Raw genomic sequence first — 52,652 nt, forward strand, 5'->3', positions numbered from 1 at the left:
AGGATCTCAGGAACATTTCGATCGAAAGACCTCGACAAGGTCACCCCGGCATCACCCTGGCTAACGATCTATCTGGAGGTACCGGGGGTCCCGGTGCAGGCGGCGTCGGTTCCGTCGGTGGAACCTCCGTCAGTGGCGGCGGTGCCGGCAGTTCGTCATTGTCGACAACCGCTCTAAGCCTCGACCATCAGCAGTTCAACATCTTCCCTGCGATTTTCAGCAGGCAGCTTAACTTCTCTGCTGCCGCAGCTGCAAATTGTGGTCAGAACAAGCTAATGGACGAACTAAGGCCGAATCTCGGTTTACTTGGCGTCGGTCTCGTTGAAAATGAGAGCTTCCACTTGAATCATAACCAAGAGAAAAGAAAGTGTAGCAGTACCAGTTCGAACGAGCAAGATTTTGGTCTGTATGGAGTTCATCAGGGTCTCGAGGCTAGCCCGCCAACTCCGGCTGCGACGCCTGGAAGAAGCAGCGTAGGAGCAACTTCCACTGTTGGTAAGCATTCTATTCCCTTCTGCTATAGTTTCTTTTTTAAGCCTATTGTCAATAGAATGTAAACGAAAAACGAAAGAGGTATTTGTAGGTAATAATCTTGTAGATTACAATTTTAATATATTCCATGTATCTAGTTATTTAGTAACGCATAATTTCAGAAAAATGAAATACGACACTCAGATTTCTCAACCATGATGGAATTTAATTGGAATTAATTAGAGGAATATAATTGATAAACAGTTTTAAAATATCAAACAAGATTTAATTAGTTTTTTTTATTATTATAGAATTGTATTTGCTGTAGTACATTGATACTTAGATATTTGTTTTTCTGGGCGAATAGTAATCTAACAATAAGTCTACTACTATGAATGATTAACAGTTTTTTGATAATGATAATAATAAAATTGTGGGGAAGTGCTTAAAATACTTTAGGAATATTTTGTCAATATGAAAGTATTTAGACACTGCAGATGATTGAAACGATGAAATAATACTAGTGAAGAAATAACTGCATATTCGATAAAAGCGTGAGGAATGACTTTAAGGTAGAAATGGGCAATGGGTGTCATCTCGATATAGGTGTATTTTCCGCTTATTAAATGTGGAGTACATGTATACATTGTGGACACAATCGGCCAAGTTGTCCACAATAGAGCGCAGGGGCCACACCATATGGCAGTACCTGTTCTATAGGCCACCATTATGCGTTCATGGGGCTTTAAGAGACTTAACACTAAGGGTGTACTAATGGGGTTCGGTTCAGGCATCGGAAATAGACACGCGTCAAGTATTGTCATCGAAGAATATACCACTCAATCAAAAGCATGAACAACACTGTCTTTTTATGTTTTTCTGACTATAAATTTATAGCATTTCGTAATTTTCTGTTAAGATTTAGTGCATTACACATATTCTGTTAAAAGATTTAGCTTGCCCACGAAGCCAGGAAATATTTATTTGTTTAACTTCAATAGCCACGTTTTTCAAATAGCTTAGAATAAAAAATCTAATTTTTGAGTAATTTTTCTACGATTATAGACCGAATAAAAATAGTAAAAGTAACATAACTAGTTGTGATGAGTCAAATTACTGTACACAGCATACAACTAAGTACACTCTATAGGCGAATTGTATACGTTGTAGAATATGAATAGTTTAAGTTCATATTCAAACTTTATTACAGGGAATAATAAAATAGTTATAACTAAAACATTGTACGAATAATTGGTTAATATGAGTTAAACGACAACTAGAAAATTAATTATGTAAAAGAGTGGAATGTAAAAAGGAATGCCATTAATTGTACTGTGCATTCGGGGTGTATAGTCGTACCTTATTTTACATTTTGTTAGTAGCAAAATTGCAAGCAATGCAACAACAACTAATTCAGGAAAACAATTATAGTAACAATACAACAAAACATTAACTGCAGTTTCAAAACTGCCTACTAACATACTGCAATTTTTTACTAAAAGCCTAGGAACCAAAAATTCTTCTTTCCGTGAACTCTATACTAATGTTTTTTAATGCTACTGCCATTTCTACCTTATGTGTTTAGTGTGAGTGGCAAAAATGCTGATAAGTACTTCGTATAATATTCAAGAAAATGTATAGCTCAACAGGTTAATTCAAAACATTTTATTACATTTTCATTCAATCTTAATACTTGGTATCAGATTTCAAAGAGAAAATTTAACAAAGGAACATTTAAGTTACAAGCTTTATATTTGGTTTTCAAGATTAGATTTACAATTAAAGAACTGAATCTGACTACTTGGCCACATTCATGCAAATAAAAACATCGAGCTAGGGGACGAAGAAAAAAACGTAGAAAAGAGGAAGCAGAGAAAGAGTAAAACGGGGATGGAAAAATTAATGTCATTAACCTCTTTGCGTTCTACGAGATATTAAAAGTACTCAAGTGATGGTCTTCTGCGTAATTCCCTTGGCCTTTTCCAAAAAGATGCTTGTGAAATCTATCCGCGACAGCGACGGTCCCTGTCTTTCTTTACCGAAGTTTTAAGTTATAAAAATTGTACACGCGTTCAAGAAGTAGAAAAAGAAATTAAAACATATAAGTAATAAAAATTAAGCTTCACTTGGTATACAGAATAATTCGTGAAGCTGTTTACAATTAGTTATTTTTACCTTTCGTCTTTATTTTCCGATTATAAATAAATATAAAACAAGTTGATAAAGAATAGTTATGTAAAGGATAATGCACGTAATAATATCAAAGCATCCCTTTTTGGAAAATTTGACAATAAAACGCGTTACAAGTAGATAAAAGATATCCCTAAGTCAGCAATTTTCAAACTCCTATCTTTGTTATAGGATTGGTAATGAAATGAAACATTTTCTTTTGAAACTATGACTTTTGGAGATAGTAACTAGACTGTGGATTTTTAAGGTATTTTATTTTTTCATAAACACGCTTAAAGAAATGAAACAAAAATATAAATTTGCTTCATCCTTCGAATACTATAATTTGCACTTTACTTTTTATATTTTATAGATTTTATAATATTGTATCAATTTTTTTATTTTTACACGTTTAAAATTTCTTTAAATGCATAAAAATCCGCAGTATAGTAATAACTTACTATTATATATCACGATATTACGGCATTATACTTTCAAGTTGACTTTAAAACTTTTTAAAATTCTTAAAATTACATAAATTATTCATCAAATGGAGGAAATGCGTAGATTGAGTGGATTAGTTATTCTCCTACATAAATGGGATTAAGGATATCGATTTTAAATTTGCTTTAACAATGATACATCTATTATGAAGTTCTGTAATAGCTGGATAACCCTGATAACCGTAACGATTTTAAATTTTTTCGTGATTTCCGTTTTCCATTTTTCCGCATTTGTCGACTTTTAGTAAAATATCACAATGTACCCTGTCAAATAACCTCTACTATATTCAGTATATCAGTAGTTTAATTTAGTTTATTGCTTATTTACACTTATTCAATTATTCATCGTTTAAAACTTAAAAGATTTACAAATGTAAAATTGTCAAACAATCATATAACCACATTAGTGCACTTGAGAATCTTTTCGATATTTTGTTTTACTTGATCTACTAGATATTTGTTTGTTGCGAAACAATAATAAAACAAACTATTTGTGATTAACAACTTAATACAAACCAATAACTCCTAAACAAACAAATAATTGTTGTTAATTTATATCTATTACGTAAAGTTTCCCCTGTTAATGTGATTAGTTCCTAAGTTATTCGTTTTTGAAAAATCAAACAGGTTTTATTACGTTTCAAGGAAAACATTTTGCGATAAATACAAACATTTATTGTAAATCGCAGTTTTAGATTGCAAAGGTACATATTCTAAAAATCCAAAATCCTCTTTCACTTTTATCAACAAGTTAGTGAGTTTGAAATCGCGACTTGCATCACGGAAATATTCGTTTCCAAAGGAGTTTTACGTGGCGGTCTTTATGCAGACTGAACATATTTCTAGTTTGTGCCGGTTACAGATTTCATATGGAAAAATCTTCACAATTTAAAATAGACGTCGCGGCTGCAGCTGGACTAAGCGTGGGGTTCGAAGCGATTATCCGAATTCGTGGAAAGATACCTAGGGCCGTAGCGAATGAATACACATGCTCTCAGAAGATTAACCTAATTCAATTATTCGAAGGTTTTATTAGTTTATGCACCAGAAAGCATACCCTTACCAAAAATTCTGTTAGTAAAATTACTGACAATCACCGCTGTTCTTTCACTCTCTACACGATACCAACGATTTCGCCATATCATTCTATTATTCGATGAATGAAAAGTACAATTTACTGTAGGGCGATTGTAGGGTAATATTTTACTTTCTCGAAAGTTACTTTGATAATTTGTTAGCAAAGCTTCTTAATCTAATCCTTTATTATCAGAAACCATAGTTTTTCTTGCAAATTTTACCTTTTATAAAGAACGGTAACAAAAAAGGTCCACAAACCTATAAACTTTGATGAGAAGGGTATTCTATTTTCTTTTCGTATTCAATAACTAGGAAAGAATTATGCAGTGTTTACTAATCTTTATTTTCATGTTTATGTCAGGACTATACCTGTGACCTGTATTGTGGTGATAAACAGAAAATTGTCTAGAATGTTTTGCAGTCGGTTTAAAAAATATCATGTTACTTATGTGACTACGGTTATATCGACAAATTTTTAATAGCGAGGAAAATTCTGTGACCTTTCAGTGAAGAAAGCTATTAAGTAATCATAAATAATTTTGAACATATCAAATCACTAAACTCATCAAGAAATGGACAAGATATCCCACTAGAAATTAAAATGTTTTATCTAAACTGCACCTTCAAGTAGGCTAGATTTTTGTTTAATAAAATGTCTTGCATGAAGCAAAGTTCTATTTGAAACATCTTTTTCAATAACGAATACTGTACGAGATAAGTGCATTTAAAAATAAAAATATAATATTCTACATACCTGCATATAAAGGACGAATGAGCTCGATAAAATCTGCGTAGTACAGAACTTAACACACTTGCACGTATTGAGGAAAAGGGTTTGAGAATTTCTTTGACAGGTACGAATTCCAGACCAGTCTGAGGACTATATGAAATGTCTGAATTATAATCCGGTTTCCACAATGCAGTACGCATATTTAAAGTTTTTAGGCGTAGAAAAAATATAATAATACAGTGAATATTATTACCAGTATTTTATCATGAAAAATTTTTCAGTTTCTTGACAGAATTTAGAAGTCTCGATTTTTGCAACAAACCATGCACGTGAGGTTCGCTACTAAGGTTCACACGTAGTCACATTGAAGACAGAGAAAATTTTTTCAAATGATTTTCTCATTCTTCTTTACTTGACGAATTCAGTAAATACAATGAAGGTTTTATATCGTGAAATACTCGAGAAGCGTATTATGTTTGTTGACTGTGGTAAAATAGTACAATTTAATTGATAGAAAAGTTCTATTAATCAATACTATATTTTATTAATCAATAAAATGTATTGTGCAGAGATAACGAGTTTATGTTTAGAAGGAATGTGGCTCCCACTAGACTTGATATATCTTACCCAAGTGTCTGCTTCTACCTGATATTCATAATGCAAACATCCCAGAGTTTATTATATACATACATACATATATGAGTTTATATATATTGATCTAAACAATAGATCTAGATGTAATTGTAAAGGTAAACTAAAAGTTTACTAGTTTTCGTGGGATATCTGAAGATATGTTCAGTTTTTAATACTCAAGCTTTCATCATCCAAATTATGTGGGATATCAACACAATTCTTGTAATGTTTCGAAAAAGATTCGACTTTATATCAAAATAGGCAGTGTATTGTGGTATTATGGTATTATGTGAGCTTTGACATCTTCTTGCCAGTATTTACACGATTAGCTACGAATTTAATTCATATTCTTAAACGTACAGAGTTACAGGACTCTGTCTTGCCTAACGAAATTCGCTAACATTGCACTCTGCCCAACTATGGAAAAAAGCAGTATCTATTAAAAATATTTAACTGTTATTTTACACTAAAACAAAGCACAACGTGTTCAAAATTATCCAAAGATGGTGAAAACTAAATTCAACATTTTTCTGTAGTTACTGTTTTTCTTCATAGTTGAGCAGTATTTATCGCACACAAAAATACCTGTAACATTACTGATGCTTAATCCATGCTTAACTTGAGTTAATGCTCTGAAGTGGACAAACTCAGAGACGCACTAGTTGTCAATTTGAACTCTTTCAAATAAATTTAATAATCGTAGGATTGTGCTTTTGAAAAAAATAATGCAACCATCATCTGAAAAATGTTTATGCACTTCTAGGATGTTTTACTTTGAAACGAATATTAACGTTTCTTGCAATTGGAACAAGAATACCATATCCTTTCTATCTCTTCGACATGAAGTGATGCAATTTTACTATTACCCAATGGTCAACAATAAGTTTACAGGTAGATTTAGGTAACTGAGAAAAATATTCGATATTGAGTTGGTAAACGGATGGTATCATTTATCTCTTTCTGTAATCGGAATTTTATAATCTACATATACATGTATTATGTACCTATTTATATACGACATAATATATTTTCTTCATTTAGACTGGAAGAATGAAAATGGCATCATTTCTAGAAATAGGAATGACCTAAGAACCTGACTTAAAAAAGTACCTAAAATTACTCTTTATTATGTCATTATCTTGAGACAAAGGAAAATTATAATTGCAGCGATTACGTAACAACTTCATATTATATAAATCGATCAAAGAATTACATACATTATTTTACAATTAATTACCCTATCATTTTCGCACTGAAGTGACCTTACCTATAACAGAGCTGTCCACAGTCGGGAGCGTATCTATGTTGAGGATCTATCCCCAATCTGATTCCATCGTTACAAATGCTATGATAATAATCGCGTGTTTGCTCAGAGAAAGACTGTCACGTTTGCTTGCTACAACATGGATAATATGAGTATCTTCTACTCTATTAGGAATTGTGGGAGACCCCATAGTGTCATGATAGACAGAGATTTAACCTATAACGATAATAATTACGGAGGCTGTTATTCTGGTCACAAACGTATAACTAATTCTATACAAATAGAAATTTTATAGCGGCTCTTATTTTTTAACATGATCGAAAACATTAAATTATATTAAATTTTTATCACTGAGAAAGATGATAATTGTAACTATACGAGCAAATGTTGAAAAACTGTTAATTTAATTTATTTATATCTAAGACAACTTTTGTACATGAAATTTTTGTTCCTCTATCGTATATGTACAGAAACCGATACTCATGAAATAATAACAAAATTATTTACTAATTTCTCAATTTATATATGGCTAAATATTTTAAGTTGATCATATTTATCATTCACATTTCTTTTTTATTTTATTCGATTACATCTTCTGGACAAGATACATTAACAATCTTTACTATAGGTTTTAAATAACAGTCCCCCGTATATGAAATTTCTAAACATCGATATGGTATATACATATTAACAAAATAATGACTTTAACATGATTCACAAGTATGAACTGATGTGAGTGCGTATCTTACATTTTATAATTGAGGTAGTCAACTTTTCAGTTCGTTAGTACGTGTGTACCTAGGTATTATCTTCCAAGTTTATTATTTTCATAAAGTTTCATTTAATGTAAGGTAAATATTATCTTAACATTAAACTTTCTTTTTAGTGCCAGCAACAAGTAATAAATTCACTCGAGAATATTTCACACTTAACGTTAAAATTCTCAATACATTAGTGTCAATTCTATGCCAAACAATTCGATTTGCTGGCTTACGACATCTATGTCACAGCTAATTGTAAAAGATAATAGCGTTTTTTATAAATGTAAAGATGTTATCAATACAGTCAACCCTCCAGTAACGCGATTCATTCGTACCGTGTTATATGGAAACCGCATTATATGAGGGTTTACAGTATTCATTAAAATTAACACGCAGTCCCTTTTTACGCTAACAAAATTATTCAGTTGATTTTAAATAACAGTTAGACGATAGTAAATTTGAAGTAATGTATCTTTACTTCCTTTATAAGTGTTGTTAATTCTGAAAATGATTGTTTTTCTTTTAAGTTTAATTGACAATTATCAAAACCGGTATTTTGTTCATTTATGATCTAGATTTTGTTCATTTATGATCTACGAGACTACAAGTTACTATTGAATCGGTAATTTGAAGAGAATAAGTCCAAAAGTAGTTTGAAGAAGGAAACAATTCCCAAATTTATTAGTTTCTTTAAACTAATGTATAGCAAAATTTAGGTTCCTTGGGAACTGCTTTTGTTATATTTTTTATCTTTTTTGCCACTGATAAGTAGAACAAGGCTTTAACATATTATTAGCAGCAGAGTCCTTAATTTCGATTTCTAGTCTTTATTCTCTTCTTTAAACTACCGCTCTTTTAATGTATAATGTTGGGTATTGAAATTTTGTAATGAATATTTAACGATAGCAGTTATCTTTCAAATATGATAGTTTATGATAAAAAGTGTGAAGAAACATTTGTTTTATCAAATAGAGTTTTAAATGCACGTGCTCACGTTAGTCCTTTATTGAAAACTCAGTCTTCAGGATAATTTATTAGTTGTCTGCAAATATGTATACTTTTTAGAAAAATACCGATAAAATTATACTTATATGCACACTTATTTAATTAAGTTACCATTTAGTGTAATGATACTAATATGAGCTCTACTATATTTTAAAGCAGTTATAATTCATGAATTAAACGAGTAAGTAGGGTGGATAAATTCACTGATAAATAATTTCTGTTGTTGTAGAATCATCCTTATACCGAATATGTATATTGGAAAAGATGTTATCGTTGGCATAATTATTGTACAACTGAACTACTTTAAATGCACAGAATATAAATTTCCATTATAAGATGGTTTCTGAAATGGAAGTATTCATAACGGGTCATCCTTTACATACGAGTTTCTCGTAGAAGTTTTAAATTACAAATAAAAGTTTAGACATAAGTACTTTAATTATTTACAATTAAATATAATTAAACATACATAGCTTTTAATATCTTAAACAATGGAGCTTTTTAAGTAATTAAAGTTTCTTTATTGGATGTATTTATAATTATATTAATAGGAAACTGATTTTTAACATTCGTTCTACGATTGAAAATGTTTGAAGAAACTAAACGCACACTAATATGAAATTAAATAAATATCTATTTCTATTGTCATTCTGTGTTCTAAATTTAATGGTAAAAGTTTACAATAAACAAGAAGATTCAGTTTATTATACGGTCATAACAAATATTATTAAAAGAAAGAAACATTAAAATATCTAATTGTTCAAATAGAAACACGGTAAAATGTAAATTCTTGTAATACTTGTTCTGATGTAATTGAACTTTTAATGCATTATAATGGTGACCTAAACAAATCTATTTATATAATGTTATAGGCAAATCATTTGAAAGAAAAACATTATTTTCAGAGCAAAATAAAGTAATAAACACAAATATATACAACATAAAATTAATGTATACAAAATAAATGTAGAATATAAATGTACATATACAATTTTTCGATTTTGGCACTTAGGCTATTTTCCACAAGAGCGCTTCAATTATAGAGAGAGTACTTCAAAATAACATAACTGATTTCATTTTATTAACTACCAATGAATGTAAATTGTTGAATTAATTGACATCTTATTACAAGAAAAATATTCGGCAGTCTTGAAAGCGCAGTATTACTGACAGTGACAACGAGTCTCATTTTAATTTGGTTCCAATGACAGATGCTACTGAAGGGCAGCTGTGAATGTCACAGAAATCTACGTTAATGGCAATTCTGCGGATTATGGCTTTGGTACCTTGCTGGAATGTCGAGCAATTATTTCGGATAAACTAAAACAGGACAGATGGTACTTATTTCACATAATGTTATACGTACAGATATTTGTTACGTGGAATATAAAATAAATATGTAGTACGCGAATACTTAATGTTAAGGCAAATAAAATAAATCGTTTCAAATTAAAATTTCAATTATTATTTTTATTGTTTTTAGAGTTATATAGACATTTGATGTCACATGTGACTCAATAAAAAACGCTAATAAATATTTTTTTTTTTTTTTATAGCAGATTTTTGAGACTTCACAGTTACTCATATAATATCCTGTTACATAGAACTACTTGCTTACTCTTACACATGCATATCGTGTGTTAATTGAAATACATTTATTGAAAAACAGTGAACCACAACGTTTCTTGTAAACACTTTTAAGCACATAGTTAGCTACTTTTATCTATCAACACAAATATACACTGTCTTTCCTTCTTTCCTTTTTTTCTTTTCTTCAGTAAAAATATGTTTTATCATTACATATAGCTACTAACCATAACATCTGATATAATTAAATTCACTTGTTTATGCGTTTTTGAGTTAAATTATGTTAAAATCTATCAATATACTTACATACTCTTTGAATTATAAGCAGAAATGTAAATAAACACGCTAGCATACAGCAACATACATTATAAGGTTTTACAAAAGCGTCCTGGACTTTAAGAACTTGTACACTGATTGCCAAGTCTTGTCGTGGCAAGAGACATGTTTTGCCTATCAAGAATGCTCGAGAGCTATATTCTCTATTGAATATTGTTTTTTACATATGAGTATTAATGATCATACACTTCGCAGCAAAATTAAAATATTCTTAATTTTGGGCCGCAAAATTGTAGATTCTTGAGCTACTGTAACATTGTGAAAAAAAATCGTACAACAGTGGGCATGAGCTCATTTTAAGGGATAAAGCCTCTAATTTATCATTTCTAGATTGAATTTTCTTAAAGACATTTCTGTATTCAGATGGGGGCGGGAAAGTGAAGGTGGTCTTTTTTCTGAAAATTTTCCTAGGAAGATTTCCAAAGTAATCACAGTATGTATCTAGCCCTTTTGCGACGGCTGAGTTGGCCGCCACTACGTTGTCGTTGTACGAGCGTGCAAGTCACGAGGGTGCATTATATTGCAAAATCAGTGCGTGAGTTTTTATGGAATTGAATAGAGTTTCTTGTACTACTTCAAATTTTTGTTTAGAAACAATTTCCTAAGTGGTAACCACAATGGCCATTTAGTGCAAAAGGCTTAAAAAGGTCACTGCGACTCGCGACGCAAGGTTTGGTCATCGTTAACTTGTAGTATGCATCGAGAGGAATACAAAAGATCCTACGTAGGTTCTAAAAGCAATCCTACCAATGTAAAGTCAACTTTTATTATTTACGAGTAGGTTGACATCTCCATAGATACAAACGTAGTCCAAACCTTCATATTTCTTCTAGCAGATTTTCGATGTGCTTTTTTCCATTTCAATAAGAAACTCATATCTGCATATTATAGATCATTGTATATTTTAAAAAATTTATTTCGTAACTTATTGTATCGTATGAGATGCATTTTCTATTTGTTATTGTAGGTTATTTCAGCATATAATATTTAAAACTAAGTCTTTAACCTCTTGAAGGAGGAATCTTTTTTAAGGTTAAATAGAAAAATTCTATTTTATTTTGTAAATGTATTCGTTTAAGATAATAGGGGCTTTCCTAGGGAATATCTAATCTCAATAGTTTTCATTGTTTTCTTTGTAATTATGCATAAATTCAAGAAAAAGTAAACGTGCAGATATGTACCAGCTTTCTTCAAAAAGTTAAGTGACACCACAAGAAGAAACTCAAAGCATTTAAGTCAGATGATCGAGAAGGTCGTTTTACTGGACTTCCTCCTCTTATTCACCTCATTGTGAAGGTTCGATTTAAAAGTTGTTTCAGATTAATTGCATAACGTTATGGGTCCCCATTATACTGAAACCATACGCATTGAAATCCCCTAATTGTTCTTAAATTCCTTTCTATCGTTCTCAAAACATGTTCTTCTTTCTTAATGGTAGAATGATAGAATTAGCACACTATGACGCGAAAGAATAAAATTCATATAAATAAATGCTGGTAAAACTCTGGAAACAGTTTACGAGACGAAGTACAGGATTTGGATATTTTTTAGCATAAAAATGACAAGCTGCATAAGTTTTCTTGTTGGTAAGACCATACAAAAAGTGCATATTTACTACTTCCACATTTCAATAATAAGCAGATATTATCAACAAGATGAGAACGTTTATCATACTGGATGAACAGAAGATTTGGCTCTATTTGTGTTTATACATAAAATAGGCTTTTTGATATTAACCTCTCAACGACAGATTTTTGCTTGGAAAAGCATTGTGTAAACGGAAATAAAAATTGCACCATTAGAAAGCATACGTTTTCTAAATGATTCATACATGTTTTATGATGCATGAAGAATTATTTAAAAGAACTTTCCTAAATGACCCTCTATGGTCCATCTAGTATGGTCCATTTTATACATATTTGAAAATGATGTAGAAAAAGATGGGAGTCCGCACGAAATACGGATCCCGTCGCTAAGAGGTTAGTAGACTATAATCTTATGTTGATAACCTTGGAAATATATACTTTTAAACGAATTCCTCCGTTGACATCCTCTATTGGTTTTTTAATACAAAAATATTAATTTTATATCGAAGGAATTGCTATGGGGAATCTACGTTGATTAAACATTTCTTATCCCTCTTGGTATGTAGGTAGCTTCAGCCCTTAAAGGCTCAAACAATGTACAGTATCTATGTTCAGATGAACATATAATAGTCGCTATAACAATGCACAGAATAAACTCATTCGTCTGCATTACACTTAAAATGAAATAAAAAGTGATACCATTAACAGTCAAGAAAGCTACGTCACGATACGATCATGAACAAAAATTTTGTTGACAGCTAATCTGTGATTGTATAATCATAATTGTATAATTGTATAGAAATATAAATAAAGACATGATATTCAGTCAATGTTTTTATTATTTACAGCTAGTGACAACGAATTTAGATTTTTAGAATATTATTATGCAGGTATAATGTATTATAACTGATCACATTAGAAGGGAAAACAATATAACGCTTAAAGTAATAGGTATTTTGATCAAAATAAAGGTATTAATATACCTGAATTAAATTATCTAATCTTCTGTACTGTATAGTCAATTCGTTTTCAATGTATTTTCTAATAATTTAACATAAAATATAATCTGTTTTCAGTTTCTGTACTTATTTTATTCCATTTTGATAAGAGTACCTATATCACAATATACAGAGTGAGTTAACGAGAACTGTTAGCTAAAATAACTCTAATAAAAAAGATCCAGTGGTTGTAACATACAATATTTTAAATGAAATATATTGCATTTGAGAGGACTCGATCAGATTATCTTATATTTCCTATTTATATTCAATAACAATACATTTTTTAATGCTCGCCTGTAGTCAATAAGAAGATGAATTTAATAACTTCTAATAAGGCGAGCCTGAGTTGACCTTGAACTTAAAATTAGTTTGAATAGTGCGGCATGTCATTTAAATGTTATCTGTGAGTAGAACATACCATATCAGTAGTTTTAAGGTAAGACGCCATACATGAATTACATTTTCACGAAATTCAAGTTAAGACCTTAATTATGGCCTAAAATCTAGGATTCATATTTGCAGAAAAAGGTAACATGGTGCAAAAAGAATTTTTTCACTTAGAAATAAAGGTTTAAGATGTCACAAGTTCATAGGACAGTGCTGAAGTTAAAAACTTTAATTGTCCATAGTCATGGAAGTCTTTCTGCCTTACAATCAACATAATATAGGTAACTGTTGGACTCAACGTGCTAAACGCACGTCGCATCGCATCATTCTTATTCGCTTTTGCTTCAAGCAAAGGTACATATCGCACATCAAAAAACGCAATTTTCAAATTATTACTACATTAATTCAGTAAATATATCATTATTCATTATGAAAATTTTAGTAACTCAACTTTGAAATTGTAGAATTTATTTAAAAAACTCTTTAAAACAAATTACAAGTTATTTAAATAGTGATAAAAAAATCGTCTATAGAAAATAACGTATAGCTATTCTTCAGCCTATTCGAACTATTCAAGTAAGATCATTTTTAGTAAATAAAACTACTCTTTATATCAATATTAATTTTGTAACTAATTTTCTTCTAAATTCATAAATAGTTTTTTGCTTCTCCTAAAGAATGCACTTCTTTGAGTTATACCACTTTTGAAATACACGTGCAATATCGTATTTTAGCTTCAAAATCGTGGCTATATATCTCTACAGATCCAATGACGAACACGAATCATGGACTTATAGAAAGATAAAATTATATCTAATCGTTTTTAATAGAAAACAACACTTATTTACATTTTACAAAATTGTCATATTATACTCGTGTAAATTGTGATAACCTAATTGGCTAATCGGACATTTCACCCGATGCAAATGCATGCAATTATCGTGAGTACATAAAACGTAAATTGGTTCCCTATTTAAGAGTGCTGTAGACAGCAGCCTCTCTGCATCGTCTAACAGCCACAGATCTCTTCTTTTGCTATTTGCTGATTTCGTTGCCAACAGACGTTATATTTTCACCCCAAGCTTAACAAAAGACTCCAAATAAGCAATAAGCATTATTCCTGAATAGATCTTCCTTCTTATGTAATTATACATAATACTACTATTAAACATTTATCATCGTCTGGAGGAACAGATCACAAGATATCCTTCATCTTCTTGTTGAACTTGACCGAGTTTCACTGTTCACCAGGAAACGGGGCAAGGTATGTAAAGTGGACAGCATTCATCCTTGAACATTGAATCAGCATGTAACATGATTAGGTCATTAACGCCCTAACCAAGTTAGCATAGTGCGAGGGACTTCGCTCGCCACGGTTACTCCGACCGTACGTTCGCACGTTCGTTCATAAAGCCGATACCGTGAAACAACCAAGACGGACGCGAACTTGCACATCGATGCAGTCACCTCAACTACCTAATGAATCTGAGATTTGTTGGAGCTCTGTGTTTGTATTGCAGATCTCATTATTGCTTTTTATGCCACAATGACTTTATTGTGATGAGGTTCAGATTAAAAGCAAAGTTTGAAGTTGTCTGTTTAAAAAAATCCTTAAGCAAATACTTCAGACGACGGCATTGATCATACTAGAAGTAATGAACTATTGATGTAATTCTAATTTCTTTATAGAAAATGGAACTGTTTAATTTATGATATAAATGCAAAGTCGATATTTTAAAATAGAAATAATAATAAATTATTGTTCCACGATGAACTATTGTATCTCGAAATCTTTTTGTGTTATACAGAGCATTCGACAACAGGTGTCAGAAGTTGTAAGGCATGATTCTACGTTTCAAAATAGAACCAAATTCAAGAATAACAAAGTTGTATTTGAGGTTTTGTTTCTGAGTTATTAATTATTGAGAAACTCCTAAAATTCGTCTGAAATGTGTCTTACTTGTAACTTATGCGACTGACTTTACTGTGTCTGATTAGCGATCTTATTCTACTTTTGGCGAGATTAGCTGAGTCTGGGAGGTTAATAGAATAAGACAGAAGAGTAGGTCTAATAAGACACATTTCAAGTGCGTTTTAAGAATTTTCTCAACAATTAATAGCTCGCAAATGAAACCTGAAACACAATTTCGTCTATTTTTATTTTCGTCTTATTTTAGCATGTAGAATCATACCTTAAAATTTCTGACATGTGTCATCGAACATCCTGTGTATGTTTATATATGTATACAGGCTTACGAATACTAGTCCCAAATACTATCAGTTTCTGAAATATTCTAATCTTCCTGGAATCATTTTAAAGAATGACTTCTCTATTTTCACATCCCTAAGTTGGATTTCCACCATGAAGTTTGCACACTAGGAAGCAGATGGAAAAGTGAAAATAGTCTTTCCTTAAAAAACTGTCAAAATTCAGACGGCGGTAATTATACAAAGGAGGAGCCACCTCATCGATTTTTATGCAATTCAAGTATGCTGTATAATAAAACTTAATATTCTGAATAACTTACTCCTATATATGTAATCGTTGCTTGGGCTTAGTTTCTGAGATATTAGAAAACGAACTTTCCTTAAATGAGGGTGCGAATTCTTTAGCAAATGGCGAAAAAATGATGCGTAATTTGAAACATACCTACTAAGTTTCAGCATTACATGAACCTTTGGAAGCGATCGACAAATAAGGCCTACAATATCTGCAGATTATCTACGAAATGTATACAATAATATCCAAATAGTCGAAAATATCCTTTTTCAATGCTAATAAATTCTAATTTAACCTTTCGTGGGCACATCGGGACCATTTTGTTCGCAGTGAATTCCAATTATTTTGTAAACTTCTTGCGAATTTTCATTTTTCCTAACCAATCTCAGAAGCATTACTCAAGTACTAATGATAGATACATTAAAATACATATTTTTAAGTGTGCGACAATTTTTTCAGATTTTTTGAAAGCATAAAACAGTAAGAAAATAGTCACGGACAAAATGGACCCAGTGTGTCCACGAAAAGTGCGAAAATCAAGTGTGCTCGCGAAGGATTAAACTATTCTCAAGGGAATAAATCCCTAAATCCTAGAACTAAATTTCTTTATATAATACCGTTAAAAATATTCCGAATTATTTCACATTTATAGTTATCTTCACTAGGAAGGCAAAGGTTTTAATTATTCTCCAGTATGGAACCCTTGTATAAACATTCATTACATGCTTGACCTATGTAAGAGGAAACAGTGATGGATAGACTGCAGATTTTTATGCAATTTTGTATTATTATAAACACAGTTACAGAAATAGAGCTTGAATAAAAATTTGCTTTATCTTTCGCATTCTATAATTTGTACTCCATTTTTTAAATTTTCACCGCCTTAAATATTGTTTACATTCCATAACTTTTTACACATTCCAGATTTTCATAAATGCATAAAACTCTGCATTCTAGCGATGAAAATGATTTAGCGACGCTGTTAAAGGAGATACTAAAAAGCAACTAAGAACTTATCATTAAGTACTTTAACACCTTGAATGTGTACCTACAGGGTGTAAAGAATACACATTTAAACACTATAAGGAGAACTTAGATGGAATACAAAATATTATATGATATAGTGCCTGATCTGTCTTAATTTAATAGTATAGTAATATTATAATAAGTTTACAGTATAATTTTCGGACGGAGAATAATGAAAACTTATCTACAGCTTGTCCATCTTACAGTGTCGAGCTGACTCAAATATTAGTTCATTACTTATAATACCATATTTTTGCATGGAAACAGCTTATTTCTATTAATTTTCATTAGAAAAAATAGGATACCCTAGCTTTTTACAGTTAAAAGTTCGAATCAGGTACACGTTTAGACTTAGATGAGTACAAATTGAAAAAAAAGGTATAGTGACACTGGAAAAGGAACTTGAAAGTATTTATTCTTCCGTAAATCAGATTTGTCGTGATGTTTCTGCCGTTTTCATAAAAAATCAGTCTTTGTTGGACTTTCTCTCATCGCATCGATATTCCGCAAAAAACTAATCAAATCTTATTTTGATTTGGTAGTTATATCTCAAAATTGGGCACAGATGTAGGAAATCAGTATTATCACGTAATGGTACTGATGTCGACAAATGCTAATTCTAGTATTCTTCGCCTAATGACTCCTTTTTCGAAGTTTAATAATCGCAATAGTGACATAGAAGGTGCATGAGCTAAGGTCTAATGCTTAGAGTACAATAAAACTCTAAAAGCTCTAAACTGGGCTAAGCATTAGCAAGTGTAAATTATATAAATCATTTTTCTATACATATAAGTAATTTTATTAATTCAAAGTGCAATAAGAAATGCGGAACTAGACATTTTTTATTGCTAGAGCTCAGTTCAATTCTTATTTTTCTCATCTAACAAAAGCCATGAGCAGATCAATAAGTTATATCAATAAATGTTATCCTTCCATATTTAAAGACATTATAGTTACCATTACATCAAGGTTTCTGGTTAGCATATATCTACAAACATCTTGGTTGTTTGAAACGTTATAAAAATTAAGTCGTAAACGATTTGGTAAAGTGTATGATAATATACAGGGTTGTTCCAGTAAAAATAGCATCTTGATTATCTTAGAAACAATAAAAGCAACAGAAAATTTTGTTAATCAAAAATTATTTTCAATCACATCGTTTTTTTATAGATAAAGTCGCTAAGATACATGAAAGTCATTTTTGGTGCTTTTTAATGGCATCCTATGCTTTTCTGTTTATCAACTGATAGCAGCTCTCGAGACCAATACAAATACCTATAACACAATTCTGCATAACTTTGACTTCCTTGTTCTTCTTCTGGTGAAGAAGAAGTATTCTACTGATTTCGCTACGTCTGACATGACTAGAGCACATCGACAGTAAAATAAATCCCAAGTCAGATACAATTCACATGTATTTTAGGCATTTTCTCAACATTGAATGACGCCAAACCTGTCAATGACAGGTGACCTGACAAATGACACCTGAATTTCACTTTGGCATATAGTCCTTAAAACTCCTTAAAATTTCTGAAATCTGTTGTCGAATACTCTGCATAGGAAGATATATTGATTTTCTTCACTTATTGAAGATATATTGAAGTTAAATGTTAATATGAATAATTTTCTCCTTATTTGTTAGCTATGACATAAGTTACGTTTAATGATATTTTCACTTACAGGTGCAGAAGGAGCTTTCAAGAAGTTAAAGCCAGATCCTTGTGCTTCGAGTCCTCACATTGGTCATACTCCTACAACCGCCAGTTGTCCAACACCTGCTCGACGACGACATAGGACTACCTTTACACAGGTTTGTGTTTCAATCTAGTTATGAATTTTTAATCTGTATGAGTCCGTTTTATTTTCTAGCGGTTAAAAATATTGAATCATTAAGTACGAATAATAATTAAGCAATTCAGATTAGCGGACTCTTACATTATCTCTTATATAAATATATTGTTAGTTAGATAACCTACAATTAATTGTACTCATTCTTTCCAAGTCTGTGTTTAGTCGAAATGAGGATACTTCTGTTATGCAAGTGTGTTTTTCACGTAGATGTAAAGGGTGGTGTAAAAGTTATTTTCTGATTTATTTTCCTTACAACATTCATTAATTGTGAGAAAACTAAAGGAAACCATCTATCAGATTTAATTTTTGAAAATTAATGTAAAATACCTGCAGGAATAAATCTTTTTTTCTACAGTAATTAGACGTATTTCTAATGGTAATTTATAGAAGTTACAAGATATATCAGTTAGTAACCTTTGCACGATCCTGTACATATTTGTAGAGACTCATTGATTTAATATTTTTGAAGAAAACACATACAGTATATCCAGGTAAATGTAGACACTAGATATACACTTAATTATTTCTTCAGGTATTCCAAACATGAAGGAATCATTTAGGTAACAGCTATTTCATTTTGCAAGGACATTATAGAAAAGAATTTTAAACAGTTTTTATTATGTTCATCCTTTTATATGTCTAAAAACGTGTTAAATAAGCTATGCACATAATGTGTACTACTGTTCAATAACATTCATAATATTTGCATGGATATTAATGACAAAAGACAGTGATGCTTAGCCTAATCGCACATGACTGACAGTTGACAATTTTTCATTCATAAACAACAATTTTGTTGGTTCTAAAGGCTGATTACAGACTGAATAATTCTTATTTTTCTGGTTAATGGATAAGAAGACAGTCGATATATGAAAGCATATAATCGAGTATACAATTCTGTTAAGTCTGTAATCAGCCTTTAAAATCGACAAAATTGTTGTCCAACAATTGTGGGTCGTTTGCGCCTAGGATTAGAGTTCGATATTTTCGCTACTATTTGCACAAATATTTGAAAAATTGTTAATATCAAAAGTATGAAGTTACTTGGGATGGCATAGGCAGTGTTAGGATTAATACCGCGTAGACATTATCGATATCTGATCTGGTATCGAATTCGAGCAGTATCAAAAACAGAAATATGGATACTTTCTCAGTATCTACATAAAAGTATATTTGTTTGATATTTCTACGAAAATATTGATTCCTGCTTGATACTTCTACTAAAATATCAGTAGCGATTTATTTAATTACATGACAAAAACAGAATGTATAGCAACGAAATAGAAATGAATAACGTTACAGAAGTATTTATTAATAATGTTTTGTTAATATTAAGAGATATTGAGTGTTTGTAAATTACTAAATGTTATTTAGAAAAAGTAGCTATGCTATTAAACAATTATAATATCTTGAAGACTGGACAAATAAGATCTTAAGAAAAAGTCTGCTTTGATACAATCCGTTTGAAGTAATATTAGATACATGTCACTGTTTCAGTGAATCATATAAGTACCAAGGTAGCAACGATACCTTTCTTAAAAATCTGTCGAGTATTAATTTGGTGTAGTACTAATTTGATATCACGTCCAGAAGTATCGGTGTCGCAATTTGATATTTTAGGTACTTGGTATTAATGTGATATCAATACCTTTCGATACTTCCCACTAACGACGAGTACTCTAGAATCAAATTGTTTCAATGTCAGCAACAGTATCGGTATCGATCCGATCACTAGAAAAAAAAGCAAAAAGAGTACTTTGCAAGCTGCGCATAGTCCTGTCTATGACCATTTTTATCTCGAGCCGACGCCCACTCGGTCAGCTATTTCTACTCTATTAACAATGGCAATTTGATTGAGGCTACACTACCGGTACATCCAAATATAACTTTCTTCCTAGGAATGCATACCGTTTTTATAGTGTCCAAATTGTTATAACATAATTTCTCTATTAACAATGGAAATTTAATCATTCAGGTATCAAACAGTCAATCACCTATCAAAACAAAAGAATGCACTAGCGTATCCGACTCTAAATTATACTAGAACCAGTATTTCCTCCAATGACGACTAGATATGTATAGATATCATTTAAAAATATATAATATTTGTAACGTACCACGATTTTCGGTACGCCTTATACATATAAGATGGATAATTGACAATCATTTTGCCTTCAGATAAATGACAATCATTTCTCCTACAATGTTTTTATCAATACTATTTCAATGACTCCAAGTTTCGCCGATACTATGCATTCACGACACTTTGAAATCATCGACATTGTTTTTATCGACTTCGAATTCCGTCGACGGTATGTTCTAACCGACATATCACGTTAAAATCATCCATGATTTTCATTGACGTTCATGTTTATACATTTCTGTACATTTCGACCATTAATAGAAATTTTTGGTTTTTCTCGGTTTGATAAAATTATTTCTACCACCTGTTCAACAGTTTGGTTTGTCGAATTCATTGTGTATATTATGCAAAGAAATTAATATGAATGTACTAGGTCAAAAAGTATTTATATTAACATATATTACATATACTAGCACATAACGTGTAATTCGTCGCTGCTGAAAGTCAATACCGATGAAATAACATCAACAAAAACAATACTGTATGTAATGGTTATGACAAACCTATATCGGCAAACACGAATTTGATGTCAGCGAAATGTGCGTCGACGAAATTCGAAATTCGAAGTCGATAAAAATAATGTCGGTGATTTCAATGTGATGGTGCATGCGTACAATCAGTGAAACTCTATGTTAGCGAAATGGTGTCGAGGAATACATTGTTGGAGAAATAATTGTCGACAATTTGCAGGTAGCCCTATTCAGAAGATAATTATTACAAGATATAGGGTAAACGCTCCAGTTGAGACATTTAGTAATCATTTATAATTTCTTGAATAATTGGAAGTGATTTTTAAGTTATTTCGCAATATTTGTATCCAGGAACTGATTCTTTGTATTTGTGTATATTTCTGAATTTTCTTTTCGAAAAATCGTTGAATGACATATAAATATTAATTATAATGCAAAATAAAATGCTAGTCTCACTTATCAGATAGTATTATGAACTTTTATAAAAAAAGTAAATGATTTAATACTTTTAACATATGTAAGTTTCTATAATGTAACTCAATGGAATTATACTTTCATTGATCTTTCTTTCTTATCACTTCTTACCACTGACTATGATAAAAAGTGGCAAATTATTATAGTATTTTTCATTTGCACGCATAAATAAAAATTTTTGTTTTATTTTAGCAATTACAATAATTTTATTTCTACTTCCATTTTTTTCTATTTAAAAAATAAATTCACTTATCGAAAACTGCAAAGTAACTGGGCCGTTTAAAATATCTGTCGCGATACAGATTTTCGTCATTCTCTGAGGTCTGGTCCGCCGTCGGCGATTTTGTATTCACCCGGCCGACGAAACATACAGAAACAAAGCATAGTATTCACACGGCAACTGCAGTATTGCTTAGCTTGCTCATCACAGTATCACATAGAGAACTATTTAGCATGGAGAGTGGTACGTTCGCTAATGATAAATTTATTACGGTAATACAAAGTTTTCTTCGAATACCACATGAAAACGAGACAGTAACCTGGAACAAGAAGGGAAACATTAAAATAAACTACAGTAAATTTATACGTGTGATCATCACGACAAGGCACGTCACGACTTAAGAAATAAAACTAAATAATGTAACATTGAACACAGGACTATGTGAAATATTTAGGTACGCTTGAAATTGACAATTGATAAGAAGCTCGCGCGGAAACATTTGACGAAAAGAAAACAAGCTGACCTTAAAATGAGAAAGCTGTACTGGATCCTTGGATGGAAGTCTTCGTCAACATTACAGAACAAATTTCTAGTGTATAAGATTGCTATTATCCCGACTTGGATATACGGTATCCAACTGTGAGGTTGGATCATTCAGAGACTGTAGAATGAAACTTTTAGAACAATAACATCAGCTCTATAGTTTATCAGTAACGAAACATTGCACGAAGATCTTTGAGTAAAATACGTACACGAATTAGTAGGTACAACAATTCATTACATCTCGTAAACATAAGCTAAACAATCATCCCAAAGAACTAGTAGCTTCACATAAAATTACAAAAGGAAAGCCAGAAAACTAAGAAGAACGAAACCATTAAATCATTCTAATTGTTAGTCTTTAATATAATGTAGCACGGAAGGAACATCGCTGGCCTCGAATAGGCTAGTTGTAGATGTAATATTAAATAAATAAAAAATAGCATATGAAAAGCTTTCCTTTATCAGTTATAACATTAATCAGATAAACTTAATATTTCCTACTCGTTTTCTTTTAGTAGGTGTTTTCTGTAAAAACCCCATGCATGTTCTTAAGCGGACCATACAAGTGTAGAAACACCTTGCGTTGCAAGTATTGACTCAGCGATGAATTTAAATTTTAGGTCAATGGCTCACCTGACACAGAAACATCACAGTGACATTTTAACATCGTATGAGCCAATGACTTAAACCCTCTGCTTGAGTTAATACTTGCATTGCAACATGTTTCAGCATCTGTAGGTTGCTTTAGGAAAGTCTTGATGAAAGGAACGTGTGTTTTACAGATACGAAGATATTAAAGTAAATGCCCCAGTAGCCAACCATGTCTCGATACCTGAACACTAATGCTAATTTCCTTTAATTTTAAGCTTAAATTCTAATGAATCTAGTAAACAACTAAAAATCATATAATAGTATACTCAGCTACAGAGACGTTACAAATAAAATACTGCAACATGCATTTTTAAGTTGTCCACTTACTAGAACATTTGACATCTTAAGCGTTCGAGTATGAGGATATTTATCTTAACTGAAAAACAAACGATCAACACCTATCTGGTGTAAGTCAGCAGATGAAAGAATTGCGTGGTTAGTTAATTGTAGCGAAATAAATCAGCCTACTTGGACACAATAGTAGACTCGGATCACACACATTTTCCTTATTGGCCGAATAGGTCGTATCTAGTATAATCAGTATCTGTAGTATTGCGTGACAAAGGTGGGGATGGGCGGAGCGAACGGTTTACTCCCTTTGCCACTGTGCCGCTCCGACTGCCAACTTACCAACCGTACACTATAAGCATTGTTCGAGTTCGGAAAAGAAGTCTCCTGAAAAACATTGCTTCTAATGCGTTTCACGAAACTTCTTTCAAGATGTTAATAGTAGGTACTTGCATTTCTGCAGTCAGATTGCAAAACTGATACGTTGTGAATTTCTAATATTTTAGTACAGTGATTCTAAAGTTACGTGGACCAGTAAATAAATATGTCATAAACATGTCATAAATTGCCACTTTGTTTTATTTAAACTACGTGGTATACAAATATCATCTTTTGCAAATTGGTAGATCTCATTTAGATACACTTGGAAAAGTACTTATTTACATATCTCAATTTTGGAAAACAAGTGACAAATATTAGGTTCTGCCATTTGACTACAGGTTTTTCGCTATATGAAAAGTTCCTGACAATCTTCGAGAAAGTGATGGCTTCACTTTGAATTTTATATTTATTATTTCTATTGTTAACAATATTTTTATTGTAATATATACTTTAATATATACCTACTTCGGAGAACCAACCTCGCGAAAGACTGAGTCAGGACTCAAATGACCCATCGTCGGTTTACGAAGGTTAATCCGAATTCTTTCATATCGTATTTCAATATTCTGTAATGTAGTTTATATCAATTTATTACAACTTTCGAAATGTCTTGCAGGAGCAGTTGGCAGAACTGGAATCGGCATTCGCAAAATCACATTACCCAGATATATACTGCAGGGAAGAATTGGCGAGGTCCACCAAATTGAATGAAGCAAGAATTCAGGTGAGTGCATTGTAAATTTTATTTGGAAAATAGATTTACACTATATTTTACAAACAAATTTTACACAAATAAACAAGTACAGTAACAACATTTATTTTACTCTATTACGTGTACATGTACAATGTATCATGTTCCTCACTGTAAGTCATGTACATTTTTTTCTAAAAAAAATTTAGAAATTCTTTCTAAGCGATTATATTAAGTTACTATACAAGTAGAATTTGCTAACAATTTTCGACAGGCTGATGAAAATCAGTATGTAAACTCTCAACGAAATCTGCTCTTTCCTTTGATAAAATTACACGAATAGTGTTGATACAATTTCAATTTGGTTTCAATAAGTAATTCTCGGCATTGAAGTACGAAGTACATATAAATATTTTCTTATTATTTAATTTTACGAGTAAAAATGTACAGATATTATCTGGAAATGTCATCGCAAGACTTGTCATTTTTTTACCAATTGATACGTTTTTACCTACACATCTAAACCAAAAACTGGACCACATTTTTTTATTGTCTTTATACGTAATTCAATAATGTATTTACATAATCTGAGGTATGCAATATTAATGCGCTATGAGCTTATTATTATGCTCACAATCCTACTTTCTTTTAAATGATCTCTCATATTGTATAAAATTGTTGTTAATAATCAGTCATATGGTTATATGGAGCAAATACTTCATCGATGAAATGAATTTAAACATTAATTTTAACGATTCGATAAGTACCTGCGTCAATTAAAAATGCCAACACCTAGTTTGTTGAATGACATTGTGATGGTTATTGTGAGTTATATTACTAGTACCATGTATAATTAATCCCATAAATTAAAATTAAAAAGTACAAAGTTTATATAGAATAAATGATAAATAATAATCAAGGTAGGTAAAAACGCTTGTGAAAGGCGTATAAACGTAATTTTTGCGTCATAAACTCGTTAGTACTACATTATTTGAAATAGTTCTGTACATGTAATGAAACAAAGTAATTCATCAATGCATACATGTAGTTCAAAAAGGCAGATTCTATTCTTTGTAAGTGAGTTGTAAGCTCCTAGCAAGTTAACTCTGTAGATTCTACAGATTTTCAAAATTGATTTTCTCCTAATTCAAACTTTGTCTAATAAATCATAATCCTGTAAGTTCTATTTACTTTTGTAAAAAGCTACACTTTCCCCACTTGCAAATTAATTGGAATTTATTATTTTCGTAAACTAATGTAAAAAATCTTGCATATAATATCTTTCTCAGTAGAATATTTAGAGTAATAATATCTTTCTCGGTAGATTTATTTAAGAAAGTACTTTACGTAGGTACTTGGAAAATCGCCATTCGCCTTTATAGTACAATAATTAAAAACAAAGAAAATGAACACCTAAAAATATAAAACATCATAGAAAATAACTGTTAAGTTAACTTATTATAAATATGGATCTATTATATTTTCGATTTGCAATATTTACAGATTAATGCTTGCTTTTCTTATTCGTAGCATAGTATTTCTTAGGTAAAGAAATTTTCGGTAACATCTTGGATCATTATACCGGTTTGTAAAATTACTTTCCAATAAGTTTTAAGGAAAGAAGTGAAAGGATCTTTGAAAAACGAAAGGTGCCTAGTACACAATTTAATGAAAGAGTATTTTGCATATTGCTTTAATAGAAAAGTTAACTTTGAAATTTGCAATATTATTTACTTTGTTACTTGGATACTTTTTAAAGTTACAAATGTATGCTCTGTGAATCTATTTTTTATCCTGACTCATGTTGTAATTGAATCAAAGACGCACGTAGGGTGACGAAATGAAATTACGAGCGCAAATGTCGATCCAAGACACCCCATGTCTTTCAGGGGTTGCAAAATCGATCAGAAAGTATAAAGACGAGACCTTTCAAATAAAGCTCTGTGATATACACATCAAAGTTGTAAATTCAAAAACATTAACTAAATGTTGTCAATGACAACAACCAGTTGTTCCATATTTGGAAGAGAAGCATTTATAATTATTGAGTAAAATTTTATAAAGGGAACCTTAAAGACAGTACTTTTAAAGATTCATGTTATGCAATAGAGCTCAGCGAAAATAATGTTCGTTTATAGCTCTGACTGATGAATTAGTTTTCAAAATTCGATAATTATATACAAATTAAAAGCATTATTCAGTTTACCAGAAATCGATTATTTAAGGGGTTACATCCACCTAAAAATCCGCAGAAAATTTACGAGTTCGAGAATTTAAACAAAAGTATTAGTGGAAATGATGCCAACTGTTTATCTATTGAAAAATACATCTTCTATATAGTTATGTTATCTTAAATTTTTATAAAGAAATATTATTAACTAAAAAAGATATTACCATCTGTAGAAGATGTGTTTATTTTGCTGGTGGACATTCCCTAGCATAAACGCCACATCTGAAAGCAAAAAACCAAATGAACATTAAAACTAGATAAACTTTAGAAATCCTCGACAATATCACTTTTTTAAATTTTAGTTTCAATTCTTCAATAACTAAAGAGAAAGACAGATTTTTCCATCGAAATTCCATATTTCAACTTCACACGGGCGTCATTTTGTAACAAAATACAAAATGAAAATTTGGAGATCGTCAGGGATTTCTAAACATTATTTATTTGTAATATCCATTCAGTTTTTAATTTCAGATACTTACATCGTTTAAGCTGGGGAATGTTCACCAACACGCGCTTAAAAAATTTCGGCAATATTTTCTTTAGTTGATAATATTTTTTCATGAAAATGTTCGATAATACAGCTAAGTAAGAGACGTCTTTCAGTGAAAACACATTTGGCATCACTTCCACTCATAGTTTCCTTTCTCACAAATTCTCAAACTTGTAAGTTTCTTGCGGGTCTCGAGGTGGATGTAACCCCACAGTGACACTTATTGTTAACCAGGAATTGATTTATCGATTGCAATATTTAGAAACGAAATGATGTGACCGATACTAATAACATAGTAACATTTTCCATTGAAATTTCGAAAAACGAGGACGATGCCATTTTGTGAAAAGTTAAAACTGTCGAGAGAAGGGATGGAACAGATTCGAGAGTAGTAGCGTGGTTTTTAACGACGTTAAAGAAGGATGGATAGGGAGAGTACATAGCTCGGTACACCATTCGTGTTACGTCTGTACGCAACATAGCTAAGCCCCAGAATTCTGAGCGGTACATATTAAAACAGTCGCCACTGCGTTTCGTTCTTTTGATATATAATGCAGGATGGTGTTGTTTGAGTTAAAAGCCCGAGAACCACGGCGACTTAACCCTGTTAAACTGTGATGCCAAGTAAAACGCGGTTTGCTTTTACTCGCTGGTTATAATTCATGCACAAAGTGTCCAGGTAGGAAGTGACTTCACCAGTGTGGCAGAGACTTTCGAACACGTTCATTTCATTCTCAAGTACAAAAGTAATACGTTGCTTTCGATGTTTTTACCTGTTACCTTCTGAACGTTTCTATGCGATTTCGCTCGAATCAATTCGTTAGTTTGATCAATGTGAAAATATGAAGAAACTTTGATCTTCCAAAGTCTTTACTCATTGTCAGAAATAACATACTTATTCAAATATCACTATATTTTATACAAATAATTTTTATCAGTCAGTTAACAATAATAAATTTCTTCAAAAAGTGCACTTTGAAATGACAGCGTTTTGTTATAAAATTTTGATTTTTAAAGGTGTTAAATCACCGAATGCTTAATTTCGTTGAAATGTAAATACTAAATATGCATTAAATTATCTCATGTGGGACCAAATGAAACAGTTTAACGTGGAGTTAAATGGAATACGTAAAGAATCTAAAAAGGGACACGCTTTTTTTTACATAATTATTCTCCCTTATAACTATTAGATTATAGAATAAAATTTGGATTATAATCCTAACTTCCGAAAAACTTAATGTTATATATGAAAAATTTATTTAATGTAACGAATGTTAAGAGTGTCTCAATGAGACTTGTAAGGGTGAAAAGGAGGATCTTAGATACAATTTTTGTGTGACCTCATAGAACAACAAACTAAATACATTAATTTGAACTTTTTATTGTAGTTCTATATTTATATTCAGATATCTCCATTAATGTTTTTATATATGAAACTTATACTTGTAGCACTTAGGTATAAGTTAACAGGTTTTAATTCACAAAATTAAAAATTTTGTACCTTAATATAGTTTTTAATTGATGTACTATTTTACTCGATTATTTAAGAGGAACGAATATTTCAATTTAAATTCACTTCTAGAAAATCCTGCTTTTCTTCTTTGCTGAATATTTTTCTTAAGATATAGTTTCATTTTCTTGAAAGTAGAATGTTTAATTATTTTTTGAGACATTTGTGGGCACCATATGTTCAAAAAACATGTACAGACAGTATTTTAGAACAAGATAGCTATTTAATATCAAATCTCAAAGATGATAACCTGTGAAAATAAACAATAAGTAAATGTAAATAGGTACTTTCTTAAAGCTTACCTATTAGGCTGGTTTTATGTTTATTTGTTTCTTTTGTTAGATAATATAAGATATGTAGCAAGTACCACAGATTGAGTGCAGAAACAGTTATACATTTAAATTTAAAGATATATTTCAAAACTAAGTTATAAACTTTTATTACCCCATCTTGGTAAAACGTGTTACTTATACCTATCTAATAGTTTGGTGATTTTAGAGTTGAGAGAAAAAAATGTTTCATTTGTTTCGTTGCCTTAGATAGTTCTCTGCGTAAGAATTTGATATTAAAAATTAATAATATTTTTGAGACCTGTCAAAAAATTTAGCATAAGTTTACTGTATAATTATGTCGATTTAATTTCTTCGTCACACCTATGCATGTACTTATACAAACAGATATTTAGTAGTAGATATAAAGATATGTCAAAACAGGAAATTACAGAACTTTAATATTTATCCAAGAGACAAGATTTACGTAGAGTAAGAGTTGCAAACAGAAAAAAGATAAAAACATAGCTGTAGGGATCTCGAGTTCCCTTATATATTTTTCCTTCCGTCTTCCCTATCTTCTCCTTATCTTACCCCTCGTCTCGCAGGGAAAAAAGAACCTCGATAAGACCAAAACATTTCAGATCTAGGGTGGAGAAAATTCAATTTAAAATGGCGGCTCAGATATAATGGCAGCGTCCGGTACAGCATCATTCCCCATCTTTCTTCCCCAACTGATCACAACTTTGTCATCACGTTCCCTACTTACTATCTCCCTTTCATTCGGTGTCGCGCTGTTCATGTACTGTCATCATTTATAATATATAATCCTATAATTATAAATACTGTGTTAGAAACCTACCCTCAAAGATCGAACGTGTAATAAGAATAATTGAAATTTTTCAGAAAAATATATCAATATTACAGAATACATATTATCACTTTAATATCTACATTTCAAATCAATTTTTGGTATGAAGAATTTAACATGGAGTAATTTACTCTAAAAAACAAACCTCTTTGAAAAACTGAAATTCTATAGTAGGTTTATTACGACGAAAAGTAATTTCACGTACACATTAAAATTCTAAGGAATTCAATATTTACATGAAAGATTCCAATTATTTTTGCTACACGTTTAATCTTTGCGGGTGGGTCTTACCTTTCAAACCGAATATCCACAGATATAAGAAAAACACGTGTTGCATAGTTTTTGGAGTACTACACATACGCGAAATAAAAAAATATTGGAAGGGGACAGTTACTTAGTGGCATTAATATTATTGTTGTAATTTTTATTATTCACGTTGTACATTATGCAACCAAGTCTTGAGTCAGCTATTTCATCTACTTTTCTAACCTCAATACAAGAATCGCAAATTTCTGTATCGAGCTGAATTCAGCCTTTGTTGAAGGATAAATAACAAAAATATTAACCTTACTTTAATTTCAGTAAATGTAAAAAATATTGGCATTAGGTTTCTTTTAGTTTTTATTATTTAAAGGTACTTTTACTGTGTAAAATATAATATATAATACATAATACAACAATGTCTACATGATTAATAGTAGGGAAATTTGATAGACACCTACCTTGCTGTTATAATTTTAGATATTTAGCCAGTGGTATTAAAACTGTAAACCTATTAGTTTGTAATGATTCTTTATTTAACATTTTATATAAAAGTAGCGTAATTTAAAAGGGCAATAAATATGCTTCAAAGTTCCTTAAATAGGTACTTGAGTAGCATTTGTATTTTAAAGTTATAGTGGGTACATTTGCAAATTGAAAAAATAAAACGTGCATCCAAGTAGAATCCCTATGCTAATTTGTTAATATCATATACAATGTATTTTCGGGAATCAAAAATTATAGAAAAACTGCCGAAAACGAATTGAATGGATAAAGGAAGCCTTCAAGGTAACGATAATAATAAAAAAAGGGTAACGCCGTGGTAAGAGAATAATTCTCGAATCGCCGCACAAGAAATCCCATTATGTCGAGGAAAAAGAAAGGTGAATCTGAGCCCCGATATTAAGTTAGCTAAGTTTTCATTCGACCTTTTTACTTCGATTCGGCTTCGATCGAAGCCTACCTGCTGGGCGTTTGACGAGAAAATCGACTTCCGATCTAGGAGGAAATAAGAGAATTTATGAAAGGTATAAAAACCGTCGATGTAAGTTTTCAGGTTTAATATGATGTTCAAGAATTTTTTGAGTTATACACGAAGGAAACAGAATTATTCTTTTCTTTTTCATTATAATATATTTTCTGTTCTATTATTTTATAAAATATTTCGTCTATATGCAATTTTTAAAGGAAGAATAGCTTTCAATGATTGCTTTATTAAAGTATATTGAATTTATAAATGAGACGATATTCAGTGAATTATTTATATTATTCAAGACGAAGCATTTAAAAGGTACAGTTATTTAACATTATGTTTTTGTGTAATATAACGAATTTAATTTTTAGTTTGACATAAATGAATTCACAAGTAAACTGTGAATATATTGTATTCTTTATTATCATGAAAATTAGAAACATAGTCGAAGATTAAACGCTTTGAAAATTTTTATTTACAATTTTTAAATATAATAATAGAATTTTAAATGTAATGACAATAAAGCTAACTTCATTTGATGATAGATATTATTTGAAACAAGTATTATGCGGACAATTTTAGGCTTTTATAATTCGACTTCTAGATTTTTTATTATTTACGGTTTCCAGGCACAAACTAAACTGAATACGTTGAAATTTCATCCCAATGGTTCTTTTTTAGCTATTTATCTAGTTTCTTAACTATACTATTTGCGAAATGTTTTACGTTTATTCTCAAAAAATTAAAATAAAAACATGCAATTATAATCTCCAAATATTTAGTAAACATGCATGTACAAATAAAAGTAGAGTATACAGGGTGTTCGACCATAGATGCCAAAAATTTTAAGAATTTTAATTTTATGTGTCAGAATAAGACGAAAATCAAGTACATGTATGAAAATTGTGATTCAGAGTTATTAATGAATGTAAAAACGCCTAAAATACGCGTTATATTCTATTAGCTTCGTTGTGTCTAGTCAATGCACACTAGCAGCAGAGTAAATTCCAAGTCAGTCTCAAACGAAGTCCGAAATACAACTTTGCCATTCTTAATATATTTATTAATATTAATATACTACCTTTTGTCAAACAGTCTGTATATGTCACAATCATTAATAATAAAGAGGATGGAACGTTTGTAGACTTATAGATGTATATACATATGTTTAGTTAGAGAATATAAGATTTATAATCGTGTCTCTTACGTTATTATTGTCTTATACGTACTTGCAAAGAGGAAAGGAGATATTGCAGACAGAAATTGAAATCAGAAAGCGAAGAATAGGAGAAGAAACATCCATACCTTCCTCTAGAAAATAATCCATTTTCTGTCTGCATCGTGGGTTAGCTATTAGAGTGCAAAATGTTCCTTCAGGCATAGGTTCGGTCGAGGAGTTTTCTTGGTCGTCGTCCTCAAAGTAGCAGACATTTTGAGCTGTTCTCCCCTTGAGAGGTATTTTTGCTATCCTATCTCTTCGCTATACTACATATATTCCTACCTCCAAGCTAGAACGTTGTCGGAGGGTGAAAGCGAGGGTTGGAGAGTACAGTTATTGAATTAAGTAGGAACTCTTAGCTTTCCACTTCTTGTAGGATGTGCACGCCTTAAGGGACATGCGTAAGCATGTTCTCAGAAAGCTCTTTCGGAGTACTTGAAAAGAAAAGGTTTTGTTGACTTTTATCATATTTTTCGTACAATAGGTACTCCGCCTGTAATTGATAATGCTTATAAAGACATATATTTTCAATGTATTTTCAAAGCACGAACGAGTTTTAGCTTCCACGGATAAAATTAATGAGAGTCAAGTATCGATAGTGAGTACATTCGATCGTTTAGGTAGTTTATAACACTATTTGTAAATAGATATAGATACTATTTACTCGTATATTGAACAGAAGCCTTAGAATATCCATCGCCATTAAATAATAATTGTTAGATATCATTGCCTTGAAGATCAAGTAACTCAAACCGATTCAAATTGTTAACTTCAAATCAAGCAGCTTGAATGCAAGGAAGCCATTCAAACACTCAAACAGACTCAATTTTTTGAATTTTCTTCGAATATTCGAGCTACTTGATACATCACTTGGACAATCGAGTACTTGAGTTGATTCGAACATGTTCTAGATGATTTGAATTTCAAATACGAGAAATATTCAGGACTTCATACTGCAGACTTCTGAATTCGGACAGCATTAATAAATTTGATGATTGAAGTATTAAAACTGTTTCTTTTTACAATGCTAAAGTATTATTCAAAAAACAGTTATGTTTCTGAAATCAATCACGTTGCCTCCGCTTCTTACGCAAATTTTATTGCATTTTATACTTAAATATGTGAAGTATTAATCTAAACAATGTTATCAAATTCAGTTAATTTGAAATAATTATTTCTGCAGATGATTTCTTTTGCGTTTTAACAAAAACATGTAACTTTACAATATCAGAGAAGTATCTATCTATATATTCGAATAAACTGATTTATATTATTCTTTAAATTACTAATATCAAATGGTTATATCGTAAATAATGGAATACCATAGAAAAGAATAGACAAAAACAGAGAAAGTAAGAGAGGAAATTCGATCGACTCACCCTTGCATTGCCTACTTCTGCAATGGCGTGCGCGCGCGCAACACACAGAAAGAGAGAGATAGAGGGAAAGAGGTGGGGTGTAGAGTAGAAATGTCGATAAAACGTGTTGGCCAATGAGGAAGCTTGGTTTGACGTCATAGTCATGGCATTGGCCAATCAAGACCGACCAGTAACGTCACCATTAGAGTGGAAATAAGCCGACCCTAGCCAGAAGTGAGGCTTTTCTCCCCTGTATGGGGGGGTGGTAGTGGTGGAAGAGGAGGAGGGTGTGGATGTTACTAGAAAAGAGGGGTTGGTTGGTAGGAAATAATAAGAACCGTGAAGAAGGGGGAAATACGAACGAGAATACAGGGAAAGAGATGGAGGCGGTTCAGAGATTCTGTGTAGATACTGCAGAATCGTGGGTGACAATTCAGGCAACCCTAATTCAGGCAATATCGGTTCCCGCGAAACAATAAATATTACCTGATGTAAAATGGCGATGGACAACCTATTGTTTTATTTCGGCAGGTTCAAAAGTTGGTAATCCAAATGAAATGTCTCTGTCTTGTACAAGTAATAGATACATTCCAATAAACAACAGTAGAAGTTGAACATTTTGCGTAATGGTTTTCAAAGCTATATAAATATGTTCAATGAGTGTTGTACCTTTCGAAAATCCAGTATAATGTTACTTTTTTCACGAGAAAACAAATTACCTATATGTCGACTAATTTAGTAGTATCATTAGACGCAATGAAATTAAAACAGATGAATAAGACGTCACGAAAATCTATATACATACAGCGTAATACAATAATATTAACCACCATTAATATCTCCGTTATTTTTATAGATATGGAAGAGAATTTGTCACACAAAAGCTGTATGGCATGGAGGATGCCATAGTATGATATTGATAATTTTTTTTATAGGTAGAGGGCTTTCGGAGTTCCGGAGGTCATCTTCTTTTTTAAATGGCATGCTATACTTTTTATTCATAGTATCATTTACGCATACAGACGTTATCAGAACGCGAGCTGGAAGAGTCAGTCCCTGATAGTGTTAACTAAGGTCGCTCCGTGTGTCACAATAGTAAAATATGTAGCAGGTATTTAGACGATTTCAATTATCATTGTCTTGGCCTGTTATCTATTACTGAATAATCTTGTTTTGGAGGTCATTGAAATCGTCTAAATATTCACTATTTTATTAGGAATAAAAAAATATAGTATGCAATTTAAGAAAGTGGAGGTAACCTCCAAAACTCCGACACTCTTCTAGCGATAAGAAAAGTATTGCTGTCGAATTATGACCCCCTACATGATATATAACTTTTATTTGACAAGTTTCTCCATATCTTTAAAAATGATGAAAATACTTATGGAGATCAAGGTTACTGCTTAAATAACTTGTACATAATCCGTACGTATGCATGTACTAACACCTTTATACCGATACCCAAGCAAATATAAAATTTGTATCAGATATTCAATGTCACTCTTAAACGTAACAGGTATTTAAATTTGTCTTTATTGTATCAACAGGTCTGGTTTCAAAATAGAAGAGCAAAATACCGGAAGCAGGAAAAGCAGCTCCAGAAAGCTTTGACTCCAATTCCTGCCTGCCAAGGTGCTATGATGAGGAATATTTACCCTGGTGCTAGCAGAGGTTATCAGCCTTATCCTCATCCACACAATAGCATAAATGGAATAAATCGCTATCCTCAAGTAAGTTTTAATTCCAAATTTAATATAAGTGTAAAGAAGCAACCTTTTACGGAACTATTAGTACTGTTCTATCTGCAATCTACAAGATACATTAAGAAAGAATATACATTAAGTCATATAAGATTCTTTTAAAAGAATATATTTTTCTTCATTATTCATGTTAAAGGGGCTGAAAATCACCCTCAAAATTAGATGTGAAATAAGTAGGTACGTGACCTAATATCTCAGATCTGTTATAAAACATTACTAAATGCGAAGAACAATATTTTATCCGAAAAATCAACAAAAATATAGATATTATTTTCCACTATATTGTTTAAGCAAATAGATATCTTTAAAAACCACAAAGTTTTAAAAAATATGTAATCGTCCAGTTTACATTTTTTACCAATACCAAATATTTTCTAAGATACTAGGTCACATATATTTTACAGTTCGGGAGCATTTTTCATCACTTCAACAGGAAAATAGCAAGCAAAAAGGACACATGTCGAATATTTAAAGCTAATTCACAAATCTGCGGAGTATCATAAAAATCAGATATTTACCCCTTGGGAAGCTACCTTCGGCATTCGCGGTACCAAAATACCTATTCATTCTATTCGTTTTTCCCCATCGAATTTCTTTCGTCTTTATTCAACTAAAATCTAAATATCTACTTGTATTATTAATTAATTTCTGTTAAGAACACGGCAGTCACTTGTTCTACAAGATGTGAAATCTAGTTTAATTGATCAATTGTTGTCAAGTATTGATGCCTTACTTGATGCCTACCTATTGATGTAGAAACAAAACAATTGATGAGTTGTTAAGAATTAACAATTAACAAGGATAATCAGCTAGATTTACAAACTGTAATAATTAGATTTGTGTCTACATGCTTAGATATGTGCATACATATATTAGTATTACAAAGGCATGTTGCATTTTTAAAGTGCAGTGTTGTTTGATGCTAAGTGATAATCAACAAAGAAAGAATCAATCGTGTAGTAATTATTGTTTAAGAAATCAGTTATTATGATATTAAGTGAAAAACTTTTTCTAGTGAGAAAGGGAAAACTTATTACCTTGGAAACAAAATGAAATATCATAAAAATCTTCGAGAATAAAATGAGAAATTTGGACATCAGTAGGAAAGGAATCTTCCAACAAAGGCAGTTAAAAATTTGAAAAGCAAAAAGTGAATCTTAGCAAAAGTAAAAGATTATCGATTAATATATAATAATATCACTAACAAATACCATGGACTTGTTGCTGCATTATTAAAGCATTATTAAAGATATAATGCTGTCATTAGTTACAATTTAAAAGATGCCCATCTGATCAGGGATAATGAAGTAAAATTAATTTTTGAAAAATTATAAATTGTAGCTAGAGATGAAGGAAATATTGAACAGTTTTTTGCAAGCAATTTATGATATACTCCTTTTAAGCAACGTTGTAATTAGCAAAGCATTACACTTATCGGAGAATATAGTGGATCGGTGAATGCAGAGTATGATAAAATTACTTTTAATCTCAGCAAAACTGTATTGTTTTGGAAAAAAAGTCTAAAAAGACCTTCGGTATACAAAAAAACAATTTCCTGATTTTTAAATTTCGAAGACCAAATCACGATAATGCTCGGTGGAAATGTTGCTGAAGATTCTAAATTAACGTGTCTCTTAATTTGTTGTTCTGAAAATCGAAGAACATTTAAAAATGTTACTAAAAAGACTCTGCCTAAAATATGGACATAAAATTGCAAAGCCTAGGTTACGATACCTGTTTTTAAAGTGTGGATGTGTAATCACTTCATTGCTAAGGTTATACATGATTATTGTTTCTAAAATTTACCATTTCAAACATTCTTATTATTGGATAATGCTTTAGCATTAATTTCCTTATAAAAAACAATATCAATTCATAAGTAAAAATAGCTTTGTTTACCTCCAAAAAGGCCAAGTTTGATTTAATCTATGAATCAAAGGGTGAAAAAATATTAAAAGCTTATTTAGATCCTTATAATAAAAAACTAAAGATACCACTTAATTGGAAATGCATAAAATGCACTTCAAATAAAATTCTCTAACATAATTTTAACTACAAACTATATCTCAGACGACTACTGTATAACGTTAACAAATACCGATGAAAGTAACATTATTAACTAATATTAATCAGTACAAATAAAGAAGTGTATTCCATGCACTTCCACTAATGTGAAAGCGTCTAAATATTTATGCTCGGTAGTGTACATATGCATATAGTTATAATGTTAATAGAGGTACATATTATTCATTTGCTGCAACAGTGACATACCTTTAAAATCATAATTTTAATGAAGATATAACTTCATTTCACGTAAACAACTCGGATTTTGAATACAAATATCAGAAAAACAGTTATTTTTTTAGAATTTTATGAAATATACAACATGCAACATGTACTATAGCCACCTCAGCTTACGTTGTTTTCGATTTACTATGTCGCTTACTTCAGAACTAATTAGTAGACAAGGTTAGGGGATCACTCTATTAAATTTCAATTTCGCAATAACTTAGAATTTTTATTTTTGTGTACAATTGAAACAAAATGCCTCTCAAAACGCGTTTAATAAATCGTGTTATATTAACTTATGAACACTCAAAATGGAGCGTCATAAATGTGTGGAATAACTTCATCGGAATCATTAAAATTTAAATAGTTGCATAATTATCCGCGTTTCAATCAGAAGTAAAAATTTCGAGTAAGTGTCAAGTTTACACATAGGTTGCTACAAATCCAGTAACCGATGTCTCTTCGCGAATGAATTCGATGCGTTTCTCGTTAATGATTTTAACCGAGGTATTAAATTGAAGTGCACCTGAGCGTACGTCCGGCGCATCGCTATCGGTCGATGTACCTAAATTGCATTTCGACTGATTAGTTGGGTCGGACGGATTACCGAATGCCTACCAGTTTAATTAAGCCAATAATTCGTCGAGCGTGCCGGTTTGCCAAATAAAAACGCTTTGAAATTCCTTTAATCGATCTTCGAAACCGCGGTTGAAATTTCACTGTGACAAGATTATCGAACAATATTCGCTACATCTTCATTGTCTTGGTTGTTTAATAAAATGTCTAGCACAACGTAACAAGAGGCTCATGTAACAATTGAATATTTAAATGGAGCTATTTGGACCTTCTTGGTTTTCTTTTAGTTGCGCATATTATTCAGTGACACTGTAATAAGAATAACAAGGAAGCTAAGTTAGATAAATCTAAGTAGTAAAGTTCATTAATGTTACAAGAATTTTGTCCTTGACTTCTGTGTATATTGAACAAATAGGCACGCCATATGAAATTTATCTTGTCTTGAGAAATTTATCTCTATAGTTAATTTTTTACCTGCTTTACCAAATTAACTACTTATAATAAAATAGCATAATCGTAATTTACTAAATTGTAATTGTAAATTCTTGGACATTGTTAGAATATAAGAAAAAATAAATATGAATTATCTATACGACACAGAATCAGTATATTTCAAGCAGAGAATTTTGGAAATTAATAATAATTGAAACAGTTTTACTTAAAATGGATTGGTTATTGAAGATGATTATAACTGAACAAAATATTCTGAAATATAATAATTAGTGAGATGAATTGAAATAGTGATTCTTTGAAAGATATTAGAAATAATTATTTAAAATAATATTGTGTGCACCTGAAATTGCATTGGTCATTTCAAGCATCTATTCTTTTGTGTAATTCTTATTAAAGAAGGATAATAAATAAAAAATGTAGAACAAACGGAGGGGGTTAGAGTATATGTATTGTTACTACTAGATAGAATTCAAAATACATTATGGAAAGTTGTTTTACATAACTACATAAATCATTAGCTTATTTTTAGTGTTAACTTCTTACTCATTCTACTATATGTAAACATGAATATTAAGATACAAACACAGTTATTAGCGGATAAAATAATATTGGACATCCGCGACGAAAGTGAGACAACTCAGAAAAGCAGATACGTTTTTCAGAGGAAGCGAAGCAGTAAACAAAATGAATTACTAGAAGACATGTTTGTATTTTCTATTTGTACCTCTCAACAGTCCTATAAATTGATTTCAAATTTTTTTTTTTAAATTTAGTTACCAATAAGTACTAAGATATGATGATATTCAAATCATAATAGTAAATTTTAAATAAAATAATACTTAGGCAAACAAATGTGATCTAAACTCAATAGAGGTATTAATTTTTTGGCCACCGAAATTAAAACGTAACGTAATTTAATAACAGGAAAAAAAATCAGTGTGTGGTCGAATGTTGAGGATGTGATTACCTAACACTGAGTGATGGGTGTGGAATATTGGATGCGTGATTAGCACCTCAAATAACACACGACATCTTAAAGACGTCTATTTTATTTTACGACGTAATTTGTACGTTTTCTTGACATTTTTAGGGCCTTACTGGGCGTCTTTAAGACATCTCTATGCTATCTGGGACTGGGGTAATATTAATATCTCTTTAAAATTTCAGTGGTCCAAGTGAAGTTTAAATTAGGAAAGTTGTAACAGTTCATTTCTATTACTATAATTTCAGTCCCCAAAGGAATGTTTTATGTTCCACTACCGTATTCCACGCAACGCGCATCCTCCTATGTACGAGCCACTGTTAACCACACATCCAATATTCCACACCACCCAATTTTAACCACGCACCCAGCTAACCTCAAAGTAAACTCAAACACAATGTAAACCTCTACTAAACTTAACCCAAACTTATCCCAAACCTTGAGAATACTGAAAAAGAATATTGAAAATAACTTATAAGGACCAATTCCTCAAAATATTCTCTCCAAAAATCCCCGACAATATATCTCATTAAAAAGTATTAAGTAGCTATATAATAGTTAATAACTAAAAGTACATATGCTGTTTTCTAATTTTTTATTTTTATGTTTTAAAGTGAAAACATACAATACAAAACTTTAAGTATTTATAATACTATTTTGAAACAAGAACACTTTCATTTATATTACGATTTGTTTGTCCAGATGGGTACGACGTCTTATCCGAGTATGACGCAACCATTTTCTATGTCTCATTCAGCGTCCAACATGTCGGCAGTCACCGGTATGAGACAGGATGCAATGGGTAAGTGTTTCTAATTCTTAGTTATAGAATAATGAACTAAATAATTATAGATTATAGTCGATTACGGTCATTTTGAATATGTTGCTATTGATATCCATCTCTTTTTTGGAAGAGTTTATTATGTGCAGAGCAATTTTTAATTCGTTAATAGATTATCGAATACTTACAAAAATAAGTGATGAACCTACTTTAGTATTACATACAGGAATCATACGTTAATTTAGAAGTAAACTCTTACTTAAAAAAGATATACATATGTACATAGGTATTTACTGCATAGTATTATTTTAATGAATACAGTGAGTATTTTATTGTAAAAGTGTCGAGTTTATTATTTGAAAAATAATTCTAAAATCGAGACGCCCACAAAGAATACATGATCAATCTCTCTATTCGTTATAAATTCGTAAATAAATCGAAACAGAAATGCAGAAAGAATTTATATTGGTTTTACATTCTATATCTAATGATGTACGTAGCATTCTCCTATTTCTACTTGAAAATAGTAGTTTTTTAACCCTTTCTTTCCCTCCGTAGCTAAACGACTACGTATCTGTCGACATCAGGGTGTGCCATTAAATTGACACACCGATATATCTTGTAAACAACTAAATAAAACAAAAAAACTGGGATACGTCCTCCTCGATATTAAGGGGGGATTAAAATGCCATTATTAGATAGTTTTTTAATATGTGGGTACTTTCAAGGTCACTTCGAGATCAGCTTTTACTCTTGAAATAGAAATATGTATTTTTGCAGAGATGAATTTTGCAGATAAAAAATTCATGAATGACTAGACAAAAGGATTCCAATTGGAATATTTGCTTATTTCGATCTAAATATTTTTGGTAAAAATTTCGCAATTCTCTAATTTTTCTGTTAAGTGCATATGTTATAGTTAAAACCCAAAATTAGTCAAAACTAGTTTTAACTAAGGAGTCTCATCAGTACTAGTTTTGATTAGCTAATTTTAGAAAATGCAAAACGTTTTAGTCAATACCAATATTGCTTAAAAATTATTCTTAGGCTAAAACCAACAAAACATCCTCATCGTCGAAACCCGATTTCAGGTCAAACTAGTCGTAATCAGAGAAAACTAGGGTAAAGGGTTCAAATTTCGTTCCCCAAACGACTTTTTATATCTTTCAAAAAAATTTCTATAAGCACTTTAAAGTCATGTATTCTTTTTATCACTTTTTTTCTAAAATCTTATATAAATAAAACTAAAGATAGAAATCTGAAACTATGCGGTTTTGATTTAGTAAAAAGTATTCCTAATTTCGTCCCCCTTAGGTTTAATGATAAAAAAATAGTTTTTAGTAGGTCAAAAATACGTTATAATTGTATTTTCTATACTTGGAAAATATTTTACTTATACAATCAGAAAAATAATGTATCTGTTGAGCATAAATAAAACAAGAAGTAAACAATATGGTTATGTGCAAATATTGTACAAAAACCGATTTATTTGAAGTGTTTCATTTGAAACGTCCGGTACATCTGATTCATTTTTCTCCTCTTATATCGCTCGAAAACTGCATTACATATGGACCATAAGGAAATTAGGACCATTATAAAGGGACGAAGTTAAGCACAACATCACTTTTTAATGTAACGATCAATTTTACTTAACAAATGCAAAACAAGATTGCCATTTTGGAATGTCAAAATATAGATTATAAGCTACATCCGAGAAAAAAAAACATGATAGAATTATCTACTTTAGGTACTGAAACGTGATTTCAAATATGACCAAGCATTATATTGGTACACGTATAAAGTAAACAACTGTTATAAGTCGTAGTGAAATTAATGGACTCTTTTGTTTATCCTGACAGCTTATAAGAATCATATTTAACATAAGATTACATAATCCCTACCAGATTTCAATATTTAACATCACAGATAGATTGAGGGACGAGATTAGGTATGGGGACGAACTTTGGGTGCTTTCCCCTAATATTAATTGCAATATACGTATACTGAAGAAATCTATTTAATATTTTATTTCTTACAATATTGTATACTTTTATAACATTTTGAATTACAAAGACTTTCCGATCTGTCGATGAACTGGGTCCCCGCCAATCTGGATGATTTTTAAGTATGTAGTAGAAATCAACGTTCTTAATAATTTTTTCTTATAAGGTACTTGTCCATATTTCTGCGCCTTTCAACTACAATCATTTACAAAAACTAAATTTTTATATATAAAGTGAGGAATTTTTTTAAGTTAAGCTTACTTGTTACATGTAAAATTAAAAAAAGGTATTACACTCTGAAAAATGATTTAAATTTATAAGCACAGAAATAGGTATGGGTACCAAAATGTAGACAAGTACCCTATGTAATCAACAGTAAATTATAGCTTCCAAGATATTGGCAAAAAAGTGTTCAGTACAATTACATTGAATTTTGTCTATACGTGTGTATCCGTGAGAGAGACAAACACAATCAACACGTTGGCCGATTGGTAGGTCTGATTACACGAATCATTGGTATCACTATTGACGAAGTATAATCCTTATACTTCATCAGTGGTCTCACACTCTAACCGATTTGGATGCTGGGTTAGATTGGGTGACGTGTGTTGGAATATTGGGTGTGTGATTAATACTGATTGTGAGTGGTATTGATTGAAACACTTTGTGCAGTGAGAAGTGGAAGTTTTCGTTAACAGCATTCTGATAATTTTAAAATTAATTCAAAACTAGTATTAACTGACTTCGGGTTTTGACTGTAGCATATAGACGTATAGAGTGTTCGACAACAGATGTATTACAATATTGAATTCTATTTCTTCATGTTACTGTTATGAACGCGAATCCCAAGGATTAGCTTAATATTTTTTCCATACTATTTCTCCTTTCTAATCTAGATTCTACAGCGTTTTGAAAATTAACAAAATTGAAGTATTTGTAACACTAGATTACACCAGTTCTTTGTAAGTCACAGACTTTGCTTTGTGGATTTCTTTCGTTTAGTGGATTCCTATAAATGTAGTGTTTACTATTATAAAATGTTGTTTGCCTCTGCAAAATAATGTATAGGATGGATATATTTATATTTTTTAATAACATTGCCTTTATATAATTTCGGCCCTTAATGAGTTAAAGTGCATCAGTATACAGCTTGTTTGATGACAGGTGTCAGAAATTTAAAGAGTTGATTCTACATGTTGAAATAAAATGAGAATCAAGAATAATAATAATATACTTGTTGCCTCATTTTAGAGTCCTTAATTGTTGAGAAAACGCTTAAAATTCGCGCGAAACACATCTGACTCGAGATATACATATTTTACCGATTACGTTGTATCTAACTTGAGACTTATTATACTGGCTTTGCTATATCTGATTTGAAATTTATCTTATTGAGCTTACTATGTCTAACTTGGTACTTATTCTACTGATTTGGCAGCAACAGCAGTAAAATAAGACCAAGATCAGGTACACTTTATGCATACTTTGGGCATTTTCTCAACGTTTAATAACTATGGAACGAAACCTTAAACGTAATTTTGCCATTTTTGATTGTTTTCCTATTTTGTCTTATAGAATCAGCCCTTAGGATTTCTGATAATTGTCATCAAACACTCTGTATTCTCACTGTTACTGATCATGTATGATTCCTTTCTGAAAAGATGTAACTCACTCTTCTGATAGTGATATTCTATTTTTGATTACAAAAAGCATAGCTTATAAAGAAAGCTAAGAAGGCAAGGAATATAGCTGAACCAATAAGCACAAGTTTTCTATAAATCATTATATTTATTACTAGGAATATAGAAGAATAACAAAAAATAAACATTATAATTATTTTGATTACAGTTAGGAGTAACATAGGACATTTTTTCAATAATTAATATCTTGTTTAGGAGTAACAGGAACAATAGATTGACTCGGTTTTACACCACATCCAATACTTGACAATATCTAATATATTATTTACTTTTAATATTTCGTCCACAACCCTTTTGCTTGCAAAACTGCACTAATTCGCTTTGACATACTTTCTATTAATTCTTGGAATAATCCAGAGATATTTGTTCTCACTGTTTTTGAAGTTTATTTACAAATCTGTGATTGGAGTTGATTGGGAGCCATATAAATCTCGAAGTCGTCTGTTTAGTAAACCACATAGATTCTCTATGGGGTTGAGACCAGGTCTCTGTGCAGAGCAATCCAGAATAGAAAATTTGTTAGTTCTGAGCCAATTTTTTACGCTTTTAGCAGTCTGCTTAGGGTCTCGGTCATGCACGAAAATTACATTTTCTTCTTCAAAAGGTATGTTTTCAACAACAGTTATGAGATGGTCTTGTAAAATATCCTTGTACATGTACTGATTCACGATGCCATTAATTCGGTGCAGTGATTCAATACCAAATGCTATATAGGCATCCCCAAAACATTAGGGATCCGCCTCCATGCTTTACCGTTTGCTTTACATGTCGTAATTTAAGCCTTTTATTTTTACAAATTCATCACCAAGTATGTTATTTGAACAAATTCTGTTAATTTTGGTCTCGTCTGACCTAATGACCCGTTACCATTCAGTAGTCGTCTAGTTTTGATATTTTTTGATAAATTCCAAACGAAATTTAATATTTTTCTTCGATAACATTGGCTTCTTTTTTTTCTTAATGCTTCTAAACTTAGGTCCTTTGAGGGTTCTTTGTGCTGTCCATTTGCTTATTTGTACATTCGTGTCTTCTTTTAATCATTTTTCAGCCATAATGGCACTCGAAACTTCACCAGATGTGACAAACCGTATAATCCTTCGTTCATCCTGCGGTGATCATTTTTGTGGTCTTTCTCCAACATTTAATAATATACTTTTACACTATTTTTTTTCTTATTCTCTGCACTGTCGATTGAATAACACTACAATTTTTCGCCGTCTGACGTGTTGACAAGCTGTCATTCAAAAGAGAAATGGCTTATTTTAAATAATTTGAAGCAATTGACTTCATATTTATTCTTACTTCACTTGCGTGCTTTTCTGTTCGACTGATTACGAGAAATTGAGTGCTAAGACGTATAGTAATATTCTGTAAATATACCTAACAGCTAGATGTAAATATAGCGCTAAAACATTTCAAAATGAAAAACCGAGTCAATCCATTTTTTTTGCCATTGCTAAATGAGGAGACATTAATTATTGAAAAAATTTCTTGTGTTAATTCTAACTGTGATAAAAATTATCGTACATTCTTAGCAATAAATAAATATTTATACAAAACTTGTGGTTATTGGTTCAGTTATGTTCCTTACTGTATTCCTATATTGATAAAAACTATAAATCAAATATTGATCTTACTTTATTCCTTTTTAGTATCACTTATAAAAATTGATACAAATGTTAATAACGAAACTTGGTGACTTTGTCATTACCTAATTTATGTAGATTTTCGCACAGAGAAATCTATTTATTACGAAAAGACCTTTGTCTTGACATTTAGACGAAATGACTGGAACAGAGCTGCATTGTATCTCGAAGACGCTATGTCATGATTTACCTCATCTGAAACTAAACATGACTTCCATCAAACTAAACAAAAATGTGAACTTTTGGTCAAAATTATATCTAAAACTGTCACATCGGATACGTTAGAAAAGAAGGTCGGGAATTATCAAAAACATCCAAACTCAGATCCAGGTAAAAAATAGGAGAAATCTAGAAATCTCAATGATTTAGTTGAATACAAAAAATTAGTACTTACATTTGATGAAAAAGTATGTGCTTTGAATTCACTGGTATAATTAATATACATTGTGATACATAATATAGTGAAAAATAAGTGGATAAAAATGAATCCTTTACATATAAAGGATTATATTGCTGTTATAATCTATAGGTTAAAAATAAAAGCTCTGCCCAAAGTAAAATATAGTATTCCCACGAATTTCTTGAGGGCAGCTTTTATTATTCAAAAGTTAATTTAGTTCCAAAAAGCTTGTCACACCAATTTATCTGGCTAGCCTAGAGGAATACTTTCAGATTGCGCAACATTTTTCGTTTAAATTCAAACTAATTTTAAATTGTTAACAGTTTGTGTAAGGCTTCAGTGCTGAAGAATCAAAACGTTTTACCTAAAAAGCAAAACGGCTTCTGCTAAGAGAAGTCATATATTGATAATCTATTAAATTTAATTTTATACAAGGTATTCCCTTGCAAATTAACAACCTTAATTTTAAAAACTATGAGTAATACACAAATTTAAAAAAAAAATTATTTGATTCTAAAGGAGTTATCATATCATATACAATTCAAAAAAGTATGGTTTTCAGGGGAAGCACAAAACTATTTATGAGTTTAGGAAAAAATTATTTATTAAATACATAATATTGGCATAAAAAGTAATTTTACTTAATAAACATTATCTTATTTGAATATTTAATCTAAAAAATAGTTATGTGTTACTTGCATGAAATGATTTTCTTGTTATTATTTAAATAATTTGTAATTTATATTTGAAGAGTTCTTTGTATAAATTCTAGAATTTTAAACTTTATCTGGTAACCTTTTTATAATAAATAGAGGTACACTTACCAAACTCATTTATAACTGTAACACAAAAATTACGTTATTTTCTTTGCGTCACTTTTGAAGTACATGTGCAATATGGCTGTCGACTTTCTTGTAACTGGAGTCGCTTAAAAAATATGAAGGTCATTTTTTTTTATTTAAATAGTATCCTATATCCTTCTGTTTATTATCTGAAGCAGTCTTCAGAGTGAATACAAATACATATAACAACAAAGTCAGTTAAGGTCATGCAGAATTGTCTCTTTAATAAATGATCTCAAATATTCATGTAGCAACCGCGATTAAGACATTGACCTCATGGTTTGACAATGCTCTTTTGTGGAAACTACGAACGAAATTGATACATTAACTCTGCAAATGTAAAGTGGAACTGTATACTAAATAGTATCGTTGTAAAACTTGCTAAACCCAGTATTGCAATGAACTTATGTATCCTATCAGTTATAAAAAATTGCAATTTCAAAGTAGCTATTGTAGACTGTAAATGTATATACACATATACATATTTACTGTTTTTATGTGACGAATAAATTTTTCTTGAGACCTAACTCCTTAAAAAAAAATTGTTATATTAATCAAAAAATACATACTCTGAACGTATTTGTGGACGAAACAACAGCTATACCTTAAAACAAGAGAACAGTCTATTAGAAACATAGACGTAAAAATTTTACAAGATTTTGAAACGGTAAAAATGCAAATATTAATTTCCATAGTTAGTTCTGATCATGTAACACAATACATTATATGTATTTACATGTGAAGCAATGTTTTGAGTTTTTATATGCGGATTGAAGAGGAATATAGGTATTCTTAACTGTTAAATAATGACGTTATTTAAATTGTATACAAGTGTAGTATCCATTATATTTAATTCTTCTCCTATAATTTGAATAAGTAAGTAATGTAAGTATAACAATTTGAATAAATAATAAAGACGATTCCATGCGCGAAATTTTGAAACTTTTTCGATATTCTCTGGTATTCACCTAATACTATTGAATAATTTCGCAAAAAACTAGACAGGAAATTACGGCAATCGAAGATCTGTACAAATGTTCCTTCCTTCAGTCCAAGACGTTCTCTTCATTTCCGCTCGAGCGCCGTCTTACACCATTTCCGTTGCAAGATGGAATATCGCCTTTAAATCGAATCAAGACTATTCGCAATTGGCTGCCTGTTACTCTTCGTATTAAACGTTCACATTGGATGTAGATCTACCAGTGTCCCCGTTTCTCGTAACGATTTAACATTTTAATGCGATAGCAAATCGGACGATTAGCGGCTACAGCAATGTGCCTGAGAAAATCGTTCAATCAGATCATTTCGTTACTCTTTACGAGAAAAGTATTTTAGTTTTCCTCTTTAATTATGTTGGATATACATAGAAAGTATTTTTGAAGATTGGGCAAATTGTTCCGATAATTATACAAAAGAGAACACACCTTTTACAGATTTCGATGACTTTGTTTGTATATCTGGTCAAAATTAATATCCTGAGTAATTTTCATCTAACCGCTATTTGGTTTTAATTTCTGAGATATACGCAAGAGGATATTTACTATTAAATGTATTATTTTAGAGTTTTAGGTAAGATTGGGTTCACTGAAAAAGAAGAAGAATAATTACCCATTATACACGTTAAACTTCGTAGTACATTATTATTAGTGTTGACTGGCAACATTTCGACTACAACTGTTGCGTACGAAATGTACAAGGTTGCATGGCAAATTAATTTTATACAACTAGCTAATTTTTAACAAAACATTATTATAAGTATAAGAAGACGCTGGTTTCTTGTTAGAGTTTATAAAAGATCTGCCTGTCGTTGCGTGAAACTTGAGCAAAGTTATCCTATGGTTAAAAACTATTGGTTGAAGACGTTTATAAGAGGATGGGCTAAAAAGTTTTCTATTGGTGGAGTTTCAACAAGGGTAGGCGGTGACAATAATGCATGCAGTTGAAAATCTTTACAGTGAAGGAGAAAGTAGTTTAATAAATTTCTGGACATCAATGACATTATCACAGAAATTGCCTTTTTTGAATCGTATTCCCTCGATATTTGGGGTGCAGTTGTCCAACAATCCTGCACTCTTGAATAATTTTTGGTCACTTAGAAAACTCTTTGACTCTGACAATACGCTAAGCTAACAATAACGAGGATGTAACAATTCTCGTACACAATAATATTACAAAATGTAATTGTATGGCTATCATAGTTATATTGTCGACAAAACATATTCTGTTATATAGGATGTTCAAACTGAAGGAAACCACCTACACATCTTCTCTGTTTTTCATAACATTTTGACTGGTATCAAAAGAGGAATACTGTGGATAATTTTTTTTAAGGTTATCCGTATTTTTTTATCAGAGAAGCGTGTGTTCTTTTTCTATTATATTTGGTAAATCATGCAAGTTCTCCACTGCATTTTGATTTTTGTAAGAAGAATGCAAACGCCAATTGGAAAAAATCCATATCAGTATTTTAGAATGATTTTCGTTGACTTATTCTCGGATTTACTAGTAAGTAAAACCAAACGATATGGAGAACAAATATTCTTTTCTGAAGCGGAAATACCTGCATTTTTAAGAATTAGACGTTGAAATCGTGTTTGTTATTCCACACAGGAACACAAAGGTGCAATCGTATTCAAGATTACTGGAAAACTGAGGCAGTATTCAATTTTAAATATTTTTCTAATTGAATAGGCAGAGACAGACTATAATTATTTTTTATTTTCTCAATTTTGAAAGAAATTGCATAAAATAGTAATAGCAGCAAAAAGGTCAATCAAAAGCTTAGAGGAGAATGAGGTAATGGCGGTCACGTGAGTAATAATTGCTAGAAAACCAAAATATAAATAATATATTTATTGAAAGTCGCTTTTCATAAACTTGAATGCTTAAGCTATTAATCTACTACAAAAATAATTAGTTTTATAATCATTTATTTGGTGAAATTAACAATTAAAGAAAGGTGGCTTTGACTATTGTTCATATCAGCGGGTAATAGCGGTGAATCGTGATTTAAAGTGTTGTACAGTTTTTTCGTAAATAATTTTCATGCGAATACCAACTAGAATATTTCGAATCTGTACCATATTTCGTAAACCTAGCAGAACTGATTACAGATGATTCATGTATTATTGGCTGTATCTATATCTACATTTTTGTCGTCATTTGAATTACAGGATCTTTCGGTCTTTTTCTTCCCTATTTTAATTTATTTATTAATTCTACCTTAATTTTCGTTTTCATGCTTTTTACTACAAGTGAGCTTCATTTTCCCTACATGCATTAGTTGATAACACTGAATATTAAATAACGAAATCAAATATATCTATACCAAAGTTGACTCTAATTTTATATCTTTATGACATATCGATATTTAAACAAGATTGAACTGCAAAAAAACCTTAAAAACTAATACCTATTTTTCTACGTTGTGCACGTAAAGTATTACATGTGATATAAAAAGTACAAATGTAAGAAGCTTGTTTTCTATGGTTGTGTAACAATTACTAAGCCAGGAACTATTCAGTGACAGAGTCAATAGTGTTACAAAATGCAGAAAAATAAAAAAGAATTACACGAACCAGGAATAGCATTTTATAATAGTAATACTAACCACCATTGCCAACTGACCGTCATTACGTCATTCTCTCCTACTTTTTAAAATTGTCACTTTTATCGCGGATATGCGATATAACGACGACATTTCCCAATATAATGAAGGATTTTATAAAAAGAAAAAATTAAACAAACTAGAAATTAGTCTCTACGTATAAAGTGTGCGACAATAGGTGTCAAAAATTTTAAGAATTAATTTTAAATGCTAAAATAAGACGAAAATGAAGATAAGCAAACAAAATTGCATTCCAGGCTTTGTTTCCCAATTATTAATTGTTGAAAAAGTGTCTAAAACATGCGTGAAATTGGTTTGGCTCGGGACATACATATTCTACTGATATCGCTGTGTCTCATCTGACTAATACACGTTGGTAATAGAATAAATCCAAAGTCAGACACATTTCACACGAATTTTAGACAGTTTAAAAAGAATGAATAACTTTGAAGCGAAGATCTAATCTCAATTTTCTTATTTTCGATTTTTGTCCTATTTTCACATCTAAAATCATATTTCTGATACCTGTTGCAGAGTACCTTCTATATCTTTTATAGTTCTTTACTTTCAAAGATTCTCTGTTCTCAAATACTAAAACCCATAAATCTTGACTCAAAAGGTATTGAAATGGTATACTTCCATCAAACATGAACCGAAGTTCCTGCCTGATCAGATTGGGAGGCTTTAATAAAAATCTCTATAATTTGCTAACTTCATAATCAGTAATTTAAAATTTGTAAAAAAATTGTCTAATATATTAGACATCAGTTGTAAAAATATAAATTCTTAATTGTCTTTTCATAGATCAGTGGAATATAATTATCAACTGATTTTATCTTAAAGTACCTTACAATTTATAACAAGGATTTTATAACTAGTGATAAAATAATTTATTCTCTCATTTCAGGAATGTCAGCGGAAGATGAATGGTACAACAAAAGCATTTCCGCTTTAAGAATGAATACGGCCCATCATCCGAATCTCGCTGCACCGATGTTACAATATCAAACATAATTGTAAACGTATATGAGTGGATCATTTGAGGATTCTACTAAAGTATTTGAATGCGTGTCTTCAGTGGAATAACTCGTTGCCAAATTGTGTTGTCGAAGAATGAAAGGGAAAACAATATTTCGAAGTGTGTATCATGTAGACAGCATTAAAAAGACGGTGAAATGAAAATCCAGTTAACAAAACTCTCGTGAAGTTTTTCAAGAAATCAGAAATTGAATCACCAATATACACGAAATACATGTACCCATCGTGTTACCACTTCAAACTTATCAAAATTATTTGTTTACCAACAGTTTCTGATTACTACGTTAAAATACACGAGATATCTGACATTTCATCGTAATGTTAATGGTATTTTGGTAAAATACTTTGTTAAAACTATAATATACTATATTAAATATACATACACTATAATTAATCGTACGTACATGATAAGTACAGCTAGCCCAAGTAGACTTAATGGTCGAAGGAATCACTAACAAGTGTTCCTAGTATAAAATAATGTATTCTATTAACACCTTACCATTAGTTAAGCTGGTACAAAATCATCCTTACCGAAAACTGCTGTTTCTTTATTGCAAGACTTAGCAATTTTCATGACTACTTATTTACAAATAAGTATTTATAAATACTTATATTTAAAAAATCTAGCGAAATCTGAACATCAGTA

At 30.9% G+C, this 52,652-nt stretch overlaps 1 protein-coding gene across 1 annotated transcript; it reads left to right on the top strand.

Moving 5' to 3' along the window:
• The first annotated feature begins 275 nt into the window (after positions 1 to 275).
• Positions 276 to 52,304, top strand: LOC143187006 (homeobox protein unc-42). Its single transcript, XM_076390924.1, has 6 exons — positions 276 to 495; positions 18,719 to 18,846; positions 24,674 to 24,781; positions 35,477 to 35,659; positions 40,692 to 40,791; positions 51,876 to 52,304. The coding sequence occupies exons 1-6, from the start codon at positions 276 to 278 to the stop codon at positions 51,980 to 51,982; spliced, it is 846 nt and encodes a 281-aa protein (XP_076247039.1). The 3' UTR covers positions 51,983 to 52,304.
• Positions 52,305 to 52,652: the final 348 nt, after the last annotated feature.

Source organism: Calliopsis andreniformis, unplaced genomic scaffold (genome assembly GCF_051401765.1).
Source record: "Calliopsis andreniformis isolate RMS-2024a unplaced genomic scaffold, iyCalAndr_principal scaffold0022, whole genome shotgun sequence".
Lineage (NCBI taxonomy): Eukaryota > Metazoa > Arthropoda > Insecta > Hymenoptera > Andrenidae > Calliopsis > Calliopsis andreniformis.

Coding starts and splice junctions, on each gene's coding strand:
- LOC143187006 (XM_076390924.1), top strand. CDS start 276: ATGGACGAACTAAGGCCGAATCTCGGTTTACTTGGCGTCGGTCTCGTT. Junction 35,660..40,691: donor GAATAAATCGCTATCCTCAA/GTAAGTTTTAAT, acceptor TTGTTTGTCCAG/ATGGGTACGACGTCTTATCC. Junction 40,792..51,875: donor TATGAGACAGGATGCAATGG/GTAAGTGTTTCT, acceptor CTCTCATTTCAG/GAATGTCAGCGGAAGATGAA.